At 44.2% G+C, this 72,089-nt stretch overlaps 1 protein-coding gene across 1 annotated transcript; it reads right to left on the reverse strand.

Annotated features, from left to right (window-relative positions):
* Positions 1–6,943: 6,943 nt before the first annotated feature.
* LOC140065588 (IgGFc-binding protein-like) lies at positions 6,944–34,235 on the reverse strand. Its single transcript, XM_072113181.1, has 7 exons — positions 34,197–34,235; positions 33,119–33,172; positions 24,371–24,388; positions 18,537–18,578; positions 16,963–18,219; positions 15,058–15,084; positions 6,944–7,196 (listed from the first exon to the last, which is right to left on the reverse strand). The coding sequence occupies exons 2-6, from the start codon at positions 33,168–33,170 to the stop codon at positions 15,074–15,076; spliced, it is 1,380 nt and encodes a 459-aa protein (XP_071969282.1). The 5' UTR covers positions 33,171–33,172; positions 34,197–34,235; the 3' UTR covers positions 6,944–7,196; positions 15,058–15,073.
* Positions 34,236–72,089: the final 37,854 nt, after the last annotated feature.

Raw genomic sequence — 72,089 nt, forward strand, 5'->3', positions numbered from 1 at the left:
AATTTGTTACACAGAAAACAAGCCCACACACAGCTCTGTACATAAAAAAAAAGATTTTTGAAGGTGGGGAGCAAAAAATGGAAACACAAAAACAAAAAAGAGCCAAGTCGCTAAGTGGTTGATAATTGTGGACCAATGTCTAGTGAATTGCAGCATATCATGGGGTTTACTAGCATGTTGAGATATTGTACGGATTTGGCTTCAAAAGAAATCAAAGTTCTAAAACTAATTCAAGCTGATATAAGCATTAACAAGTCAGTTGATGGTATCAAGTGTCAGGATTCAGGGGAAGTGGACCCACCAAACCACCACAGACAATGACTTTACACCTGGGAGCAAAGCCTAAGTGGTACCCGGTTTTCACCAGAGCCCGCCACAAAGCGCAAAGCAGATTGGACTTGCTGCGGCGTGGTACCACCAGGTCCCTCCACAGGCACGACTTTGTCCGTGGTGGTGGCCAAGGAGAGGGGCAGATTTTTTTAAAAATCGGAATTAAGTAAGTTGATACAGGGATATATATAATTAAAACCTGACATATGAGAAAATGAAATCTTCAATCCCTCGAAAATAAACAATTTGATGGTGCAGATCCTCTCAGAGTTTTTATTTGTTAGGAAATGGGAACATTTTAAAGAATCTGATTGGATCTGCGCCATTAAATCGTTTATTTTCGAGGTATTGAGGATACCATTTTCCCATTTGTCAGCTTTTCATTATACATATTTACTTACTTACTTCCGATCAACACCTCTTGTGTGGCTGATACCCCAGGAAGACAACGAGGCAGTAACACTCTAAATCTTTAAAGGGGTTTTCCCGCGAATCAAGTTAGGCCCTATTCACAAGTGGGGGTCTCAGTGATCCGGCGCTCAGCAATTTCCATTGGCTCTGTTAAGATAAAAACCAAAAAACAATATAGAAAACAAATTCACTTTATTCAAAAATACCACATACAATATAAGTAAACCACTTTCAGAAGGGATTCCTGAAAGTCAGAAATATAGGGGGAACAGAACAGTGTCCCAGATGGAAGTGGGACAGACACAAAGAACCTATGGCCCCCCTACCCTGTATATGCCCCAAAAGTTGTGCCAAAAAATTATTGAGTATCCGAAAATGTATAGTGTCCGAAAATAGGACTATGGTAAAAGGCAGTGGACCTATGTGTCACAATAACTGTGTATTCAACCGGAGGTACCATCCGGTGCCATTACACCAAGTCAGGAAACAAAGTAAAAAAAACAGGCCACACTTACCCAAAGGCATTGTATAAGCGGCACAGAGGCAGGCAGGGGGAGGGCCAACAGGCTCTGTTAAGATGTATGAAGCAGAACAGTCATGACCGGTCGTCTGTACCATTACTCTCTCAGAGCGTCGAGGAGTCCGACTGAGCTACCTGGGACCCCATCGACCCCTAGTTTTCATGATCTGTGGGGGTCTCATCACTGACACACCCTCCAATCAGCAAGTTAGCCCTATCCTATCAAAAGGGCCTAACTTTGATTTGTGGGAAAACCCTTTAACACCAAAAAGCTTTCACCAGAGTTGTCTGTCCGTGGGCAAAACCTAGCATCATGGAATTTATCCATGAAACATCTTTTTACCATAACACCAAAATATTTGAACAAAGCACACAAACAGTATGTGGCTATCAAAAATTATCAACTTTATTTGAATAAAACATGTGGAATAATGGATAAAATACAATGATTCGACAGTACAGATTAAATATAGACAATACAATGTGTGAGCCACACAGAGGAATACTACATTAAAAACGTGTAGGTACCCAAGTAACGCCACTGAAGGCTAAGGGTAGGTTGCAACAGTCACAAGTACAAACAGTAGCTATGCAGCAGAGTGCTATTTAAACCAAATGAGGAGTACAAAGACCAGAAGACAGATACCATACCAAAGAGTTGGGACCGTACACGTGAGACCCCGACACGTGTTTCGCCGTCGCGCTTCTTCTAGGGAGTGTGGAGTGTTGGAAGGAGTAAAGTATATAAAGGGACCGCTGGCCAATAAGGGAACTCAAAAGGTGATGACTGGGTTAGGGAGGGCGGACCATGCAGGACCGCGCATGCGCCAAGAGAATGCGCGTGCGCGGGACCAGAGAATATATCGCGAGATCATCACTTAGGATCCTAAAGAAGCGTGCGCACATGCGCCAGAAATGGCGCAGCCTAGTATAAAGAAAAAGAGTACAGAAAAATGGGCGCACGTTCCGTGTGTGTCATGGACTTTGGGAAACTGCCTGGTGCGAACCACCAAGTAAAGTGGGATAAATGTACAAAAATGCAGGCAATGAATAAAGTGCAGAATACAAACGAAGATTTATATCAATATATCAAAAGGCAATATGTATCAATAGAATAGTGACAATGACAATCACAGTGGAAAAAGTGCGAGTACACTGAATCATAAAATGTACACAAAATATAGCATGTACAACAGATCACAACATGTGTAAAGACTGGTATAAAATTCTGATTGTATAATAAAGGGTGCAAGTGAAAAAACAAACGTGCGCTCCCAGTGCAAGGTGAACACTCGTGAAAAAAAGGGGGGGGGGGGGTTTAGGACACAGGTGAGGATCCAAATATGCGGCCAGCAGAGACACATAGAAAGTACAATTCTGAAATGAGAAAAAATGACAAACGTGAAAGACATACAAAATGAATGATACAATTATGCAGTCCTAAAAAAGGAAGACATAAGTAGAATACACAGACATCATAAAAAACATGGTGCTGAATAAACTCCTAAACACTAAATAAAAAATAATGTATATATATGATAAAAACCCAAACTACAGGATAATAATGGAATAGGGGAATTTACAGAAATGGAGCGAAGCTCAAATTCTCATTAAGACCTTTGGGTGTCACAGTGTCCAACAAATAGATCCATTTTGTCTCCCGCTGGGCGAGGACACGCCGCCAATTACCCCCTCTGGCGTCCACATGTACTCTATCAATGCCTCTTACCTTAAACAGGGTGTCATCGCAGTTGTGGTGTTCCCTGAAGTGGCGCGGAATTGTTTTCAGTTTGCATACGTCAGTTTCATCTTTAGCCGCACGAATGCCCAAGACGTGTTCTCGAATACGCCGGCGTAGTTCTCTAGAGGTAAGGCCCACATATATAAGGCCGCATGGGCAGGTGGCAAAATAAATAACTCCTGTGGTGGTGCAGGATATGGCGTGCGTAATCTCGTAATTGTGTTGCCTGGAGGAATTAAAGAATATTGTGGTAGTCTCGATATTTGGGCATGCAACACAATCCCCACCGGGTCGACACCCCCATTTTGGGCCACGTGATCCGAAAATCTTTCGGGAGGTCTGGCACGTATCTGCGCCGAGGTCCGCCGGAGTTCACCTTCTTCTTCCTTGCGCTTGTAAGTGCGCGTCTTGCAACACATTTCTAATTTTTTATTTCTGTGCGTTGTCCGAATCCGTCGAATCCGTCCGAATCCTGTTGCGTGCGCCGATGCAGCAAAATCCGATCGCGTGCACCAAAATCCCGGGGGGCAATACGGTGCAAAACGGAAATCGACGGGAAACTCGATGAAAATGCGCCCGACGGACCCTTAGTAAATGACCCTCAGTATATTTACATACCTATATACACATATCCATATACATGCAAAATACAATCTAAACTAAGTGTATTAACACAGCGTAAACACAATTTCCACATGAACACACACATTATATTCATGAACATATAAAGCACATTAATATACACATGTAAATACAATAAGTTCAAGTTACATTAATATAACACATACAACTTACATGTCGCTTTAGGGCCAGTCGTAGTTGCACCCCCTGCGACCGCGATTATTACGCCCCTGGCCAAGTTATGAAAAATTAAATCATTAATAAAGAATAATCATCTAGAACAGAAATAAAATGAAATATAAATAATTTATAAAGAGATCAAGTAACTTGTCTTTAATGTACGGCTGAGGATGCACTGATTAGTGTGATCTTGTTCTTGGCATTCTGTCCTGACTAATCTGAACACTACTTTATTCCATTCCTGATTGACTAAAACTTAAGTTCCACCACCCATCTGTCTCTCGATTATTTTGTTCTGGGTTACTTACAGTTGAGTTAACTGATATGCACAGATTGTTCCTCTACTCTCATTTCTCCTCTGCTGGTCTACTTTTTCTTGACATCAGGGAATTGTTCCCATTAATTTCTGGACTGGACTGTACGTGTACTTCTGCATTTTGGATTCCTTCACCTTTAGCCTGTTTTCTGACCACCAGTTTTGCTCATTAATCATGTGCTGCATCGATTTTCTTGGTATCTGTTTACTACTCTTCTGTGTGTGCATTGTCTATTCTTTGCTTTTGCACTTTGATGCAGGAAGGCAAAGTTGACCAGTTGTCCCTTACCACTCATGGTAGGCTGGGAAATTAGATAGGGACAGCTGGGAAAAGGTTTTAGCCTTAGGGCTCACTCTCCTTGTCTGAACTTTCAGTCCAACCTAGTCTTTACCTCACTGAATTACATTATACCGTATATACTTGAGCATAAGCCAAGGTACCTAATTTTAACAAAAAAACTGGGAAAACCTGTTGACTCGAGTATAAGCCTAGGGTGGGAAATGCATTGGTCACAGCCTCCACCCAGTATATGGCTTGCTAGTCCCCTAGTCCCCCAAAATAAAGCCTGCCAGCCCCCTGCCCCTGAGTATATAGCCAGCCAGCTTGCAGTATATAGCCTGCTGATGCCCCCCAGTATATAGCAAGTCTGTTGCTGCCCCTGAGTATATGGCCAGCCTGCTGCCCGCAGTATATAGTCAGCCTGCTGCTTCCCTCCAGTTTATAGCCAGCCTGCTGCTGTCGCTTATATATTTATCCGGCCTGCTGCTGCCACACCAGTATATAGTCAGCCTGCTGCTGCCCCCAAGTATATAGCCAGCCAGCCCCCTGCCTAGCACATAAAAATATAAATTCTGTACTCACCTTTTTGATGGCCCCCGCAGATCCTCTTCTTGTCTCCTGTCGGCAGCAGGTGGAAGGTCCTTGCACAGATCTGCGGTGCACACACTGACATCAGCCGCTTGCTGACATTACAGTGTGCAACGGCATCACACAGGGCCTGTCACTACCGCCACACATACACTATGATGTCAGCAAGTGACGCTGCAGATCTGCCCACAGCCGTCGACAGGAAGGTGTGATTCTGGCATGTTGGGTGCATACTTATTTAGGTCAGTTTAAATGCTAGCACTGCTTGTCATCACTCACAGAAATTTTTATGGGAATTTACATTACTCAAGACCCCACAAAAAGAATAATAAGTAAAGATTATAGATCCAGGATAAAAAGGATTTCCTTGTGTAACATTGGTGCTGCTGCCATCCTCCATCTAGAGTTGAGCAAACCCATGAAAATTTAGGTTTGACAGATTCTGGTACCCGAATTTAAACCCAAATCTTAACCCCATTATAGTCAATGGGGAACCGACCTTGTGACCCATACAATTGTTATTGGGGATCAATCTATTTCTATCTTTTTCATCCACAATATTCTGAGCTCTATCTAGCATGCACTTTTTGTATCCCCTTGCTTTTAATCTTGTGCAGATATTTTTCGCTTCCACTAGATAGTCAGAAGGAGTGCTGCAGTTCAGTTTAGCTCGCGTCAGTTCCCCTACCGGTATAGCCTTCATCGTGTGTTGTGGGTGTTGGCTATTCGCATGCAGTATCGTGTTGCCTGCAGTTTCTTTTCTCTGTGTTTTGTGATCAACTCAAGATTCGGAATACCAATGGGTTTTATATCCAAAAACTCAATGCTTTCTTTGTAAGTCTTGAAGAGTCTAATGTAAGTCTTAAAGAGTGGCAGGATAAACACATCGCCCCTCCATATAAGCAAGAGGTCATCGATGTATCTGCCGTACCACTCCACATGACCCACAAATAAATAGTTTGGGGAGAATATGTTGAATTCCTCCCACCATGACATGATGAGGTTTGCTAAAGATGGAGAAAATTTTGCCCCCGTGCTAACACCACAGACCTGCAGAAAAATAAAATAATTGTGTTTCAAAAGATAATAACGGACTTCTAATATATATTTCTGCAGATCGGTGTTGTACCCACTATATTTTTTGAGATGAAATTGCAAAGCATTGATTGTGGGGTAATGACGCTATTGGGTGAGTATTAAACTTGCTATGCCTCTAAGCACCTTATGTAGGCTAGACTAAGTGCAGGACTGCGTGAAATGGCCTGTCGTTAGTACTTTGTGTGTGGTTTTTCCTCCCTGCCTTATGGTTGACTGTCAATAAGAATTGTTTGCTTTAGGAGTGCCGCTTCTGTGTCAGACCCTAAAAGCATCCACCGCCTTCTCTGTCCTGACAGTATACTGATGTAGATATTGTAGAAGAAACTGGTACTGTGACTAACACTGCAACGTAGTACCATATGAGGATATAAGGATCCAGCGCTAGAGGAGTGTAGGAGAATATAGGAGTATACAGATATAGTTAATGTTAATACCTGTATACAGGAGTTCCTGGATGCCGCCCCTTGCAGCTGCCTGGATTTTGTCACTCTAATAACACTTGCTGGAGAGAGCTGGGCTACATAGTAGTTGGGTGTAGTTAACTTAGTCTTAAAACATCAGAAACCTAGATACCATTCACACACAAAACACTGAGGAGAATCAACTCCTGCCGTCTGTGGACATGGATGGTACAGCCAGATACCACAAGCCATCAGAGGTCTGGTGGTACTCATGTCTCAATACATCACAGTTGTCTTGGTTGCTTTTTGGAGTAGTTGCATTATAGTAAAAAATAGTAAGTGTTTTTTTTTCCATTTACACAGTATTTTGAACCGTTTCAGTTACTGCAGCAAATATATTTTTTTAAAAATTTATAATATTATTATAAAAAAAAGTGAATCTCAATGACACATTCAATTGTTGCGCATCTTTTATTGATTTTACTTTATTAGGTTTCAGGTTCTTCAGAAAATTACTTATTATTAATTAATTATTATTAATTTAGCAGTATGATATTGAACAGATGAATATATTTATTGATATTTTATTTATTATAAAATTCTTGATTGTGCGTTAATTTCAGATAATAACAATTTTTCAATCTCTTGCTTTATACCAGGCATTAGACTTCTTGGTGTCTTCTTGTAGTGTGGACATCACATCACTAGATCTGGGACACAGAGAAAATGATTTTGGTTATTTTGTATTTTTATGTAAAGAATCTGCAGAGCTGAGAGATTTTATCCCCAACCACATTTAAGTGTAAAGTATCATTTTCTAGATATATATGAGATATATATAATGTCAGTGACCAGGGAGCACCTATGCCAATAATTACCTTGACCTGCCAACTGTCCTCTATTTGTGGAGTTTGGCATCTAATCCCAAGCATTTTAAGTCCAATGACGGAGCCTTCCCCGTTGGAAAGGTGTCTGAGTAAAAGGCTCATGCCATTCTTGCATAGTTTGTTTGTATAGCCAATGCCTGACCTCCTTCTGTTTACAAAACCCAGTTCTGACCTGAGCTTGTCTTGTGTGGATGACCCATCACTATCATTACAAAACTAGAATGTCTTCAGAGACAGTGGGGGGGGGGGGGTCATTAATTAAGACTGGTGTTTAGAACATCAGTCTTAAAATTCCCCCCGCCGGTGTTACTGTGATCATATGAAGAGGCTCCAATGTGGACTCCAATGGTTCCGACCTGTAGATCAGATCAGAACTAGCAGATTTTTATGGTCTAGTTGTCGCTGGAACTTCAACTGGGAGTAAATGTGCAGTGCCGGGCTTTTATACCCAACTTGCTCCCTGCCTGTTCTACACCTGAAAACACCCAAAGTGGCGTGCAGGTCATAGAAGCCACAACACTGTCGGGGAGAGGGGGATTCATATGTTTTCTCTGCAAGTAAAGTGGCAGAAAAGCCACAATGAATCCCCCCCCCCCCCCCCCCGAGTGACTCCTGAAATAGGGACGTATTGCCTTGTAAAGTCCAAATCCTTGTTTGTGGGGGTTAAAGGTAACAACTAGATGGCGTCTTACAAAACAGCCTTAGAAAATAGCTGAAGCCAAGTCAGTTTAGTAGCACAGTGACCTCTACTAGAGATGAGCGAACATACTCGTCCGAGCTTGATGCTCGTTCGAGCATTAGCGTACTCGAAACTGCTCGTTGCTCGGACGAATACTTCGCCCGCTTGAGAAAATGGCAGCTCCCGCCGTTTTGCTTTTTGGCGGCCAGAAAAAGAGCCAATCACAAGCCAGGAGACTCTGCACTCCACCCAGCATGACGTGGTACCCTTACACGTCGATAGCAGTGGTTGGCTGGCCAGATCAGGTGACCCTGGGATAGACTAGCCGCTGCCCGCGCTGCTCGGATCATTCTGTGTCTGGATGCCGCTAGGGAGAGAGCTGCTGCTGGTCAGGGAAAGCGTTAGGCTGTTCTATTAGAATAGTGTTAGGCAGGAGTGATTCAACAAGAACCCAACAGCCCTTCTTAGGGCTACAATAACGTTATACTTTTTTTTTTGTTGTTTGCTTGTGGCTGGGCTTGCTGGCACTAGTAGTGCAGCCAGTACCATATTGTGAGGAATTTGCAGGGGGACTTGCTACCGTTGTGTTTAGCTCTTAGTGACACACATATCCACCTCAAACACCAAAGTGGGAAAATTTATTAGGGGTTTGATTTGAATTAGGCACAGTCTGGCAGTTTCTTTTTATTTTACGTTTATTTTATCATAACTCAGCGTCATCTCATCAGTGTGCTTTCCTACTTGGCTAGAAAATAGCCAAAGGAGAATCCAAACGGCTTACTTACGCCTACAATAGCGTTATATATATTTTATTTCTGGTTGATCTGCTGGTGGCTGTCCTTGCTGCAGTGCATATACTAGCCAATTGTCAGGAATTTGGAGTGAGACTTGCGACCGCTGTGTTTAGCGCTTAGTGACGCACATATCCATCGCAAAGACCGAAGTGGGAAAATTTATTAGGGGTTGGATTTCAATTAGGCACAGTCTGCCATTTCCTTTTTATTTTACGTTTATTTTTTCATAACTCAGCGTCATCTCATCTGGCATAGCAGTGTGCTTTCATACTTGGCTAGAAAATAGCCAAAGCAATAGGATAGCATTGTTTGGCTTTAAAAACTAAAAAACACAAAAAAAACCTAAAAAACACAAAAAAACACAAAAAAAAGTTAAAAAAAAATTAAAGTTATAACTTTCATTTTCAAAATGTTTAACCGAGGGCTAGGGGTAGAGGACAAGGGCGGGGACGTGGGCGTCCAACTACTGCAGGGGTCAGAGGCCGTGGTCCTGGGCGGGGTGAGACACCACCTGCTGATGAGGGAGCAGGGGAACGCCGCAGAGCTACACTCCCTAGGTTCATGTCTGAAGTTACTGGGACTCGTGGTAGAGCACTGTTGAGGCCAGAACAGTGCGAACAGTCGATGTCGTGGATTGCCGACAATGCTTCGAGCAATTTGTCCACCAGTCAGTCTTCCACACAGTCCACCCATGTCACCGAAATCAGCACTCCTCCAGCTCCTGCACCTCAGCCTCCTCCCCCCCAGTCTGCCCCCTCCCAGGAAAATTTGGCATTTGAACCGGCATACTCTAAGGAACTGTTTTCTGGACCCTTCCCACAGTCACAAACCACTTGTCCGGTTGCTGCTGAGCAATTTTCCGATGCCCAGGTTTTCCACCAGTCGCAGTCTGTGGGTGATGATGACATTCTTGACGTAGTGGAAGAAGTGTGTAAAGAGGTGTCGGACGATGAGGAGACACGGTTGTCAGACAGTGGTGAAGTTGTTGTCAGGGCAGGAAGTCCGAGGGGGGAGCAGACTGAGGGATCGGAGGATGATGAGGTGACAGACCCAAGCTGGGTTGAGAGGCCGGGTGAACACAGTGCTTCTGAGACGGAGGAGAGTCCTCGACCAGAACAGGTTGGAAGAGGCAGTGGTGGGGCCAGACGGAGAGGCAGGGCCAGAGCAGGTGCATCAGCGCCAAATGTGTCACGTAGTGAAGCTCCCGTGGCGAGGGCTCCCGCGGCGAGGGCTAGATTTTCAGAAGTCTGGAGGTTCTTTAAGGAAACACCGGATGACCGACGGACTGTGGTGTGCAACCTTTGCCAAACCAGGATCAGCAGGGGTTCCACCACTACTAGCTTAACTACCACCAGTATGCGCAGGCATATGAATGCTAAACACCCCACTCAGTGGCACCAAGCCCGTTCACCTCCGGCCGTGCACACCACTGCTCCTTCGCCTGTTTCAGCTGATAGTCAGGACCCTGGCACAAAAACCCCATCGTCGCCTCCATGATCCTCCGCAGCATCCACCAGCGTTCAGCTCTCCATACCCCAGACGCTGGAGCGGAAACGGAAATATAGTGCAACCCACCCGCACGCCCAAGCCCTTAATGTCCACATCTCCAGATTGCTTAGCCTGGAGATGCTGCCCTATAGGCTAGTAGAGACCGAGGCCTTTCGCAACCTCATGGCGGCGGCCGCCCCTCGGTATTCGTTCCCCAGCCGCCACTACTTTTCCCGATGTGCCGTCCCAGCCCTGCACCAGCACGTGTCAGACAACATCATCCGTGCCCTGACCAACGCCGTTTCTGACAAGGTCCACCTGACCACAGACACGTGGACGAGTGCTGCCGGGCAGGGCCACTATATGTCGCTGACGGCACATTGGGTTAACTTGGTGGAGGCTGGGACCGAGTCTGACCCTGCGGCTGGTCATATACTGCCGACGCCGAGGATTGCGGGGCCTACCTCGGTCCAGGTCTTTCAGGCCTACTATGCCTCCTCCTCCTCCCACCCCTCCTCCACCTCCTCCTCCGAACTACCATCCGTGGGCATGCCGCCATCAGTCGGTAGCTCTAGGCACAGCAGCAGTGCCGTCGCTAAGCGACAGCAGGCGGTGCTCAAACTGCTGAGCCTAGGCGATAAAAGACACACCGCCCAAGAGCTATTACAGGGCATCACGGCGCAGACTGATCTGTGGCTGGCACCGCTGAACCTGAAGCCAGGCATGGTTGTGTGTGACAACGGCCGTAACCTGGTGGCGGCTCTGCAACTCGGCAGACTGACACATGTGCCATGCCTGGCCCATGTGTTAAATCTCATAGTTCAGCGTTTCCTCAAGACATACCCCAATCTGTCTGATTTGCTCACGAAGGTGCACCGCATCTGTGCGCATTTCAGGAAGTCCAGCACAGATGCTTCCACTCTCAGGGCAGCGCAGCGCCGCCTCCAACTGCCCGCTCACCGACTGTTGTGCGACGTGCCCACGAGGTGGAATTCAACATTAACCATGTTATCCAGAGTTTACCAGCAGCGCAGAGCAATTGTAGACTGCCAGATGTCAACTTCCACCAGAACTGGTAGTCAGGTCAGTCAGCTTCCTCAAGTCTACAATGAGGAGTGGACGTGGATGTCTGATATCTGTCAGGTGCTGAGTAACTTCGAGGAGTCAACACAGATGGTCAGTGGCGATGCCGCCATCATCAGCCTCACCATCCCGCTGCTTGGCCTGTTGAAAAACTCTCTGATCAGCATGAAGTCGGAAGCTTTGCGCTCGTCACAAGAGACGGGGGAAGAAGATTCCCTTGTTGATAGCCAAAGCACCCTTAGGTCTGTTTCTCAGCGCATATCGGAGGAGGTGGAGGTGGAGGAGGATGAGGAGGAAGAGGAGGAGAATGTTGGCGAGACACAAGAGGGGACCATTGTTGAGTCCTCCACTGTTCAGCGTGTATGGGCAGAAGAAGAGGAGTTGGAGGAGTTGGAGGAGGAGGAAATGGACAGTCAGGCCAGTGAGGGGAGTGAATTCTTACGCGTTGGTACTCTGGCGCATATGGCAGATTTCATGCTAGGCTGCCTATCCCGTGACCCTCGCGTTCAAAGAATTTATTCCAGCACCGATTACTGGGTATTCACTCTCCTGGACCCACGGTACAAGCAAAATCTTTCCACTCTCATCCCTGGAGAGGAAAGGAGTGTGAGAATGCATGAATACCAGCAGGCCCTGGTGCACAAGCTGAAACAGTATTTCCCTTCTGACAGCGCTAGCGGCAGAGGGCGTAGTTCTGCGGGACAAGTAGCGAGGGAGAGTAGGTGAGCAGGCAGCTTGTCCAGCACTGGCAAGGGTATGCTTTACAAGGCTTTTGCCAGCTTTATGTCACCCCAGCAAGACACTGTCACCTGTCCCCAGTCTCGGCAGAGTAGGGCTGATCTTTACAGAAAGATGGTGAGGGAGTACGTAGCTGACCATACCATCGTCCTAAATGATCACACAGCTCCCTACAACTACTGGCTTTCAAAGCTGGACATGTGGCACGAACTGGCGCTGTACGCCTTGGAGGTTCTTGCCTGCCCTGCCGCTAGCGTCTTGTCCGAGCGGGTTTTCAGTGCAGCTGGTGGCATCATCACCGATAAGCGTACACGCCTGTCGACTGACAGCGCTGACAGGCTGACGCTTATTAAGATGAATAAAGCCTGAATTTCTCATAATTTCCAATCTCCACCAGGTGAAGGAAGCTCAACCTGAATAATTTATCCACTCCTCCTCCTCCTCATTTTCCTCCTTCTCCTCCTCTTTGTACACTAAAGCAGAGGAAACTGGCTATTTTTTGACAGGGCCCACTGGCTCTAGCTATAGTACTTTATGCATTTAATTTTTCTGGAGGGCCACCTACCCGGTCCTCTGTTTTAAACAATTTTTGGGAGTGCCACATACAGGCACTCAATCTATTTCATTTTTCTGGAGGGCCACCTACCTGCTCCTCTGGTTTGAAGACTTTTTTGGACTGCCACATACAGGCACTCAATCTATTTCATTTTTCTGGAGGGCCACCTACCTGCTCCTCTGGTTTGAAAGCTTTTTTGGACTGCCACATACAGGCACTATCCAAATTAAATTGTCTCCATAGCAGCCTCCACACGTTGTCTCCATTGCTACCTCCAAAAGTCGTCCATATAGCTGCCTCCATACATCGTCCCCTTATCAAACGAGGTGTGTCAGGCAGAAATTTGGGTTGTTTTCATGGATTCCACATCAAAGTTGTTAACTTTGTCGCCACCCTGCTGTGTTATCCACAAAATATACTGGCAAACTTTTATCATTTACCAATATTATTTCAGCGCTTCTTGCGCATCTGTTTACATTCCCCTCACCCGCCATATCCTAAACTTATAAGAACGCTACTACACTTGATCTTATACAAAAGGTTCTCTTAGAAGTGCTGTTTGGGGAGAAGCCTAGAGACAGGGGCTTGGATTGGCGAAAGCTCGCCTGGCAGCGGAGCGCCAGCTCCATGCGCATCATGCGCTTCTTGCGCATCTGTTTACATTCCCCTCACCCGCCATATCCCAAACTTATAAGAACGCTACTACACTTGATCTTATACAAAAGGTTCTTAGAAGTGCTGTTTGGGGAGTAGCCTAGAGACAGGGGCTTGGATTGGCGAAAGCTCGCCTGGCAGCGGAGCGCCAGCTCCATGCGCATCATGCGCTTCTTGCGCATCTGTTTACATTCCCCTCACCCGCCATATCCCAAACTTATAAGAACGCTACTTCACTTAACTTGGTGCAGGCTGGGACCGAGTCTGACCCTGGGGCTGGTCATATACTGCCGACGCAGAGGATTGCGGGGCCTACCTCGGTCCAGGTCTCAAAGGCCTAGTATACCTCCTCCTCCTCCCACCCCTCCTCCACCTCCTCCTCCTCCGAATTACCATACGTGGCCATGGCGCCATCAGTCGGTAGCTCTAGGCACAGCAGCAGTGCCGTCGCTAAGCGACAGCAGGCGGTGCTCAAACTGCTGAGCCTAGGCGATAAAAGGCACACCGCCCAAGAGCTATTACGGGGCATTCCACATCAAACTTGTTAACTTTGTCGCCACCCTGCTGTGTAATCCACAAAATATACTGGCAACACTTGATCTTATACAAAAGGTTCTTAGAAGTGCTGTTTGGGGAGTAGCCTAGAGACAGGGGCTTGGATTGGCGAAAGCTCGCCTGGCAGCGGAGCGCCAGCTCCATGCGCATCATGCGCTTCTTGCGCATCTGTTTACATTCCCCTCACCCGCCATATCCCAAACTTATAAGAACGCTACTACACTTGATCTTATACAAAAGGTTCTTAGAAGTGCTGTTTGGGGAGTAGCCTAGAGACAGGGGCTTGGATTGGCGAAAGCTCGCCTGGCAGCGGAGCGCCAGCTCCATGCCAAGATCCAACTAACATAGTTTTAACTGCAGCACCTTTAATCTACTACTAGTTCACTGCCTCCATACATGGTCCCCTTATCAAACGAGCTGTGTCAGGCAGAATTTGGATTGTTTTCATGGCTTCCATGTTAACTTTGTCGCCACCCTGCTGTGTAATCCACAAAATATACTGGCAAACTTTTATCATGTACCGATATTATTTGAGCGCTTCTTGCTCACCTCCTTTGGTTCCTCTCTGCCACCCATTGGTTTGAAGCCTGAGTCCATTTAGGGTATGTCGCCATGCCACTCTCTAGCCTGCAGCTGCTGCCGCTGCCTCTGCATGCCGTCCCCTATAGTGTCAGGGTCAATTATTGGATGTTTTAGATGCTATCTTGCTTCATTCTGTCACTCTGTCATGGCCATGCTGTTGCCCATAATTTTGGCATAATGGTGTGATTAAGCAGCCTCAGAGGCATCCATGCATGCTGCCCCTGCTGTTTCCTGTCCATTTCCGTGGTGTTTCCATCCTTTTCTGAGGTTCCCAGGTGTTTGGCCAAGCTTCCCTGTGCAGAGCCTTGGTCCCCTTGAAAAATGCTCGAGTCTCCCATTGACTTCAATGGGGCTCGTTATTCGAGACGAGCCTTCGAGCATCGGGAAAAGTTTGTCTCGAATAACGAGTACCCGAGCATTTTAGTGCTCGCTCATCTCTAACCTCTACCTATTTACTAACATTTATTGAAGGGGGTTGGGGGGATGTATTTTTGTAGATATATTTTGAAGATAGATAGATATTAGAGAAAGAAATAGATAGATAAATGTACTCACATTATGTAAACGGAATTTACTCCTCATCTATAAAAGCAATAATAGAAACAAAAATACATTAGTTGATCTTGTATATCTTGGAAATGTTCTGTGCTTCTCTGGGGGCTGTTGAAGCCAATATAAAAATTAATATAAAACAATCAGAGGAAGATTAAGAATGGCATGTGTCCTGGGCTGTATGAATATTATAGCCCCTACAGGTCAGTAATCATTTCCTACATATAAAGTGGTGGTGTTTTTGGTATAAAATGAGAAGACATCATCCCTAGTCTACAGTTTCTTTAAAGAACTGACCCTGACCCCCATTTTGAAATTTGGAGTTTGGAGTATTTGATCCTATCTTCAGAACTCTTTACTCTTGAGCACATAGTGGAGAATCTACACGGAGTGTATTCTGCTCCGGAGGACCCATCCTGTCTAGTATTACACATAACATCTATGAATGTGAATGGTTACTACGTTTGTCCCTTAGTGGCAATGAACACATATTGGGGCAGATTTCACTTATCCGGTCCATTCGCGATCCAGCTGTGCATTCTGTGTGGAGGATTCGGGTCTTCCGGCGATTCACTAAGGCAGTTTCTCCGACATCCACCAGGTGGCGCTGCTGCGCTGAAGCTCATCGGAATGCACTGAAGTTCACCAAGCCAGGCCGGGTGCAGGTAAGCGCGTGTCAAGCGACACTTTTTTTTAAAAAATGCGGCGGTTTCCCCTAATCCGTTGGGTTTTCATTCGGTCACGCCTCCCGATTTCCGTCATGTGCACGCCGGTGCCGATGCACCACAATCCGTTCGCATGCGCCAAAAACCCGGGGCAATTCAGGGAAAATTGGTGCAAAATGGAAAAATTTGGGTAATTCACCGTAAAAACACGATTCGGGCCCTTAGTAAATGACCCCCCTTGAGTTTTGTGGGGACGATGTGTAAGTGAAATTTTATAAAGGAACATTGGGAAAGATTTATCAGAACTGACGCTACAACCAATCTCAATCTCTTCCCACTGAAGAATTTCCCCCCATAATAGGTTAAGGGATATATATATAGATATTTTTTAGACCCCCTAGGGTACTTTAACCCTAGAGGGTCTGACCGTTCCTACCATATACTGTAATACTACTATATGGCAGCATGTGGCTTTTTTTTTAACGTTGCTCATTGTAAAAAGTCTTCCAAAACCATGCAGCCGCAGGTCTGAACACTTCTCCCTGATGACATCTCGCGGAGCAGCAATATCAAACCCATATGGCCACGCCCATGCACTGCCGTCTTTTAAATGCGATCGTTGCCTGCAAGCCCTCTTCATACATCCTTAATAGTTTGCTGACGTATATATCCGTTAGTGGGCGTTAAGGGGTTAAAAATATGTCGTACCTGTGACAAACTCAGCAATGCTATATCTGGAAGTGATATTATCTATACAATATCTAATGCAGGTTACATTTTTACTGACCTGACAATTACTATTTATAATATTTACCACAGACACTTTATTTTTTGTTATTTTATGTTATTGTGTACTAGAAATATATTATTCTAGAAAATTATTTCAACCTTTGGACCTGGAAAGAAAAGTACAATTTAATTTAAACACTTTATGTTAGCTGTAATACCATGAACAGCCACTGTGCTATATGTGGTGTGATATACGTGAATACCTAATCCCTCGTGTGTGCAATTTTGTATATATTTTTCTGATTTAGTGCTATATCACTTGTGTATATATTTTATGTGCCACAAATAATGTCGGTTTTATTATCTTAGGTCTTGGTAAAGTATAGAAAATTAAATGAGAATTAACTTTGATTTCAAGAACAGGAGTTAAAGGACCCCCTGGACCTACAAAGAAACAGTAAAAAATAATTAAAACAATCCTTATAGTTGTGAAATTACAATGGAACATACACACCTTGTATATCAGGTGCCACCATTCCATATGCCATATCCTTTGAGTAACCAATACTTAGGACAGCAAAAGGTGTTGTAGGATGTTTCATCTTGTTAGAGCTAGAGCCAGCACCATAATAATATTCTGCCCAGGAATAGTCAGACTGAAGGAACACATTCCAGTTTGCATTGTCTAGAACCTTTCCATTGTACTGGATTTCAGGGGCAATTGATGATTTTGCTATAATAATCGCCAAATTATTGTCAAAATCGTCCTGTCCAATGAGATTGTATTGAAGATTAAATGAATTAACATCTGGTATTTTGGTCAAGAAAGATCCAAAAGGTTTGCCACCAGTGCCAAAAAGTAAGACTTGGATTCCTTCCGTGCTGTGAATGGATAAGGGTGAGGACATGGAAACATTAAATTTCACCAGCTGTCCGGCTTCTACATTGGTCTTCATCTTATTTCCACCGGATTGGTATTCAAAAGTAGCAGCTTTGGAAGCCAAGGCAAAAACCTGGTCACAATTTGATTGGAAGGACATTCCTGGGACAAAGTAGGACGTTCCCCAACTTGTAACAGGTTGAAGCTGTTCAAACACATGGCTGCAACCTTCATTACTAGGAGCACATGAATGTCCAGATAGAACAGCCACAGGGTGTTCAGAGATCACTATAGTCCCAGAGAGGTCATCTCTACTCTGGATCTGTAGGATCACGAATGGCTCTATTTTTGTGGTCAATGTGTCACCCTTTTTATAATTCTTGCCTTTGAATTGCACTGATCCAGTGACAGAGATGTTTACTGTTGTTTCAAATTCATAAGTTACAACAGCAAACTCTGGATAATGGTTAGAAGGTCCTTTGGCTACAGCAGCAAACTCTGTATAATGGTTAGAAGGTCCACTGGATGGGGTGATTATGTAGTATTCTGTATCCCACTGGTCAACTGGATAAATCAAAGAAACATCTCCACTGGTTTTCTTAAAGTTTCGGGCCATCACATTAATGTCAGCATCAGATTTAATGATGGTGGTACATGGACACACCCCAGATCCTTTGACTTCTGTGGGTTTTGGAAGATCAAAAGTTACTGTTTCTCCTTTTCCAACTTGGATTGTCTTTTTGAAAGTAGACTTGTTCATGGTAACAGTTACTGTAGTTGAAGGTTTAGTCCCAGTTACAAGGATTTCTCTCCTGGGGCTGTCATCCGAAAAAGTGTTCTCCAAAAATCCCACAATGAAGTATTTTCCCTGGGTGGTCACTTTCCTCCCGCCTGTAGATAAAACTTGTAGTGAGATTTACACCTGGGATTATTTCTTGAATCTAAATTATAAGCTATCATTTATATCTGCAATATAGATGATGAATATTGAGAACTGGGGCCCATTACTGAGTCTCCCACCAATCACAGGGGAGGGTTTGTGCCCCCATGCACAGAGCAGATTTGTGCATTTCTTATCCAGTCAGTCTAACTGTGGGTGACTATCCAAATCTCTCCCATACATTTTACAAGGAGCTTTAGTGCAGAGGTGCCACTAAAGAGCAGATTTTTTTTACCATAAATTCATACAAAAACTGATTCATACCGACCTGTCATGTTCTGTTTCCCATTTCTACCATTTCCACCAATATCTAGAGAAAAAATATTTTAGATTATTTCATATTCTGAATCTTGTTTCATCCAGAGGTATAACTTCTAAGCTTATAAGGGCCTTTGATCTTGATGCAAATCTTAAACTAGACCCCCCCCCCCTTCCCAGTTTGGTCGATCTATCAATATCGATTTCAAAGTCAAAAGCATTGTTGGGATCTTTAAATTTGTGAAAGGTAAAAGAGAGAAGACAAAGCGTTCATAGAGTAGTCATTTGTGTAATAGTAGCTTATGTTCAGAGGAAATGGAGAGAGGATCACCAGATTTGGTTTTTCTAGGTTTTAGGCACAACTCTAAATTTGGCCTCTTGCAGGTACCAAATGCCTTTCAAGGGGTCTTCAAATCTCATAAGCCACACTGGTTGGCTGGTAGTAGGGAGGAGTCACTTAGGTAACGTAATAGAAATAGGATATTTACTATAGAAATATCTTTAAAAGCACAACACTTTTTGGCATTGTAGAGTGAAATAGACTACGAAACATATAAAGTAAAAAATACACAAATACACACTTTACATCAGTAAAATGAATATGTAATAAATAAAGCTTAGTAAACTAATAAATCAGTAGTGCGTCCAATAGCTCAATTTCATAAGTGAAAACAATAAAAGTAGAGTAAAATTGGTACCATTGCCACAACAATAATAATATAGTAATAGATTAACTAAAGAAACCAAAAGAAATGGAAAAAGCAATAAGTATATTCAGGAGCTTGATAATAATTTTCATAATAGAAATTACATTGTTTAAAAATCCAATATATACAGAAATGAATGTAATCGGGGGTCTCATTATCAAAGAAATTGATTGGAAATCATATAATCCAATTTAAAAATCAATAATAATAATAATAATTTTAAAAAAAATGGTTTACTGAGTGATTAAATGGATCGAGGACAATATAATTTATTATTTTCAAAAACTGTTATGTTTATTTGATAATCAACTAAATGAATAAATGATGTTCATTTTGTAAATAATTAAGTAAATGCTGCATTAGTGGTAAAACAAGGAAGTAAGGATGATGGTGTAAAATCATAATAAACAATAGGAGGTAAGTTTAGGAAATGAGGAGAGATAGATGAAATGTATGAAATATTTAATTGTTGCTGGGGGCAGTGAGATATTTACAGGAGCTGGTTGCATGCGCGGGGGTATTGTGCTCTTTAAATATTTTTAGTAGTAGGAATGGCTCATGCTTAATATGAGTTTGTATGTTCTCTCTGTTTTTCCTCTGGGTTCTCCGGTTGCCCCCCCACAATCTAAAAAATACTAGTAGGTTAATTAGATTGTGAGCCCCATTGGGGACAGGGACTGATTTGGGAAGCTCTGTGCAGTGTTGCGTAATCTGTGTGCACTATATAAATAAAGGAATCATTATTATTTATGAATGCGCATGCGTGGTGGTAAATGATCCACCAGCAGCATGTCTACTGAGACCACCGCTTCAATGTAGGATCCGCACGTGCGCGTTAGATACTATAAGTGCGCAATTGGAGCGGAGCAGGCAATTCCGGTCAGAGAAGGTTCAGTTTGAAAAGAGGGACAAGAAAAAAATGCAGTATGTGTGGGAGGAAGGGATGAAAAGAATATAAGGATGAGAGCCGATATTTATATGTGGGCTGAGGGAATCATAGGCGGTGGTGATGGAGATGGTTTTTGATATTGTGTGGGAAATTTTAAACAGCGAGTGTGTAGCTGGATTATGGAGGTATAAAACTTCGGCGCACTGTTAAATTTAAAATAAATCTGCAGTGACATTTGGGGGTAAGTATTGAAATTAGCGGGAAAGATGATTTTTTTAATGGTGGGAAATGGGAACAATATTGAAGAATAATAGAGATTATGCAGAATGTTATGATGAAATACAATACATATTTCTAATGAGGTTTGAATTTGATGAGGAACTAGATTAACTAGAAAGAATTTATGCTGGAAACCTTATGGGAGGGGGGAAACGCAGGGGATAAAGTGGATATGGAATGGGAATTAAACATTGTTTTCCAAGGAATCATTAAGACTAGAGATGAGCGAGCCCTAAAATGCTCGAGTGCTCATTACTCTAGTCAAACTTTTTCCGATGCTCGAGTGCTCGTTTCGAATAACGAACCCCATTGAAGTCAATGGGAGACTCGAGCATTTTTCAAGCGGACCAAGGCTCTGCACAGGGAAGCTTGGCCAAACACCTGGGAACCTCAGAAAAGGATGGAAACACCATGGAAATGGACAGGAAACAGCAGCATGCATGGATGCCTCTGAGGCTGCTTAATCGCACCATTATGCCAAAATTATGGGCAACAGCATGGCCATGACAGAGTGACCGAGTGAGGCGGGATAGCATCTAAAACACCCAATAATTGACCCTGACACTATAGGAGACGGCATGCAGAGGCAGCGGCAGCAGCAGCAGGCTAGAGAGTGGCATGGCAACATGCCCCAAATGGACTCAGGGTTCAAACCAATTTAAAAAATTCAATTTGGCGAGGATAACGTGTAGCACTGTATGTATCAGTATTTTGCCTGGTTAAGGCGGCAGAGAGGAACCAAAGGAGGTGAGCAAGAAGCGCTGAAATGATTTCCTATGTGAACAAAAGGTTGACGGTATATTTAGTCGATAACACAGCATGGTGGCGACATAGTAACCAAGTTCCATAACGTATCTGGTGAAACACCCGAAAAATGAGCCTGACACAGCTCGATTGCTAAGGGGACGACATGTGGAGGCAGCCATGGAGATGACTTCCATGATTAAGAGCGACAGTATGGGGCATCCATATTGCGCTGCTATGATTGAAACTTCAGGTCTCCAGCATGGCGGCGACAGATGGGCTGAGTTCCACTATGTATCTGCTGAAACACCCGAAAATGTAGCCTGACAAAGCTCGTTTGATAAGGGGATGATGTGCTGTATTTCCTCTCGCGCTCCAGCGTCTGGGGTATAGACAGTTGAATGTTGCGCATGGAGACATTGATTGACGCTGTGGAGGATCGTGGAGGCAAAATGGACAGGAAACAGCAGGGGCGACAGCATGGATGCCTCTGAGGCTGCCTAATCTTGGGATGGAGCTTGCGGTCCACTGCCAGGCGAGCTTTCGCCTGTCCAAACCCCTGCCTCTCGGCTCCTCTCCACCCAAAATGGGCCTGGGGGCCAGAAGCATTTAATTTATAAAAATTATAATTTTCAAAGCAGGCGGGGTCATTTGAATATTTCATCTAGGAATAATGGAATAGCATAGCGGTTCTATTTTTAATTTTTTTCGGAAATGGTTCCATGATTAAGGGCGACAGTATGGGGCATCCATATTGCGCTGCTATGATTGCAACTTCAGGTCTCCAGCATGGCGGCGACAGATGGGCCGAGTTCCATTATGTCTCTGGTGAAACACCTGAAAATTCTGCCCGACACAGCTCGTTTGCTAAGGGGATTATGTATGGAGGTAATAAGGTAGTAGTAGATTAAAGGTGCTGCAGATAAAACTATGTTAGTTGGATCTTGGGATGGAGCTGGCGGTCTGCTGCCAGGCGAGCTTTCGCCTGTCCAAGCCCCTGTCTCTCGGCTCCTCCCAACCCAAAATGGGCCTGGGGGCCAGAAGCATTTACTTTGAAAAAATTATAATTTTCAAAGCAGACAGGGGCTACAAACAGCACTTCTAAGAGCCTTTTGTATAAGATCAAGTGTAGTACTGTTCTTATAAGTAATTGGCCTTGTTATGGCGGGGGAGGGGAATGTAAACAGATGCGCAAGTAGCGCTGAAATAATATCGGTAAATGATAAAAGTTTGTCGGAATATTTTGTGGATAACACAGCAGGGTGGCAACAAAGTTAACAAGTTTGATGTGGAAGCTGTGAAAACAACCCAAAATTCTGCCTGACACAGCTCGTTTGCTAAGGGGACGATGTATGGAGGCAGCTATATGGACGACAGAAGATGATTGTTATGGCTAGTTTCTGACCTACACTGACAGCACACAACAGGATTTTGTGCTGTGCCTGTGACTTTCAGTTTTGAAAAAAAAAAATCGGCAGAGCTAAATAGAACGTTCGCAAGTCTCCCTGCAAATTCGTCACAATATGGTAGTAGCTGCACTATTAGTGCCAGCAAGGCCAGCCACAAGCAAATAAAAAAAAATTAAATATAACGCTATTGTAGCCCTAACAAGAGCTGGTGGGTTCTTGTAGAATCACTCCTGCCTAACACTATTCTAATAGAACACCCTAACGCTTTCCCTGAGCAGCAGCAGCAACTCTCTCCCTAACGGCATCCAGACAGAGAATGATCCGAGCAGCGCGGGCAGGGGCTAGTATATTCCAGGGTCACCTGATCTGGCCAGCCAACCACTGCTATCGACATGTAAGTGTACCACGTGAGTTTGCTTATATTGCATAGTCTCCTGGCTTGTGACTGGCTCTGTTTCTGGCCGCCAAAAATCTAAAAGTCGCGAGACCACATTTTCTTGAGCGGGCGAAATACGACGAGTATGTTCGCTCATCTCTAATTAAGACCATTGGCGGAGAGGTAATTGAGTTTAAAAATCCAAAACATTTCCCTGTGACGCAAAATGTTGAACCGGTGTTCTCCAGAATTTGTTCTATTGGGAGTATGGTAAAGGCCATAAAAACTCTGTTCTGATGGGTCTGTCCGTGTCTGGAGTGTGTTTTTATAAAATGATTTTTGAATATATGAATTACGAACAATTTCTTTGATAATATTAAGAACAGCAATTACAACCATTTCTGTATATATTGGATTTTTAAACAGTTCCTTATATGAAAAATAATATCAAGCTTCTGTATAGACAATATTGTTTTTTCCATTTCTTGTGATTTCTTTAATTCTGGTGTTTAATTAATCTATTAATACATTATTATTGTTGTGGCAACGGTACTTACCTTTTTTACTCTACTTGTGCTGTTTTAACGTATGAAATTGAGCAAGTGGATGGACTACTGACCACTCAAATTATTCATTGTTTGTAGTCTGATGTGCTTCTGTGCTGTTAATATATAAGGGTAAGGACACAGAGACATTGAATTTCATCAGCTGTCCTGCTTCTACATTGGTCTTAATCTTATTTCTACCGGATTGGTATTCAAAACAAGCAGATTTAGAAGCCAAGGCAAAAACCTGGTCACTATTTGATTGGAAGGACATTCCTGGGACAAAGTAGGAAGTTCCCCAACTTGTAACAGGTTGAAGCTGTTCGAACACATGGCTGCAACCTACATTACTAGGAGCACAGAAGCACATGCCGCAGCAAGCGACTTTTCATAAGTGAGATAACCACTTGAAAGATAACCACATGAAAGACAGCTGGACACTAATGATGTAATTGATTATCCAGCTGTCTTTCATGTGGTTATCTGTTTAAATATCTGCTTGTTCCTCATTGTTACTATTCCTACTTTTGAGAAAGGGTCGTCCGACCCGAAACGCATCATAAGGATTTTATATGTAACATTTTGTCTGATTTTTATGTCCCTTGACACTTCTTGTGTTAAATTGGACCAATAAATGTCACTATTTAATTTTACTCTTTGGAGTGAAAATTTACTGTAATTTACTGCCGTTGACACTCCATACCGGTGGTTAGCGCCCGGAGTACTAGCTGATTTTTCCCATATATGCTACAGTAAGGGAAAGGAGAACAGAGCTCAGGAAAATATGTCACAGTGGTGGGGCATGAATAAGTACAGGAAGAGACACCACAAAAGTTTGCCCTGATTTCCTATCATCAAACCTCTAACACAATTGAAATTACTCAAGTAAATTTACCTCCAGTTGATTCTGCACCTGCAATGAGAACAGAAGGAATTATCTTGATTGTAAATAATGACCACATATATCAGAATTTTGGCATTAAGGGTTTTTTGCAAATAAAGAATGTTGGGCTTTGGTTTGGATGCATTTCAAAAAACAACATGTGAGTTGTCTGAGCTGCAGAATGCTCAGCTCTTGGACCCCACCTTTATGCTACTGTACAGCTCCTTCCTCCTGCTCCATCACAGAGCTCACAGCCTGGTGAGCTGATATCAGTGGGGGAGGGAGGAGCTGTACATGAGCACAAAGGTGGGGGCTGAGAGCTGAGGAGTGAGCAGCATACACAAGACACATGTTTTTTGAAATGCATCCAAACCAAAGCTCAACCCCCGGGACTACACATTCGATTCTGTCAGGGTGCAAGGTAAGTTATAACACATTACATTGTAATGCAAATATTTAGAGAAAGCAGAAAGACATAATTTTAATGCAGCTGTAATAAGCTTTTGCAACCTGTCTTTAGTGAAAATGAGGTCCCTGGTGACATGTTTCCTTTAAGGAAACCTTAAGGTGTTACCTTCTATCCTGTCTGGTTATATGAAGATACATTTGCAAACAACTTTTCAAAAACAATGGGATTTTGCAATATTTTATCACAGGATTTTCACACTGGTGGGATATTTATTAGAAGTGATTTAGAGCAAAATTGTTTTACTAGCTATAGTCTTTTCCAAAAGACTATAGCTGAGCTCTGATTATGTTTTCAAAAGTGGTTGTCTGTGAATTGCAGCATGCCCTGAGGTGGCTTCATGAGAAATCGAAGTTCTAAAATTTATTCAAGTTAATGTACAGTAACATATCCAAATCGGTTGACAGTATCAAGTTGTGTAAAGAAGTGTGGTGTCCACAAGTGACATAAATTTAACTCTCTCCCTCAACAGGGCGCCTGATTGATACTTGGTCGTTCATAAGAGCCTGCTTCCAGCATTCTGACTATTTACCAGGTACCTGACTTTTTTAGAATTTACTTGACCCTGTCTTGCTGATTTCCATTCTCGAAAACCAAGTTTTGTCTCTGACTTGCAAACCTGAACTTCCTGTCCCAACCTACATTTTGACCACTGATTCTACACTCATGAATCCAGACACGACTCCAGTCCATTACTACCGTTTCTTCAATTTATCATTCTTCATTTCCATAGTTGCTTTGTTTTCTTATAAATGGGTTTTGATTCAAGGAAATGTTCAACTTTCAGTTAAATAAGTAAGAAAATAGACCTGTTTTTTAAAAATTAACCTCACCTTTGAATCTTCCCCCCAGGGCCTCCTGTTCTCCTTCCTATCCCATTGACCTTTTTCCATTATTATTATTTTGTAGAACATGTTACCCAATTTGCAATTGCATTCCCTAAGGAATGGGATTTATGAAGTACTGGAACCAGCCTCCAGCTTTGTAGCCGAACAGTTCTATGTCAGGCCCTGCCGGGAACTGGCACAAATTATAGGTAATGTGTGGCACACGGCGAGGACGGTCAACTTGATGTGAATAAGGCATAAAGAGGGAAATATTTACAATTATTGTCAGTGTATCAAGGAATTTATAGCTCCTTAGCCTCGGTAGACTCAATTGATGGCAATGGAACTGAGACCCATAAAGAAATCCTTTTATAAAGACCAGGTGGGAGATTTATCATACACTGGGGCTCTGTGCAAAAGCATATGATAAAGCCACACCCCCTGCCGCTATAGCGGATACATTGTGAGGCTTAGACCTCATGATGTATTTGCTGGACATGCTGCATTGGTGGACTTTACTATGCCAGGTCCCACCTTGCAAAGTTTTGTGTAAAAACTGCAAGCATTTAGCTGTGGTATGGGTAAGGAAGGCCCTATTCCAGCCTACTATGCCGGGGGCTTCGGCATACTCTGCCAGGGGCTGTGGCTTGTCACGGGTGGTCCCGCGACCCATATCGCGGGTCGCGGGCTCACCCGTGCTTCTCTGCCCCCGCCAGCGCACCGCCAGCGCTGCTTACCTTCCCCGGCTCCCGGCTCGCTCCCTTCCGCCGTGCGCGCGTGGCCCCCGAATGCTAGGGCGCACGCGTGGTCACTTCTCAAAATTTAAAGGGACAGCGCGCCATTAATTGGCGCTGGCCATTTTGCAGAATCTATTTAAGCCTGCCTCTTCCTGCAAGCCCCTGCCGGATCTTCGTGCCTAGCGCCCTAGAGAAAGCTTTTCTGATGCCTTGTGCTCTTCTTGTGAATTCCCATTGTGACCCTGGTTCCTTTTCTGGCATCGCTCCTTTGCCACCTGCCCTGACCTGTTGCTACATCCCTGACTGTGCTGCCTGTCTTGACCTCCTGCCTGTCCCCGACTACGAGATTGCCTGCCATTTCAAGTCTCTAAAAATGTCATTTACGAATTCCTGGAAAACGGCTGGGGGGTTACAGGGTTCAATTGGCATTACCAGGTACTCAAAGTGTCCATCACGGGTATTAAAAGCGGTCTTCCACTCGTCTCCCTGACAGATACGGATAAGATTATAGGCCCCTCGAAGGTCCAATTTGGAGAAGATCTTGGCTCCATGAAGACGGTCAAACAATTCCGTAATCAGCGGCAACGGGTAGCGGTTCTTAACTGTGACCTTGTTAAGACCGCGGTAGTCTATGCATGGACGGAGTGACCCATCCTTCTTGGTCACAAAGAAAAAACCCGCACCAGCCGGGGAAGAGGACTTACGTATGAATCCTCTCTGCAGATTCTCTTGGATATATTCCAACATGGCTGCGGTTTCTGGTAAAGAGAGCGGGTACACACGAGCCCGCGGAGGAGACATACCCGGCAACAGGTCCACAGGACAGTCGTAAGGACGGTGAGGTGGCAGCGTCTCGGCTTGCTTCTTCGAGAAGACGTCATAATAGTCCTTATAGCAAGCGGGAAGGCCCTCCAGGACCTTGGGAGCCACAGACGAAGCCAGGACAGGCACTGGATGAGGCATTTTCACACAGCGAGACTGGCAGTCAGGTCCCCACCGGAGGATCTCCCCCGTCCTCCAGTCAAGGACGGGGGCATGGAGCTGCAACCATGGTAGGCCCAGCAGGACGGAGGACGTGGACTGTGGAAGTACATAAAAGGACAGTCTTTCCTTGTGTAGAACTCCGACTTGCACGGACAGAGAAATGACCAATGGCTTTTCTAGACGAACCACGGGAATGTGGTGCCGGGAGACCAGAGTGGCATCCACGAAGTTCCCTGCGGAGCCGGAGTCCAAGAAGGCAGAGAGTCCTGGATCTGGGTGCAGGTGCCAAAGCTGAGATGCACCGGTATCATCAAGCGTGGAGAAGCTTTGCTTACACCTAGGGACGCTTCTCCCAAGAACCCTAGGTGCTGGCGTTTCCCAGATGCTGAGGGCGGATAGGACAAGACCCCAAGAAATGCTCAGGACTGGCACAATAGAGACAAAGGTTTCCCTGACGCCTTCTGATACGTTCCTGAGGAGAGAGTCTGGCCCTGTCCACTTCCATAGGCTCCTCTGCCGATGGTACAACAGGAGACTGGAGTGGTCTTTGGAAAGCAGGAGCCAGGTGAGGGAGACTTCGTGGGCGGACTTGTGGTTGTTCAAGGCGTGATTCTTCGGCACGCTCCCTGAATCGCACGTCAATCCGGGTGGCTAAGGTGATAAGACCACTCAGGGAAGATGGCAGATCCCGAACGGCCAGGGCGTCCTTAACTTGAGTAGAAAGTCCCTTCATGAAAGCTGCGGACAGGGCCGCGTCGTTCCAGGCGAATTCCGAAGCCAGGGTACGGAACTGGACAGAGTATTCTCCCACGGATGAATTCCCCTGGCAAAGATTCAAGAGCGCAGTCTCAGCAGAAGAGGCCCTTGCAGGTTCTTCAAAGACTGACCGGAACTCTGCCAGAAAAGCTGAGAGATTAGCTGTGACCGGGTCGTCTCTATCCCAAAGTGGAGTAGCCCAGGCCAGGGCTTTCCCAGATAGGAGGCTGAGGATGAAAGCCACCTTGGATCGCTCCGTGACGAACTGAGACGGCATGAATTCTATGTGCAGGGAGCATTGGGTTATAAAGCCCCTGCACATCTTGGGATCGCCATCATACTTGCCGGGCATAGACAGCCAAAGCCTGGGTTCAACGGCAGGAAGACAAGCCGGGATTGCGGGAGCCACGGGGACAGGCTCAGAGAGCTGTTGCTGTTGCTGGGTGGCTGGCAGCTGCTGCAGCATGGTGGTCATCTGTTCCAGCTGTTCGCGTTGAGCGGCAATCTCTCGGGATTGCTGGACCACGTTGGAAGCCAGAGTCGGACGGGTAGGAAGCGGAACCTCGGTGGGATTCATGGACGGATCTTACTGTCAGGGTCCGTGAGGTTGTGGGTCCTCTGAACCACTGCGGACGATGGCACAAGCCACTACCTGGGACCGGAGTCTAAGTGGTACCCGGTTTTCACCAGAGCCCACCGCAAAGCGGGTTAGACAAGCTGCGGCGTGGTACCACCAGGTCGTTCCACAGGCGTGACTTGTCCGCAGTGGCAGCCAAGGTCGAGGTACAGAAACGGCAGGCAATCTCGTAGTCGGGGACAGGCAGGAGGTCAAGACAGGCAGCACAGGTTCGGAGTCAGGGACGTAGCAACAGGTAAGGGCAGGTGGCAAAGGAGCGATGTCAGAAACTGAACCAGGGTCACAACGGGAATTCACAAGAAGAGCACAAGGCATCAGAAAAGCTTTCTCTAGGGCGCTAGGCACGAAGATCCGGCAGGGGCTTGCAGGAAGAGGCAGGCTTAAATAGATTCTGCAAAATGGCCAGCGCCAATTAATGGCGCGCTGGCCCTTTAAATTTTGAGAAGTGACCGCGCGCGCCCTAGCATTCGTGGCCGCGCGCACGGTGGAAGGGAGCGAGCCGGGAGCCGGGGAAGGTAAGCAGAGCTGGCGGCGCGCTGGCAGGGGCAGAGAAGCAAGGGTGAGCCCGCGACCCGCGATATGGGTCGCGGGACCACCCATGACATCCCTCCATGCCCACATGACATTTAAGTGGCGTAGACATGAGAATAATCACAATTTCTCGTAGTGCGCAAGAGATTGTGATTATTTCAGTACTTCTACGCCAGAAAGCTAGCATGATAAAGCCCCCCCCCCTTCCCCCAACAAAACCAAAAAGTAGGGCACAATTACTAATATTATAGAGATGGCTGACATGGCAAATGTAAATCTTCCAAGATTGTAGCTACAGAAATGTTCTCTGGATTTGCAAGTATGGTAGAAAGGTAGAATAAAGCCCTTGATTAATGTTCCATCTCTAGAAATCTATTGTCCATAATCGATTTTACAATCTTTCAATAAAGGTGCCCAGGCCTTCCTTGAACTTGTTTGTTGACTGTAACAACAGGATCTCCAATGATTGTGATTATTTACTAACGCACCTCCAAGCCGAGTGGGAATCAAGAGGCGTGAAGAGGGTATGGTGGGTGGCGGAGTGGGCGTTAGACTATAACATTTATCTAGTATATTTACCTGTTAAGGATCTTTTTTTTTAATGTAAATTAGATCAATGTATTCCAGAGATTATGCATCAGATACAAATGGGGGAGTTTCTTTATTTTTTGTAACTTTTCACTGCGACTTTTGCCATCGTTTCTCAAGTACACCTCCATCTGGACCTTGTGCATTGTGAGAAATGTATCTTTATTTTTTAGATGTTTTGTGGGACTTTTCACTTATATATCACTTATTTTTTGCTTTCTATTGAGCTTTTTTAGCCGCGAATCTTCACCTGGTCCAGGGCAGGTGCAGCAGAAAGATTTTTTTATCATGGACGCAGTTTTAACATATAAATTGGAATTATTTCACAAATGTTTAAAATTTTGCATACAAACCTGTTGGGCATTGTACGTTTGGGTTGTTTTTTTGTTTTAATTTATATATTTTTGCCTTCACATTTAATATTAATTTATTGGTTTCTTCTAAGGCTGCGGTTACATTGAGCATTTGAGATGAGTTTTTAAAACCAACCAAAAACATGGTAACATGTAAAACGCATGCATTTCTGCAATGCATTTAAAAGGGCATCTCAAATGCCACACGTGACCACCAAAAGTAACCAATACCTTTCAATTAAATTTGAAGGGGTGTGGCTAGAGTGTTTAAAATGCAGGCCACAGACACAAATCCAAAATTTACCACTTGACATGACATGTTTCCTCTACTGCATATTACCCCCTAGAATGGTTTGTCTTTCCTACATATAACCTCCCACATGGCTCATATCTTCTTCTGTATATAACAACTCAAATGACTTGTATCCTCTCCGGATTATAACCCCTCACATGGCTTCTGTCCTCTCCTGTATATAACCCCTCACATGGCTTCTGTCCTCTCCTGTATATAACCCCTCACATGACTAGTATCCTCTCCTGTATATAACCCCTCACATGCCTTGTATCTTCTCCTGTATATAACCCCTCACATGCCTTGTATCTTCTCCTGTTTATAACCCCCTCACATGGCTTGTATCCGCTCCTGTATATAACCCCTCACATGGCTTGTATCTTCTCCTACATATAACCCCCTCACATGGCTTGTGTCCTCTCCTGTATATAACCCCGTCACAGGGCTTGTATCCGCTCCTGTATATAACCCCCTCACTTGGCTTGTATCCTCTCCTGTATATAACCCCTCACATGGCTTCTGTCCTCTCCTGTATATAAACCCTCACATGGCTTCTGTCCTCTCCTGTAAATAACCCCTCACATGGCTTGTATCCTCTCCTGTATATAACCCCCTTACATGACTTGTATCCTCTCCTGTATATAACCCCTCACATGGCTTGTATCCGCTCCTGTATATAACCCCTCACATGGCTTGTATCTTCTCCTACATATAACCCCCTCACATGGCTTGTGTCCTCTCCTGTATATAACCCCGTCACAGGGCTTGTATCCGCTCCTTTATATAACCCCCTCACTTGGCTTGTATCCTCTCCTGTATATAACCCCTCACATGGCTTCTGTCCTCTCCTGTATATAAACCCTCACATGGCTTCTGTCCTCTCCTGTAAATAACCCCTCACATGGCTTGTATCCTCTCCTGTATATAACCCCTCACATGACTTATATCATCTCCTGTATATAACCCCTTACGTGGCTTGTATCCTCTCCTGTATATAACCCCTCACATGGCTTGTATCCTGTTCTGTATATAACCCCTCACGTGGCTTGTGTCCTCACCTGTATATAACCCCTTCACATGGCTTGTGTCCTCTCCTGTATATAACCCCTTCACATGGCTTGTATCCTTTCCTGTATATAACCCCCTCACATGGCTTGTATCTTCTCCTGCATATAACCCCTCACATGGCTTGTGTTTTCTCCTGTATAAAACACCTCACATGGCTTTTATCCTCTCCTGTATATAACCCCTCACATAGCTTGTATCCTCTCCAGTATATAACCCCCTCATATGGATTCTATCCTCTCCTGTATATAACCCCTCCCATGGCTTGTATCCTCTCCTGTATATAATCCCTCATATGGCTTGTGTTCTCTCCTGTATATAACCCCCACACATGGCTTGTGTCCTCTCCTGTATATAACCTCTCACATGGCTTGTATCCTCTCCTGTGTATAACCCCACACATGGCTTGTATCCTCTCCTGTATATAACCCCTCACATGGCTTGTATCCTCTCCTGTATATAACCTCTCACATGGCTTGTGTCCTCTCCTGTATATAACCCCTCACATGGCTTGTATCCTCTCCTGTGTATAACCCCACACATGGCTTGTATCCTCTCCTGTATATAACCCCTCACATGGATTGTGTTCTCTCCTGTATTTAACCCCTCACTTAGCTTGTGTCCATGTGAATTTGATATATTTGCAACTCAAATAAAACAAAAAAGAAAAAAATAAACATGTATTACAATAAAAAAGACCTAATCATACATAATACACAAGACAAAAGACCTTCCAAATAGCTAATTTATCCACTGAAGTTAAAAAAAAAAAAAAACTAGATATATGTCCCCCAATGACCAATATCCGGACCTGTCCTGATATTTATAATAAAAAATTTTAAGTGGATCTGTATTTTGCACCATTTCTAATCTTTTTCTTGCTATTAATTTGTCCAAAAGGGTCCTGCTGTGACCTTCAGTGATCAATTGTAATCTATTAGGAAGCCAAGTAGTTCCCTGCAGTGCCCCCTCAGGAGAAGTTCAGTATTGCATTGAATGTTCTATGTAAGGGAAAGGAGGCGTTATTACTGTAAGAATGGCAGTAAGAGGGTACATTTTATTGTGGATATTCATATAGAAGCAGCTGTCACTGTGTACACATGGACAATGTGTATTTATTGTACAATGACTTTAAAAAAAAGCTCAATTACAATGGGGTACTATCACTGCAGGGATTACGATTGCCAATTGGGGCACTTTCTACTGAGCACAAATTGTTTATATTTCCTTAACAAATGTTTCTTTCTGACAGGGTCTGCCCGGTCCTAGTCCTAGGAGGAGACACTTACTGACTATAACTACCTCAAGCTAAGAATCACAACATGTGATCGGTTATGATTGGGTTTCCTGCCTCCTGTATGTTTTCTAGTTATAGCCGCATTGTCCTACACTGATACTTCCTTATGACTGTAAAACTGTTCTAGGCCTTGTCTATGCTGAGCCCCTCTGCATAGTCTCCTTGGTATAACTACTACAGCTTGGAATATAACCCAGAATAAATAAAGCAGCATCATGTGATCTCACCATAAAATACTGCACCCAAAATCCATAACTGAGAGATCCAGAGACTCCGCATTTCTGTGAATAAATAGAACGTAAGAACAAACAGCAGTGATAAGTAATACAAGTACTTGTTTAGTAATAGGGATGATCATAGTTCTTGAGTATGGATTAGATAGGGTTTTCCCACAAAACAAGTTAGGCCCTATCCACGACATATGGCCTAACTTGCTGGTCAGTGGGGGTCTCAGTGATGAGACCCCGACAGATATCGAGAACAGGGCTTCTGACATGGCGCTCATCTCAGGGAGCGACAAGGGATCCGATGGAGGTACCTCAGACCCCATGATCTGTGGGATCCTATCACTGAGACCTCCACTGATGAGCAAGTTAGGCCTTGTCCTGTCCAAAACACTACTTTACACCATTATATATCACATAAAAAATGTAATAAACATTGATAAAAATGTCACACAGTCTTCAAAATGGTAGCAATGACACTATAGCTCATCTGGCAATAAATGACACCTCACACAGCTCCATAAACCAAAGTATGAAAAAGTTATTCATGTCTGAATACGGTGATTTTTTTATTTTTTTTTTTTTGTTTAATTTTTGAAAACATATTAAAACACAATAAAACCTATATACATTTGGTATCAAGCCAAAGAATAAAGCTTAGGTGTTATTTGGAGCGCACAGGGAAAGTCATAAAAACTGAGTTCACATAAAAGTGATGCATATGAATGAGTGATGATGAATTTTTTGCCAGCTTCCCAGTACATGGCATGGAATAATAAATAATGTCACTGAGAAGTAAAATAAGCCCTCAATAGCACTGTATACGGAAAAACTAAAAAATTATGGATTTTTGAAGGAGGAGAGCGAGAAATGAGCGGAAATAACCAAGCGTCCTCAAGCGGTTAAATCAGCTTACTACATTATTTTATGTACATTTACTTATTCATCTTAAAATTTAATAAAAAAATATGTTGAAAAAGAAAATATATATATATATACTTCAGAAAAAAACTAAAGAACCTTCCTTCTACATAACCCAGGGACTGCCTGTACATGACTACATATAAGTGTAACTACTTACCTGCTGCTCTTCTTCTCAAGACTGTGACTCTTATGGTATAGGATAGTGTTTATATTGTATTCTCTAGGATCTTGGCTCATGAAAGGCAAAAAATAAATAATCACCTCCGGTGCACCTCCCTTCACAGTTGTGAAAGACGCATTTAGTATGCATTTAGTAGAGTCTGGCAGAGGAACAACGTGACGATTTATAGAAAGTCACTGTGTAAACCTCTTGTAATGAGTCATTAGAGTACAGAAAAAACCCTATAAAAAAGGGATTTTTGGAAGAGGTCTGGGGGCTAACCTGCATTCATGATATCATATATCCTATTTACACTACCGCTCAAAATTTTGGGGTCAAAAATTTTTGGGGAATACACAGAAAATGTTGTGTTTTCCATGAAAATTCATACTTTTATTTTATTTTCAAATGAGACGCAAAATGAATGAAAAACATAGTCCAGACATTGACAAGGTTTGAAATATTTTGTTTTCTTTGACATAATAATTTTTCCTTCAAACTTTGCTTTCATCCAAGAATCCCCCTCTTTACGCCAAATCCAGCATTGCAGACCTTTGGCCTCTAGCTGTTAATTTTCTGAGTTAATCTGGAGAAATTTCCCCCCATGCATCCAGAAGCTCCTCCCACAAGTTGGATCGGCTTGATGGGCACTTTTTGAGTACCATACGGTCAAGCTGCTCCCACAACAGCTCAAAGAGGTCGAGATCTGGTGACTGGGAGGCCGCTCCATTACAGATAGAAGACCAGCGGCTGCTTCTTCCCTAAATATTTCCTGTATAATTTGGAGGTTGGCTTTGGGTCATTGTCCTGTTGTAGAATGAAATTGGCTCCAATCAAGCGGTGTCCACAGGGTATGACATGGTGCTGCAATATAGAATAATGGCCCTCCTTATTCATATCCCCTTTGATATTGTACAAAGCTCCAACTTTACCAGCACCAAAGCCACCTTAGACCATCACATGACCTCCACCATCACATGACCTCCACCATCACATGACCTCCACCATGGTGACAGATGGCATCAGGCATCATCCAGCATCTTTTCAGTTGTTCTGTGTCTCACAAATGTTATTCTGTTTGATACAAACACCTCAAACTTAGATTTGTCTGTCCATAACACTTTCTTCCAATCTCCCTCTGTCCACTGAAGGCCAGGATCCTGGAGTCGCTTCTTCACTGTAGTGGTTGACGATGGCGTTTGAAGGGTACTATTTAACCCCCTTTTTATTTTTACTTGTACAGAGATGTTGTAGGGCTTATTTTTTGCGTATCGAATTCCACTTTATAGTGACGGTCTGTAAAATTTCATGCCGTGTACTGGGATTCGGGAAAAAAATTCTCATATGCAGTGAAAATGGTGAAAAAATGTATTTGCGACGTTTGCTTGTGGGCTTGGATTTAACAGCTTTCACTGTGCGCCCCAAATAACAAGTCTACTTTATACTTTGGGTCAGTATGATCCTGGAGATACCACATTTATATAGGTTTTATAATGTTTTCATACATTTACAAAAATGAAAACTTCCAGTACAAACAAATCCTCCTTTTGCCATCTACTGGCACTAATAACTTTTTCATACTTCGGTGTATGGAGCTCTAGGTAGTGTAATTTTTTTGTGACTTTTGATGTCGCTTTCAATGCCACCATTTTTAGCACCCTAGGGACTTTGATCACTTTTTATAGAATTTTTTTTTATTTTAAAAAATGGCAAAACAGTAGAATTTTCAACTTTGGCCGCTATTTTCCATCACAGGGTTAAACGTCGGAAATAATCATTAGAATATTTCAATAGATCGGACATTTTGGGACGCGTTGTCCCAAAACATGTTTATGAATTAATATATTAAATATATTTAAATATATTTGTTTAACTTTTTTTATTTTTACTACTTTTCAGACCTCCCTCGGGTACTTCATCCCTAGGTTATCTGATTATTCCTACCATATTCGTATATATATAGTACATGGGGATTTTCCTCATCATTCATTGCAATGTGCAAATCAGATGGATTAAAGAATTAAAACCAGACAGCCTCAGGTCTTTGTGAGGCAGTCTTGGCAACCGATCGCCGCCCCGTGATGTTACAGGGGGCGGCGATCATATCCCACGCATCGCCAGTATTTAAACAACTCCTTTGTACTATCTGCTTCCTCCAGGACACCCTTGTTGTGAGTTTTCCCTCTGAAGTTGGTCACCAATAGGCATTCTCCAGTTCCTTTCTTTGCACTCTGCTTTTGGGTTGCTCTCCAGCACCATCTAGGTATAAACCCTCACAATATCAATTATATACAGGCAGTCCCCAGGTCACATACAAGATAGGGTCCGGAGTTTTGTTCTTAAGTTGAATTTGTATGTTGAAACTGTATATTTTATAATTGTAGATCCAGACAAAGCAATTTTTCGCCCCAGTGACAATTGGAGTTTAAACATTAGTCTTTTGTTTTACATTTTTTTACAGGTTTTATTTCTTCAAATATTCTTCATATTCTTCATATATTTCTTCTATATATTCCTCCACACAGGAACCATCACGGGCAGGCTCCTCCCTCTACTTGTTCCTCTGTAACTTTAGTTTTTTGTACTTGCATTTGTTCTCATTTTAATGGATGTGATCCTTCATTAAATGTACATTACCATGATCTAGAAAGAAATACTAATAATGAAACGTAGTCTACAAGGGTTTATGTGGGAAAGTTCTGTGTACAGTTTTTGAATGTTTTTGTGTTACTTTCTTAGTAATGTCTACAAATGCTAAATAGGACAAATTTATCAAAAGTGTTGTAAGGTAATACTTGAAAGTCTTATGCTGCACAATATTCATATAAATTACCCAAAACAAAAGAGAGAAAATAAAGATAACAGAGTAAACCCAGACAGAAACCCAAGACAAAGTAAACCCAAGACAGAGTAAGAGGCTTACTCTGTCTTGGTCCGTGGTTGGTATACATTTCAATCATGCTTTCCTGCAGGCTTTGTTTATAGGCATTTATCTATTCTTGGGCATTTGTGTGAATAGCCATTACTTCTTTCTACTTTATGCCTTGGTAAAGTCTGATTTGTTAGAGACCAGTTTGGGACTACTCACCTAATACACTACAAAGTGCAGGAAACACTAATGATGTTTTTTTACGGTTTACACTTGGGCCTTGTGTAATAATGTGTTTCTGTATGTTGCTCCTCCATTTGTTTGTCAATTTTAACTTATTTGGTAATAGCTTTTGAATAAATAAAATTCATAATTTATTTGCTACTGTATCTGTTATCTTTATTTTCTCTCTTTTGTTTTGGGTAATATAGATGAATATTGGGGTGTTGGTGAATAGCCCTATACCTCCACTCCTTACATTTTTCTTGGGTGTGACAATATTCATATAAGAAAGATGCTCGATAATAAATCTGGCGTAACTCTGCCATAAAGCCCCGATTGGTGGAGGCTGCAGCGAAAGTTGACTTTGTGGAACTTTCTCCCATCTCTCTACTGCATCTCCGTAGTTGCTAGGCTAATACTTTGCACCTCCTATGAGTTGGCTCAATTCACACTGGAAAACTGGGACAAAATTCTGTCTCTTGAATATTATTTTTGGTGCAAAGTCACAACCCTTTTCATGGACCACATCAGTTTTGTCATACAAGTCATGAAAGTAAATAATCTAAATGGGTTTTCCTCCGCATCCACGTCCTTCAGAAAGCTTACAAATGCATAGGGTAATCAATGAAAACAGTACCTTTCCATTTCATAGATCCTATACCAGAGTGGGGATAAGGAAGGCTCTCTACGTGATCCCTCGGTGTAGCGTTGTCGTGGATAAGTCCAGTTATAAGGCTTGCAGCTTACGGTGTGTAGCTGTGCAGATCTCCGGTCTTCTGACTTGGGAACTCCACTGCTCCACTTTCGTTCTGCTTCGCTCCACAAAGCCTCTCCGGCTGTTTCTTTCCCCGGTTGGAGACTACATGTGATAAACATGTGGCAGCTCCCGGAAGCTGTGTCTTGAAAATAATCCACTCGGCGTTTTCACGGACTAAACAGCATCTGCTGCACGAGGAGTGAAGCCACGGCCGGTGGCTACACACTCCAAGCACAGTTCTGGTGGATTCCGTACGGTGACGTCACCAAGTTACGGTAAGTCCAGAGGGACAAAATTCCGCCAACGCGTTTCGAAGACTAGTGCTGTCTCCTTCGTCAGGGCTGTCTATCACTGTGTGGGCAGTGTGTTTTATACTACTGTCTAGTCGGATCCGTGGGACGGAGATGGATGTGTGTGTATTGGCAATTATTTCAAACTGCTGTATACATGTGAGATGGTGATGTTAGCTAAAAACTTTAAAAATTAAAAATATGCGTCAAAAATGTATAAAAATATGTAATGTAGATCAGGCGGGGATAAAAGACATTTTTATATATATATATAGTGTCAATATTTTCTTTTATATATAAAAACCATAATGTCGGTATTTCTTACAAAAATGCGAATAGTTCTATTTCTTTATTTAGTTCGATTGGGGCCAGAGTAAAGAAATCCATTTACTCTTCAAACGTGACATTTGGGAGATATAGTCTCCTCCTCTCCAGCTTCGATGGCCTTTTTCTATCGCAAAAAATTGGGATTTTTCAAATTGTCCCTGCTGGAACTTTTTATAGTGATCTGATAAAGGGTGTTCTTCAACTTGCTTTTCAATATTTCTTCGGTGTTCATTAATGCGATCTCTCAGCATTCTTTTTGTCCAGGTGATATATAGTCTATAAAATGGGCATATAATACAGTATATGACCCCCTTCGTTTAACAGGTTAAATGGCTTTTAATTTTGTACTTATCCATGCAAGCATTGGGCCCAAATGTTTTAACAATCTTTTTATTTTTGGTGGTCTTTAGAGATGAGCGAGTATACTCGTCCGAGTATACTGCTCGGTTGAGTATTAGCATACTCGGACCGGCTCGTTACTCGCATATCTAGCCGGCTCGAGATCGAGCATTAAATTAAGTGAAGAACAGTATTTTTATTACATAATAAAATATTACAGATGTTTACTGATGTTTTGCTTGTAAGAACACATTGAAATAACACTATTCTTCACTTTGCAGGTGTGCGCGCGTGTCTTCCGCTAAGTTAGGAGATGTTCGGAACATCTGGAATGTGAAGAATAGTGTTCTTTCAATGTGTTCTGCACTTAAATGGTCCTGTATTCACTGTTTTTAATGTTTTAATTCTATTCTTCACTTTGCAGATTTACCGAAAAGTAAATCTCATCCTGCAAATAGTTTTTAAATGATTGTCAAATTTCCTTTTTTTCAATCACTGAGTTTAGTGACATAAAGTGACGTTTGTCAACAAAATAGTGCTGTCAGGAGGATTAAAACTGTCTTTGGGGGCAATGAGTTAAGGGTGTGAAGGTTGAAGTTAAGAAACAGACAAAATAACTCTTTAAAGGCTATACTACATAAGAAGTCCTTTGCTTACAGTCGTGTGATGTAAATGTATGTCACACACCGTTGACGGGAGAATGGAGAGGACCTACAGACTGAGCCCTCTTCATACAAACTGAGTATTTGCTACACATTGCAGCAAACACCCACCAGTATCACATCACTGACTGTGGATGTTAACCTTTGGATAGCCAATGGCAAAGTCGCCGGTGGCAGTCAAAAGCCAACGGCGTGTGGGTGACGCCATTTCAGTTCAGATTGTAGCTCCCTTTGAGGTCATTGGGGGCAAAGATCTGTCGTCATGACAGTCCATGGTCTTTATAAGACTGCATTTCAATTGCATGTGCAGGTCCAATTGAAATCTCATCTTTAATTCCTTGCCCAAGGTGCTAATTAAATGTCTAAATGTATTTAAGAGTAATTATACTATATTTAGACAATGATACTCAGGATCTTGGCTTCTCCCGAATATCTCATATTAATTGACGTCCTATATTTCATTATTTCAATGAGATCTTTGTTCAAATTCAACAATAGGGTAAGTTATAAAGCGGCCATATCATAAATACTAATAACTTATATGTGTACAATGTTAAGGGGTTGTCCAAAAGTTCAGACAATGATACTTATTGTGGGAAACGTAAATAAATAAATAATACTAACGCAAGAAACGGAAGCACTCCTTCAAGCAGATGGTGAAAGTTACTTTTTATTCAAGACACATGGCAAACATAACGTGACTTTCCGACAATGACAGTCTTTGGGATCCCACGTGCAGCAGCACCTTCCCAACCCCAAACCACAGTTCTTCATCTCAAAGGTTGTCTATGTCGAAACGTCACGTTATGTGTGCTGTGGCTCTTGAATAAAAATGACCTTCAGCGTCTACTTGTAGGAGTGCTTACATGTTGTGCTATTTCTCTGTTGTCAGGGTAGAATCCCTAACATGAACATCCACAACTGTTGAAGTGCCATCGTATAACCACACATCAACTCTTACTCTCCCACCACCCAACATCTGTTGCTCTATTTTTTCACTTTTTCACACACACATATGTGATTGGCTGTCATCACTCACAGAAATCTTTTTAAGGGAATGTCCATTACTCAGGTATCACAAAAAAAAAGAAAGAAATGTATGAAGGATCTAGATCCAGGATAAAAAGGCTTTGCATGTGTAACACCGGCGCAGGCATCATTCTCTAGTGCTGGCAAACCCATCAAAATTTGGGTTTAACAGGTCTGGATGAACATTGGAAAAAAATTCTGGGACGTTGGATTTTACCTGAATTTAAACCCTAATCCGAACCCCATTGAAGTCCATGGGGGAACTGAACCTAGTGACCCAAAAATGACTGTAAAATGAGGATATCAAGTGGTAGAGGGCAGCAAATTGGTGTTAATAACAAGGCAAATGCCCTGTAAAAAAAGGGTTGGGAAAGTACAAAAAAAAATAAAAAAAATAAATAATTAATAAAAAATAATAGTACACACAGATTACACAGCACTGCACTGCGCTGTCTCCAATGGGACTCACAAATGTTTTTAAGTGTGGGAGGAAACCTGAGGAACTGGAGGAAACCCACGTTAACACGGAGAGAACATACAAACTCTTTGCAGATGTTGACCTGGATGGGACCTAAACCCGGGACCCCGGCACTGCAAGACTGTAGTGCTAACCACTGAGCCACCATGCAATTGAAACAAAATTTTTTTTTAATGTGGCTACGTTATATGACCCTATACAAATCCATATTATTTTGACTGTGTAATAGTGTATAAAGATAATAACGGTATCCAGGCCAGTTATTCTCTCTGCAGTAGAAGATGTTATGGTTACACATATGCAGTTATCAGCGCCAGATTAAGGTTAGTGGAGACTGGTGGGTAAAATACCCATTGGGCTGTTGACTACCCCACCCGCATTCACATTGGTTTCTGATCTAAGGCCCCTTCCACACTAGCGAGTGTGATGCGATGAACTCGCATCACACTCGCAACGCAAGCTGCCGGGAACGCACGGCCCGAACGCTGCACCGCGGGAGTGAACTCAGCATGTCAGTTCACTCCCGCGGTGCAGCGTTCGGGCCGTGCGTTCCCGGCAGCTTGCGTTGCGAGTGTGATGCGAGTTCATCGCATCACACTCGCTAGTGTGGAAGGGGCCTTATAGTACTACACCACATGATTACTACATAGATACAGAACCAAGATTATTACATGTGTAAATAAGCAGAAGCAAAGAAGAATAAGACATACAGCCTTAGGCTGCATTCACGTCTTGTTTTTCCTCTGTTGTAAGGATATGCAGGGAGGTTTCCCCATATGTGGTTACAACTGAGGACTACAATGTATTCCACTATAAGCTTATTCAATGGCATATGTCTTCTGGTTCAGCTCCTCCAACCTGAAAGCAGAGTAAACTGCTGCTGTCCAGAGTTTCTCCTTAGTAATGTAACTGTACATCTATGGACATGTACATCACTGGGTAAACACCAACAGCGTATACTGAATGTGCCTGGTGATGATGACCATACAGTGGCATCTAATGTTAGGTTCCTCGCTTCATCATCATCTCCTCCAACGTCTTTTCACAAACGTAATCATGTCCTCTCACTCCCTTGGAGATCTCTATTATGCTCCCCAGAATGGCCAATGTAGAGACAGTGCCCTCACAGTAGCCAATACAATAACAATGGCCCCCACAGCAGTCTATACAGTCACTAGTCCTGACAAATGCCAATATAGTCCCACAGCCCTAACAGGAGCCAATATATTAGGCACTATATGGGATGTGGCTCTCTGGGAGGGACAATCAGTGGGTGGCATTGAAATGGGGATACATAAGGTGTGCTGAAGGCTACATGGGAGATACTAGGTGGCAGGGGCTATGTGGGTGAATATTAATGAGGATTGTAGAGGAGCAGCTACTTCTATATTTACATAGTGGAATGACGGCTGCAGATTACCCTCTTCTCCTCTCCCTCTCCGTCAAGGTTCTTCATGATGTCTGCACTGAAGCCCTAGCAGAAAGCAGTATCACTGAGTGACGCTGCCACCAAACCAGAGGAGAGATAGGTATTGGAACTTACTGGCAGCCTGCAGAGCCTTCCACTGTACTCCCGAACACCAGAACAGAGTGGACTGTAACCACCTTGGGGGGAGGCCCTGGGGGGGACTACTGATGGAGTTGTTAACACTGCATAGGGAGTTAAGGAGATAGACAGATATAGGTTTTGTCAGTTTACTATAGTATCGTATGAGGATATAGGTAAAATAAGTACTATTAGGCACTTTAACATAGTACTGTATGTGGATATAGGAGAAATTAATACTATCACCAGCACTCCAATTTGGTACTGTATGATCATATAGGTGGACTAGTCACTGGAATTAACACATAGTACCATATAAGGATATAAGTAAAATTGTCACTACACTGGAGAGGTGTAAAATAATACATATGAAGTCATTGTTAAGGTACTTTAGCACCAGATGAGTATATAGGTGAAATAAGTACTGGCACTGTGGTAACATATGTGTATAAAGGGCAGTGGTGGTGAACCTATGGCACTGGTGCCAAAGGTGGCACTCAGAGCCCTTTCTGTGGGCACCCAGGCCTTCACCAGAACACATAGTTTTCCAGCTAGGACTCAAGGATTTCTCCTGTGATCCAATACAGCCCAACTACAGGAGGAGCATGAAGGCATGGATAGAGATGGATTGTTGTTGGAGCTCCTTCTCTGGGTCCCCTGATTCTTTCTCTCCAGGGGACCCCAGAGGAAAGCTACAATCCAAATTTCTCCATCATCTTTCTAATGTATTGGTGACCTCATGACGCCAATACCATTAAAACCTGTGATACACCAGGGATCAATAAGTTACTGCTTAAATTGTCATGTTGGCACTTTGCGACATATAAATGGGTTTTGGTTGTAGCTTGGGCACTCTGTCTCCAAAAGGTTCGCATCACTGATATAGGGGAACTTATCACTGTGCTACAGAAGTTATTGTCAATGCACTATAGTACTGTATGAGGATATATAGTACCACCATGTTCGGTACAGACCTTAATTTGGTAGATTAGGTTTTCTCATCACTACTTCTTTTCCTAAAGCACTACTGAGCATGACATGATGTCATCACTGTGTGTCACTCTGATATTGCTAGTAGGAACTACGGTTTTTACATGATGGCTACCGCAGTTGATTTGCACCACATCCTTCTGTTTCCTGTAAACTCTGCTCTAGTTCACTAATAATTACCACAATCTGTTCTGATAGCCAGAATCTCTTTCCATATCCATTGCCGTCTTTTGATATCAGAGTACTGATCCAATCACTATCCAGACAGGGACCTGGATTCTTATATAAGATCTTCTGAATCAGTACTCTTTGTCTTCTATAGTCTAGTACTGAGTAAGCTGCAGTGTATTCTCTCATTCTGTATTCTAGTATCTTTGACCATTTGCTTATAGTCTGACTATCTTTTTGCTTGTGGATTTTGTACTGCATTTGTCCTCTTGGCCTTGAATATTATCTGGAAATATCCCTCTCTGTTTGTATTGCGATGTCTCCATCACTCTGTTTTGCACTTTGATGCAGGAAGGGAACTTCAAGTAGTTGCTTACCCACTACCAAGGGTAGGTCGGGAAAATTGCCCACCTGCCTAGACAGCTGTGAAGGAGGTTGAGTCTCAGGGCCCACTGTCTCTGTGTCCTGTCCATTTCAAGACCCTGCTTAACACCTGGTTTATAAGAATTCAAAGACTTCAGCCCAGCAACCAAGTGACCAAGTTTTGAGTTGCTTATGTTATGTTACACTATGGCTGAATTTTCCTTTATTGTTCTGCACTCACTTCCACACAATGAAAAAGTAAAAACAGAATGTTAGATATCTTTTTTACTTTATTGAAAAGGAAAAATTAAAACCTTGACACAACATTAATATAAGCTTTGGCATTGATTTCAGCCTCTAGTCTCCTAGGGTCTCCAGTCTTCTAGGGTATGATGTCTATAAAAAACAGTGGGTTGAGGATCAAGCATCAAGAATTCAAGCATTTTGACTTCGGACCACACACTATGGGGCACATGTATTATACATCTTTCTTTGCCCATTTCTTTTTTGGTGCAAATAAAGTCGCAAATAAGCACAAGCACCATGAAAAGCCTCAAAAATTAAAGAAAAAGGATAACCAAAAGTTTGATACATGTTCCCCATTGAGTTTTATCTCTGGACTTCTCCAGTATTCTGTCTATAGACCCTTATTGAGGGTTCTAAACTTAGCTGCCGTGAGATTTCATGGCCACTACCTAGCTGTGGTCCCAGTGTGGAGAGCAGCTGGCCAAGGCGGGTCAGGGGAAAAGTTAGAAATAATTGCAGAATCTGGATTTCATGGGAGGTGACAAACCAGCAGAATCCAAATGATAAACCAAAGGCCTGGGGCCGACAACAGAGAACAACACAGAGATCAGGCCGGGAAAAAAATGGATGACAGTTAGTTCAATTCGGGGTATACCATAAAGCAGAAACGGACAAATGGAGCATGAACAGATTAAGGGACAAGCAGAGGGGATTCAATTCTGATCCGAACAGCACACCGCCGAACCACATTGCTAGTTAGATCTGTGTTTGCATTCCCAGTTTTGTCTTTAACTGCCCATATGTTTGGTCTTACAGAGCAGAGAAACTACACCAAAAGTATCGTTCTCTGTATTATTGCCAGATAAAGCCCCTTTCACATGCATGTTTCTGACGTGTGGGTCTTGCATTGAACAACAATTCATTGGGGGTGATCTACTATGACTTCTCCACTAGTTTTCTGGTAGAGAAGGCTTAAATATATCCCTAACCCTGCCAGTTTCCAGCTGTTTATGACCCACTTTAGGCTTGTTGGAGCTGGGCATGTTGAGTTGTGAAGCAGAAGGGCAGTGGAGGGAATACCCCGGGCTGCAGCATTTTCTATAGCAAAAATCTCCCCCATATCAGACCTGATTGTCAGGTCCGACCTGGTGAAGATGGTGCCCGTATCTACTAAGAAGCCAGAGGATTAATAGATCTGGGATGCCGGGGGGGATTTTAAGACTGGCAATGGGTTTTGTCAGACATGCATTTTTTTAATTCACACACATAAAAATTGCCCAGCGCAATACATGGAAATGCAGTGCGTTTTACACATAGAAAACGTAAACCACAGTGAACAGTGGTCAAAAACTGATAATAATAATGAAAACTAATACTATAGATTACAAAAAACTAACAATTGTTTATTTCTGTGTGGACAGGAGGTAATAAAATACGAGCTCAGATGATCACAAAAGAAAACAAAGGTTAGGCCAAATGAGGAAACCCTCAATACAAAGCGACTATTCACACATGGACCTGGCTTGAACCTCAGATGTCAGGATACTTGACATCATATATCACAAATGTGATCCAAAAGGAAACATTAGGAAACTTTAAACAATGTAATGTATACACTATAAATATTTAAGCGGATATTAATGATAATAAATGACAAGTGTGATGACGAGGCTGTGTGTAATTTAATTGGAAGGTAAATATTTCTTAAAGAATTTTTTGGCTTCAAAAGTTCTTCTTAGTATGTGAACCATAAAGAGTTTGGCTCTTTATAACTAGTCCTATTATTCTAGTAGATCTATTAGCTCATTTTCAGCCTACAACATGGCGGCTCTATGGAAAGTTACATGCTTAGCAGTTCTCCATTGTTACTAATAGGTTTGACAAGTAATGGACCCAGCTTAATGATACCTCATAAGGTTTGACAAGGCAGACTGCAATGGTAGATATTTCCCTATTATACATGTTGTTGTTAGCAGCAGGACTGTGAAAAAAATTAATTTATATTCCATTATCGGAAATGCGGTCCACGGACCCTTAGTAAATGTGCCCCATTTTTTTTCCATTTAACACCTTGGAAAACGTATTTGCATACTTCCCAGAATCCCCTAGTGGAGCATTTATGGCTTTAAAGGCCTTAATTGGCAACCTCTCCATGAGGAGAACTCTTACCTTCTGACCCTAACTGAGACATAAAAAGGTTCAAACAACAAAAACAATAAACCAGACAACGTGGTGGGAGATCTCCGATGTTGATTCCTGAAAAAGTCACTCAGCCCTTCATTGTAAAGTGTTAAATCTTGTTTGGGGATTATAGTTAAAAAACAGATGGGCACTGACAAAACATCCTTGTAAGTTACTGAAACCAAGACAGTTTAGTCAGATATACCTGTTTCCAAACATTTGTTGAGAAAGATAATTAGAAGGGGGGCGGGGGTGGATATAATTTTGTTGCTGAGATAGATAGAGAGATAGATAAAGAGATAAATCGATGATACAGATATATACAGATGTAAATTCACTCACATTATGTATTTAGTCTTTGCTGTCAACTCTTAATCCTCATCTACATAAACTATTCTACAAAGAAGAATACATCAGGAGATCTTGTATATCTTCAATTACGTAACAATGTGTTGTGCTTGATATTTGGGGACTGATGCAGCAGAAGTAAGAAGTATCATAAAACATTAATCACTGGCTCACTAGGGAGGAGGTTGTTTCCAATGATCATTTAACACCAGTTTATCCAGAATGCTCAGGTTGAGGGTTTTCTTACTTCACATCTTAGAGAAGTGAAGGAAGAGGCTAAGCGAACTGATTTTGAAGCTAGACCTACCCATCTCGAAAGGAAGTATTTCAGTACTCTACTGCCTCATGAGGAAAAAAGATAGGCAAAAGGGACCTGAAATTCGTGGGTTGGGAACGGCAACTAAGAGACATCAGTATAGAAAAAAAGTATGAATTCAACCTGCCACCATCACCAACCGTCCCAGACCTCATACTTGAGGGTCCTTATTGTAAAACACCAGGGACAGATCTTTACCATGGACTGTGGGATTGTCCACCATCAAAGGTTTACTGGGAGAAAATACAGCTAATGGGGAGCAGGATGTGGGGATATGCATTACCATACCTGTTCCATTATACAGGGTGAGAGGAGGAGAGGAACACACCCCATCTGTGATGATACCCAGATTCTTTTACACTATGGGGCTTATTTACTTAGGGTTGCACTACTCGCTTTTGTCAGACTGTTTGCCTTTTTCGGGGATTGCATGGCTTAGACAGGTATTTATCAGGTGTCTGTGCTGGGATTGTGGCGCACGCAATCCTTTTGTGTCGCAACTGCACCCTTCCACGTGACACAATTTAGTGGGCGTGTAGTCAGAAAGTCCAAGTGATTCGGATTGAGCGCAGGTTTTAACTTTAAAATTTTGTTGCAAGCCCAAGCACTTACAAGCACCTCTAATAAGATGCTGAACTCTGTCGGACCTGAGCGGGGAAGCAACACATGCAGGATATCGGGTGCACGATTTTAGTGAATCGCGGTACAGTGCATTATCGTCTGACAAAGCACTTTAGGTGCACTGCAGCAGGAAAATAAGTAAATGTGCTCCTGTGTCTGGTAGCCAAGTGCTGCCTGCTGCAGAACTGGCTTGAACCCTAGACTCCAACGTTATCTAGATAAAATTCCATCTGGAGAGGCTAGATGCGGAAAGACAGAAATCTAAATTGACTCAAATTATTCAGCAAATGGAGATGCTTCTTCATTACCTGTTTCACGCAGGCTGAGAGATGCTTCGTGGTACGACCCTTTACTCTTACTCAATGGTACCTAATGGAACACATTGGGAAGATTTGGTTTAGAGGGATGAGCAACACAGTGGGGCACATTTACTAAAGGTCCGCGGACCGCGATTCTATCGGATTTCCCGAATATTTCCATTTTGCCCTGAACTGTCCCGGGATTTTGGCGCACGCGATCGGATGGTGGCACATTGGCGCCGGCACAAATCGGGGGGGGATGCCCTCGGACAACCCGACTGATTTGGAGAAACCGCGGAATTTAAAAACTAAATTGTGTCGCAAGATCAAGCACTCACATGCACCAGGAAGAAGAAGGTGAGCTCCGGCGGACCTCAGAGGGGGAAGCGACACATGCAGGAAAGGAAATTGGACGCACAATCTTAGTGAATTGCAGCAGACCCGAATCCTCGTCGGACAATGCACAGCGGGGATCGCGATGGGGCAGGTAAGCAAATGTGCCCCAGTGGGTGTGAGATTTACAAATCTGTCTGTTCCCCTTTTCTCTGTGTTTATGTCTTGTGGGCCTGCTCTGGTTCTTACCTGTTATTCCTGTCCTCCATATTTCCTTCCTGTATTCTGTCACGGTTGTGTTGTGTGTTTGTGTGCATGCTGGGATTACTAGTTAGTCAAGTTTTACTTGCAGCAATCTTTTCGTTTGGGGGCCCACATTTAGTACACCAGACCTTAGTATCGCTTAGGCCTTTTCCCCTACAATTTAGATAGATCTTCGTGTTCAGAGAGAGAGAAGTTGTAAGGTCCGGAGCTAGTGCGGGGAAGCTGACCATCACCCGCCGGTAGGGGCTAGCTTAGCCATAGAGTAAGGGAGAGTTATCTTTTCCCTGTATCCCTAGTTCTTGCTGCTCTCTACATGTTTTCTTTTTCCTTATTACACAGAACATCAATGGATATAAATGGTCACTCTTTAATTCCTTGTCTGTCCCTTGGTGGCACTGTAGGAAAACTGAACACATATTGATTTTTGGGGGGACAACATAGGGAGGAAATATTATAGGAGACATTGGGGGAGATTTATCATTTGGCAGGATTTTGAGCAGTTGTCCATGTGTTACATAGGGGGCCGTTCACTGTCCCTCTCAGACCGTTGGAGGGCCGGACTAAAGTTTAATAATAAATAGCGGTACATGTGACCGCATCCGTAATACACCGCCACCCCCTTGTGAACCATTGTATATATTGGCCCAATTAATTAATTAAATGGGTCAATTAATTTTGAAATATACGGGGACCCCTCTCCATTAATTATTGAATAATGCTGCCTCCCCCCCATTAATTACTAGAGTGCCCCTCATAATTATTTTCTGATGCCCCTCCACCATTAATTATTTTCTGATGCCCCTCCACCATTAATTATTTTCTGATGCCCCTCCACCATTAATTATTTTCTGATGCCCCTCCAATATTAATTATTTTCTGATGTCCCTCCACCATTAATTATTTTCTGATGCCCCTCCATCAGTAATCATTTTATATAATGCCCCCATAATTAATTACTTTTTAATATCAGGGCCCCCCGGCCACCACATCGGACGGACGGAGGCCCCTGCCAGACTTCAGAGACCTGCCAGGGGGCCTCAACAGGAGCCGTTGGCGCTCCAAGACCTTGATGCGGCGGGGGCCGGATAAAAACGGTCCACGGGCCGCATGTGGCCCGCGAGCTGTAGTTTGGGAACCACTGTGTTAGACTGACAGGTTTCCACCAGTCGGATTTACAGTCTGGTGTATGTGCAGTGTTATATGCCTTCCTATCAGCTGTGTGTGCTCTATGCGAATAGACTGCATTAGTCGCTCGTATGTTTAACATCTGTTCAACTTCTGCCTTTTTGCAATGTTTTTGCACAGGAAATTCTCAGATACCACAAACATAAAATTGAGCAAAAACTTCAAAATTGTGCAAGTTTGAGATAAATCTCACCCCTGTACCAGTTTTGCAATTAAATTTGCCTTCTTTTGAAAATTCTCAATTGATAAATGTGGTATGTTTTCCGCCATTGCGTGACTTAAGAGTTGCGTTTTTTTTTTGCTTGCTAAAAAAACTGCAAAAACAATGTTTGCACAAAAATTTACGACAATTATACGCCAAGAAGCTACATAGGAGTAATGATAAATCTCCACCATTGAGGGAAAGTTTTCAAGACTGGCGCTTCCTCAACCAACCTCGATCTGCTGCTACTGCAGACTTTCCCTCCTAATTGACACATATATGTATTTCCTTTACTTGAAACTTCAATTGGAGGCAGCCAGGAACTGGCTTGAGTATTTATTGCAATCTTTTAGACTGCAGAAGGCCCACAGATTTGCCGCAAGCTTTGACAATAAACTAACTCTGCACCTGAACTTGCAACATGAGATTCTGGCATAAGATGATAAATACCGTATATACTTGAGTATAAGCCGACCCAAGTATAAGCCGAGGCCCCTAATTTTACCACAAAAACGTAGTAAGAACTATATTTTTTACTTGAGTATAAGCCGAGTTTGGGGTTTCAGCACATTTTTTGTGCTGAAAAACTAGGCTTATACTCGAGTATATATGGTAAATCTCCAATAAAGATGTGTCTTACCTAACACAAAAATGCTGCAGTTTGCTCACTGACAAAGACATGAACAGTCCATCATTTTAAAGGTGGGTTCATTTTAACATTGAGAGATAGAATATAATATAAAAAATCCAGAAAACCACATTGCATAAATTATACAAATGAAGTTGCATTTTGCTGAGAGAAATAAGTATTTCATCCCCTACCAATTTCTGGCTCCTACAGACCAGTTAGACTCATTTGTTCCCTGCATTACAAACATATAGTCACCTACAGAACAGACTCCTGTCCTTAGACTCAATTAATCAGTCAGACTTTAACCTCTAGACCAAAGAGCTTTCCAAGGATGTCATGGACAAGATCATAGACCTGCACAGGGCTGGAATGGGCTACAAAACCATAAGTAAAATTCTGGATGAGAAGGAGGCAACTATTGGTGCAATAGTAAGAAAATTAAAGAAATACAAAATGATTGTCAATCGTGGGCACAATGCGAAATCTCACCTTGTGGGGTAACCTGGATCATGAGAATGGTTAAAGATCAGCCTAAAACTACAATCTTAATTACTACTACTTAATTACATCAAGACAATGACCAAGAATATACAGCCAAGGCAACAAAGGAGGGGCTCAAAAAGTTGTAAATCAAGGGCATGGGGTGGTCTAACTGGTCTCCAGATCTTAATCCCATAAAAAACTAAATTGCCAAGAGGAGGTCAAGATACTAATCTGTCCGATGCTTACAAAGAACTATTCATACACAAACAGTCATATTTGAAAAGCAAAGTGTCTAGCTCACCTCCTCCTGGTCCTGGTGCAATGGAGCCACACTCCGAGAACCTCTAGTCCGCACAAATTTTTCAGAAAAGCATCCTGCACTCTTAGGATCCAATCGTTATACAGCTTTATTCCATTAAAATCCATAGAACAATCGTTATACAGCTTTATTCCATTAAAATCCATAGAACAAAGATGGGTGCAGAGATATCAGTTAAGCTTTAGGCACAGGCATCTGACCTACGCGTTTCGCTATAGAAGATTAATCATGGTCTGAACAGTCATTGGTCTCGTTTCCATTTGAATCCTCGCGTTCCTAATCAGAGTGACGTAACCGGCACCTGAAACGATCACGTGATCTGAACGGAGTCCGAGTCTACAACTGGGTGAGTATTACACAGAATATTAAAAACATATCTAACATAAAAATACATAGTTAAAGTCTAACCCATGCAAACAAAATAGGACCAAACAAAATCTGAGATTTTCATATGTATACTTGTCGTAGAATGTTAAGCATGGAGAAAAAGTTACATGGAAGAAGGATAAAGGAACAAGAATACAGATATATCTGAAAGACTCCACTTTTCCTATCACCCACATAATCACATAAAGATACTAATCGAGGGAACATGGATGGAAAGAGAGCGGACAGTGAGATATGCACAACATAATCTAAAAGGTTTCACTTCTAATAATAACATAATATTAGATCCTGCCTTAAATTCAGACCTTGCGGTTGTCTCGTATTTAACAGAAACATCCAGTAAGTTTCTCTGTCAAAAAGTTTCTTTTTATGATCTCCCCCTCTCTCGGGTCTCGTAACCTTCTCTATTCCTTGCCACTCGAAGGAGCTATTTTTGACATCAGATAAATGCTTCCGTATACAAGACTTAACAGAATTAGAAGTATATCCTACATATTGTCTATGACATGTGGTACAAGTAATTAAATAAACTACAAATGTTGTATTACAGTTTATATACATAGTGTTGTCATATGTTATATTAGTAGTACAGGAAGAGAACGTCTTCGAGGTGCGAATGAATATTTACTTATGACGACAGAATTTCTTCTATCTAATAATTCTTTTTTTTGATCAGGAATATTATTTGCAAGTGGAGGGGGCTCCAATGGGAGCGAAATTTTCCCCCTCCCTTGCAAATATTTTCATGATCCAATGGGAAAAGATGTATATATTTTCTGACAGTAACCCTTTCTTTTCATCTATAGAGTGGTATGGCCGCTTTATAGATGAATTGTTGTGGATATGGAAAGGCACGGAATTGGATTTTCAAAGGTTTGTGGCTTATTTAAAAATTAATAGCATGAATATGAAATTTACTTATAATTATGGAGGAAACAAGATTGATTTTTTAGACGTCACTTTGTATGGTCATTCTAAAGAAGTAGGTGTTTCCCCATACCGCAAAGCAGTAGCAGGCAATTCAATATTGCTAGCAACTTCATGCCACCCTGCCCATGTTGTAAACAACATTCCCTATGGAGAACTAATTAGATTACGTAGGAATTGTTCTTCAGAACTAATTTTTGATAAACATGTAGAATAGTGGGAAAAGAGGTTAAAATCGAGGAAATATAGATCAGATTCTATGGAGAGAGCTAAAACAAGAATTAAGAGTGTAAACAGGAAAGAGCTTCTCATGGATCGTAAAAAGGATAAAACAGTGGATACGGTGAAAAGGAATTATGTTACATTTGTTACAACATATAGCAAGCAGTTTTATAGGATAAAAAGGATCATTAAAAAATTTCTGCCAATTCTGGAACAAGATTTAGAGTTGAAAAAGTGCTTGAGGGTTGGAGTTAATATAGTATCTAAAAGGGCACCAACCATAGGGTCCCTGGTATCTCCAAGTCTATTTAACAGCAATACAAATTTGCAACAACAAAAACATACTTGGTTGCAGTATCCTGGTACACACAAGTGTGGTCATAAAATTTGTTTAGTTTGTGCATATATTCGCACCTCGAAGACGTTCTCATTCTGTACAACCAATATAACATATGACAACACTACGTATCTAAACTGTAATACAACATTTGTAGTTTATTTGATTACTTGTACCACATGTCATAGACAATATGTAGGATGTACTTCTAATTCTGTTAAGTCTCGTATACGGAAGCATTTATCTGATGTTAAAAATAGTAATCTATCCAATATGTCTGCTGCATCAAGGCACTTCCGTGAATTTCATCGGGGAGATGTTAGCTCCTTCGAGTGGCAAGGAATAGAGAAGGTTACGAGACCCGAGAGAGGGGGAGATCATAAAAAGAAACTTTTTGACAGAGAAACTTACTGGATGTTTCTGTTAAATACGAGACAACCGCAAGGTCTGAATTTAAGGCAGGATCTAATATTATGTTATTATTAGAAGTGAAACCTTTTAGATTATGTTGTGCATATCTCACTGTCCGCTCTCTTTTCATCCATGTTCCCTCGATTAGTATCTTTCTGCGATTATGTGGGTAATAGGAAAAGTGGAGTCTTTCAGATATATCTGTATTCTTGTTCCTTTATCCTTCTCCCATGTAACATTTTCTCCATGCTTAACGGTCTACGACAAGTATACATATGAAAATCTCAGATTTTCTTTGGTCCTATTTCTTTGCATGGATTAGACTTTAACTATGTATTTTTATGTTAGATATGTTTTTAACATTCTGTGTAATTCTCACCCAGTTGTAGACTCGGACTCCGTTCAGATCACGTGATCCTTTCAAGTGCCGGTTACGTCACTCTGATTAGAACCGCAAGGATTCAAATGGAAACGAGACCAATGACTGTTTCTGGGATCACTTTTTGATACTTTTATTGTATATTGCCATCCCATTTGCTATGTGTCAGTCCCGTTGAACAGAACCTGTTCATAAGGAATCTTCAAATATTAAAAATAATGTAAAATTTGCCCTCCTGAAGTTTGTGCCCATCTACTGATCATCTTGGTAAATTATGTTGTTTTTACTGTTACCTGGGTGACCCTTAAAGGGGTATTCTCGTCTGGGCACTCACATTCAGTTTCATTAATCTGCCATATGTAAACATTTCTTCAATTAGATGTTATTAAAAAAATGTTCCTGTATGAAGATAATTTCTCATAAATGTAGCCATGTTGTCCCTTAGAAACGAGATAGATTCCCCACATACGGCCACCTCTGATGGATTGAGTGCACAAAGAAACAAAAGGTCATTGTATATAAAATGTCCGGGAGTTACTACATGTCCCACAGCCGTCCTGTGGTAATGATCTCTTAATCCAGGTGGTCCGGCAGGACTCTATAGCGCATGTCTGACCACCACTGCCAGAGTGTGACGTGACTCTGGGTGCAAGGACTACAGACTGGGACATAACTACAGGGGTAGCAGCCATAGCAGTTGCCACAGGGCCCACATTGTCAGGAGACCCCGGCATCAGACCTGACACACTAAATACACACCATTATATACACATTACTGTATACTGCACATTGTACAGCATAATATGTATATAACAGGGCACATCCTCATATAACACAGCATGATGAGAAAATGTCAAAAGGAAAGGGGGGGGCAGTAGAATGACAGAACTAGGAATCTCTCATCTCTAATTCCTGCCCTGTACTTCCGCTATGTGCTCAGCAGCTAACGGGACAGATCTGTGTATACAAATATGTATATTTTCTGAGGGGTTGGCGGGTGGGGGAGGGCATTCAGAGGTCTTCTATGGGGTCCTGCCTCTCCTAGTTAACCCCCCACCCTAGACTGCAGGTCCCTCCCTGAGGTGGTTATTGTGTTTATGGTTTGAACTTTTTAATTGTGTGTGTTTTATATATATATTGCTATATGAATTGTAATCTAATAAATGGACATGTGTATTTTTTTTGTACATATTGGCCGTTTATTGTATCTTTTTTGTCTTTTCTTTTGGTATATTCAAATGATGTTTAGATGCATGGCCACCTATGTATAGCAGTCACATTCCTTACTTTTTAAGACATATTCATTTGACATTTAATTTTTTATTTAATTTTAATTATTATTAACCTACTGCCTTTCTGTCATTGTAAGACCGGCAGGTTTCATCCCCTAAGTCTATATTGGGCTAGTTCATTTAACCTATGACAATGCCTTCAGGTCTTTTATGGAGCCATATAACAAACCCCTATTAATATAGTATTACTCTTTTTTCCTCCCCTTATCTCCACCCACAGAGACTCAACATTTGCATCGCCAATGTCATCTCACAGGACGGGCTTGGGGCAAGATTTCACATATAAACAAGTCCCTCCTCTTTATATTTATACAGTCATTTCTCAAAAGACTATAACTAGAGATGAGCGAACATACTCGTCCGAGCTTGATGCTCGTTCGAGCATTAGCGTACTCGAAACTGCTCGTTGCTCGGACGAATACTTCGCCCGCTCGAGAAAATGGCAGCTCCCGCCGTTTTGCTTTTTGGCGGCCAGAAACAGAGCCAATCACAAGCCAGGAGACTCTGCACTCCACCCAGCATGACGTGGTACCCTTACACGTAGATAGCAGTGGTTGGCTGGCCAGATCAGGTGACCCTGGGATAGACTAGCCCCTGCCTGCGCTGCTCGGATCATTCTGTGTCTGGATGCCGCTAGGGAGAGAGCTGCTGCTGGTCAGGGAAAGCGTTAGGGTGTTCTATTAGAATAGTGTTAGGCAGGAGTGATTCTACAAGAACCCAACAGCCCTTCTTAGGGCTACAATAACGTTATACTTTTTTTTTTTTTTTATTTGCAGCTAGTACCATATTGTGAGGAATTTGCAGGGGGACTTGCTACCGTTGTGTTTAGCTCTTAGTGACACACATATCCACCTCAAACACCAAAGTGGGAAAATTTATTAGGGGTTTGATTTCAATTAGGCACAGTCTGCCATTTACTTTTTATTTAACGTTTATTTTTTCATAACTCAGCGTCATCTCATCTGGCATAGCAGTGTGCTTTCATACTTGGCTAGAAAATAGCCAAAGGAGAATCCAAACGGCTTACTTACGCCTACAATAGCGTTATATATATTTTATTTCTGTTTGATCTGCTGGTGGCTGTCCTTGCTGCAGTGCATCTACTAGCAAATTGTGAGGAATTTGGAGTGAGACTTGCGACCGCTGTGTTTAGCGCTTAGTGACGCACATATCCATCGCAAAGACCGAAGTGGGAAAATTTATTAGGGGTTGGATTTCAATTAGGCACAGTCTGCCAGTTTCTTTTTATTTTACGTTTATTTTTTCATAACTCAGTGTCATCTCATCAGTGTGCTTTCATACTTGGCTAGAAAGTAGCCAAAGGAGAATCCAAACGGCTTACTTACGCCTACAATAGCGTTATATATATTTTATTTCTGGTTGATCTGCTGGTGGCTGTCCTTGCTGCAGTGCATCTACTAGCAAATTGTGAGGAATTTGTAGTGAGACTTGCGACCTTTGTGTTTAGCGCTTAGTGACGCACATATCCATCGCAAAGACCGAAGTGGGAAAATTTATTAGGGGTTGGATTTCAATTAGGCACAGTCTACCATTTCCTTTTTATTTTACGTTTATTTTTTCATAACTCAGCGTCATCTCATCTGGCATAGCAGTGTGCTTTCATACTTGGCTAGAAAATAGCCATAGCAATAGGATAGCATCGTTTGGTTTTAAAAACTAAAAAACACAAAAAAACACAAAAAAACACAAAAAAAAGTTAAAAAAAAATTAAAGTTATAACTTTCATTTTCAAAATGTTTAACCCGAGGGCTAGGGGTAGAGAACGAGGGCGGGGACGTGGGCGTCCAACTACTGCAGGGGTCAGAGGCCGTGGTCCTGGGCGGGGTGAGACACCACCTGCTGATGAGGGAGCAGGGGAACGCCGCAGAGCTACACTCCCTAGGTTCATGTCTGAAGTTACTGGGACTCGTGGTAGAGCACTGTTGAGGCCAGAACAGTGCGAACAGGTGATGTCGTGGATTGCCGACAATGCTTCGAGCAATTTGTCCACCAGTCAGTCTTCCACGCAGTCCACCCATGTCACCGAAATCGGCACTCCTCCAGCTCCTGCACCTCAGCCTCCTCCCCCCCAGTCTGCCCCCTCCCAGGAAAATTTGGCATTTGAACCGGCATACTCTGAGGAACTGTTTTCTGGACCCTTCCCACAGTCACAAACCACTTGTCCGGTTGCTGCTGAGCAATTTTCCGATGCCCAGGTTTTCCACCAGTCGCAGTCTGTGGGTGATGATTACCTTCTTGACGTAGTGGAAGAAGTGTGTAAAGAGGTGTCCGACGATGAGGAGACACGGTTGTCAGACAGTGGTGAAGTTGTTGTCAGGGCAGGAAGTCCGAGGGGGGAGCAGACTGAGGGATCGGAGGATGATGAGGTGACAGACCCAAGCTGGGTTGAGAGGCCGGGTGAACACAGTGCTTCTGAGACGGAGGAGAGTCCTCGACCAGAACAGGTTGGAAGAGGCAGTGGTGGGGCCAGATGGAGAGGCAGGGCCAGAGCAGGTGCATCAGCGCCAAATGTGTCACGTAGTGAAGCTCCCGTGGCGAGGGCTCCTGCGGCGAGGGCTAGATTTTCAGAAGTCTGGAGGTTCTTTAAGGAAACACCGGATGACCGACGGACTGTGGTGTGCAACCTTTGCCAAACCAGGATCAGCAGGGGTTCCACCACTACTAGCTTAACTACCACCAGTATGCGCAGGCATATGAATGCTAAACACCCCACTCAGTGGCACCAAGCCCGTTCACCTCCGTCCCTGCACACCACTGCTCTTTCCCCTGTGTCAGCTGATAGTCAGCCCCCTGCCCAGGACCCTGGCACAAAAACCCCATCGTCGCCTCCACGATCCTCCACAGCATCCACCAGCGTTCAGCTCTCCATACCCCAGACGCTGGAGCGGAAACGCAAATATAGTGCAACCCACCCGCACGCCCAAGCCCTTAATGTCCACATCTCCAGATTGCTTAGCCTGGAGATGCTGCCCTATAGGCTAGTAGAGACCGAGGCCTTTCGCAACCTCATGGCGGCGGCCGCCCCTCGGTATTCGGTCCCCAGCCGCCACTACTTTTCCCGATGTGCCGTCCCAGCCCTGCACCAGCACGTGTCAGACAACATCATCCGTGCCCTGACCAACGCCGTTTCTGACAAGGTCCACCTGACCACGGACACGTGGACGAGTGCTGCCGGGCAGGGCCACTATATATCGCTGACGGCACATTGGGTTAACTTGGTGGAGGCTGGGACCGAGTCTGACCCTGCGGCTGGTCATATACTGCCGACGCCGAGGATTGCAGGGCCTACCTCGGTCCAGGTCTTTCAGGCCTACTATGCCTCCTCCTCCTCCCACCCCTCCTCCACCTCCTCCTCCGAACTACCATCCGTGGGCATGGCGCCATCAGTCGCTAGCTCTAGGCACAGCAGCAGTGCCGTCGCTAAGCGACAGCAGGCGGTGCTCAAACTGCTGAGCCTAGGCGATAAAAGGCACACCGCCCAAGAACTATTACAGGGCATCACGGCGCAGACTGATCTGTGGCTGGCACCGCTGAACCTGAAGCCAGGCATGGTTGTGTGTGACAACGGCCGTAACCTGGTGGCGGCTCTGCAACTCGGCAGACTGACACATGTGCCATGCCTGGCCCATGTGTTAAATCTGATAGTTCAGCGTTTCCCTAAAGACATACCCCAATCTGTCTGATTTGCTCACGAAGGTGCGCCGCATCTGTGCGCATTTCAGGAAGTCCAGCACAGATGCTGCCACTCTCAGGGCAGCGCAGCGCCGCCTCCAACTGCCCGCTCACCGACTGTTGTGCGACGTGCCCACGAGGTGGAATTCAACATTAACCATGTTATCCAAGGTTTACCAGCAGCGCAGAGCGATTGTAGACTGCCAGATGTCAACTTCCACCAGAACTGGTAGTCAGGTCAGTCAGCTTCCTCAAGTCTACAATGAGGAGTGGACGTGGATGTCTGATATCTGTCAGGTGCTGAGTAACTTTGAGGAGTCAACACAGATGGTCAGTGGCGATGCCGCCATCATCAGCCTCACCATCCCGCTGCTTGGCCTGTTGAAAAACTCTCTGATCAGCATGAAGTCGGAAGCTTTGCGCTCGTCACAAGAGACGGGGGAAGAAGATTCCCTTGTTGATAGCCAAAGCACCCTCAGGTCTGTTTCTCAGCGCATATCGGAGGAGGTGGAGGAGGATGAGGAGGAAGAGGAGGAGAATGTTGGCGAGACACAAGAGGGGAGCATTGCTCAGACCTTCACTGTTCAGCGTGTATGGGCAGAAGAAGAGGAGTTGGAGGAGTTGGAGGAGGAGGAGATGGACAGTCAGGCCAGTGAGGGGAGTGAATTCTTGAGAGTTGGGACTCTGGCACATATGGCTGATTTCATGCTAGGCTGCCTATCCCGTGACCCTCGCGTTCAAAGAATTTATTCCAGCACCGATTACTGGGTATTCCCTCTCCTGGACCCACGGTACAAGCAAAATCTTTCCACTCTCATCCCTGGAGAGGAAAGGAGTGTGAGAATGCATGAATACCAGCAGGCCCTGGTGCACAAGCTGAAACAGTATTTCCCTTCTGACAGCACTAGCGGCAGAGTGCGTAGTTCTGCGGGACAAGTAGCGAGGGAGAGTAGGCGAGCTGGCAGCTTGTCCAGCACTGGCAAGGGTACGCTTTACAAGGCTTTTGCCAGCTTTTTGTCACCCCAGCAAGACACTGTCACCTGTCCCCAGTCTCGGCAGAGTAGGGCTGATCTTTACAGAAAGATGGTGAGGGAGTACGTAGCTGACCATACCATCGTCCTAAATGATCACACAGCTCCCTACAACTACTGGGTTTCAAAGCTGGACATGTGGCACGAACTGGCGCTGTACGCCTTGGAGGTTCTTGCCTGCCCTGCCGCTAGCGTGTTGTCGGAGCGGGTTTTCAGTGCAGCTGGTGGCATCATCACCGATAAGCGTACACGCCTGTCGACTGACAGCGCTGACAGGCTGACGCTTATTAAGATGAATAAAGCCTGGATTTCTCATAATTTCTAATCTCCACCAGGTGAAGGAAGCTCAACCTGAATAATGTATGCACTCCTCCTCCTCATTTTCCTCCTTCTCCTCCTCTTTGTACACTAAAGCAGAGGAAACTGGCTATTTTTTGACAGGGCCCACTGGCTCTAGCTATAGTACTTTATGCATTTAATTTTTCTGGAGGGCCACCTACCCGGTCCTCTGTTTTAAACAATTTTTGGGACTGCCACATACAGGCACTCAATCTATTTCATTTTTCTGGAGGGCCACCTACCTGCTCCTCTGGTTTGAAAACTTTTTTGGACTGCCACATACAGGCACTCAATCTATTTCATTTTTCTGGAGGGCCACCTACCTGCTCCTCTGGTTTGAAAACTTTTTTGGACTGCCACATACAGGCACTCAATCTATGTCATTTTTCTGGAGGGCCACCTACCTGCTCCTCTGGTTTGAAAACTTTTTTGGACTGCCACATACAGGCTCTATCCAAATTAAATTGTCTCCATAGCAGCCTCCACACGTTGTCTCCATTGCTACCTCCAAAAGTCGTCCATATAGCTGCCTCCATACATCGTCCCCTTATTAAACGAGGTGTGTCAGGCAGAAATTTGGGTTGCTTTCATGGATTCCACATCAAAGTTGTTAACTTTGTCGCCACCCTGCTGTGTAATCCACAAAATATACTGCCAAACTTTTACCATTTACGGATATTATTTCAGCGCTTCTTGCGCATCTGTTTACATTCCCCTCACCCGCCATATCCCAAACTTATAAGAACGCTACTACACTTAACTTGTTGGAGGCTGGGACCGAGTCTGACCCTGGGGCTGGTCATATACTGCCGACGCCGAGGATTGCGGGGCCTACCTCGGTCCAGGTCTCAAAGGCCTACTATACCTCCTCCTCCTCCCACCCCTCCTCCACCTCCTCCTCCTCCGAATTACCATCCGTGGGCATAGCGCCATCAGTCGGTAGCTCTAGGCACAGCAGCAGTGCCATCGCTAAGCGACAGCAGGCGGTGCTCAAACTGCTGAGCCTAGGCGATAAAAGGCACACCGCCCAAGAGCTATTACAGGGCATTCCACATCAAACTTGTTAACTTTGTCGCCACCCTGCCGTGTAATCCACAAAATATACTGGCAAACTTTTATCATTTACCAATATTATTTCAGCGCTTCTTGCGCATCTGTTTACATTCCCCTCACCCGCCATATCCTAAACTTATAAGAACGCTACTACACTTGATCTTATACAAAAGGTTCTTAGAAGTGCTGTTTGGGGAGTAGCCTAGAGACAGGGGCTTGGATTGGCGAAAGCTCGCCTGGCAGCGGAGCGCCAGCTCCATCTCAAGATCCAACTAACATAGTTTTAACTGCAGCACCTTTAATCTACTACTAGTTCACTGCCTCCATACATCGTCCCCTTATCAAACGAGCTGTGTCAGGCAGAATTTTCAGGTGTTTCACCAGATACATAGTGGAACGCGGCCCATCTGTCGCCGCCATGCTGGAGACCTGAAGTTGCAATCATAGCAGCGCAATATGAATGCCCCATACTGTCGCTCTTAATCATGGAAGTTGTCTCCATGGCTGCCTCCACATGTCGTCCCCTTATCAAAAGAGCTGTGTCAGGCTCATTTTTCGGGTGTTTCACCAGATACGTTATGGAACTTGGTCACTATGTCGCCACCATGCTGTGTTATCGACTAAATATACCTTCAACCTTTTGTTCACATAGGAAATCATTTCACCTCCTTTGGTGAAACCTGAGTCCATTTAGGGTATGTCGCCATGAGACTCTCTAGCCTGCCACTGCTGCCGCTGCCTCTGCATGCCGTCCCCTATAGTGTCAGGGTCAATTATTGCATGTTTTAGATGCTATCTAGCCTCATTCGGTCACTCTGTCATGACCATGCTGTTGCCCATAATTTTGGCATAATGGTGCGATTAAGCAGCCGCAGAGGCATCCATGCATGCTGCCCCTGCTGTTTCCTTTCCATTTCCGTGGTGTTTCCATCCTTTTCTGAGGTTCCCAGGTGTTTGGCCAAGCTTCCCTGTGCAGAGCCTTGGTCCCCTTGAAAAATGCTCGAGTCTCCCATTGACTTCAATGGGGCTCGTTATTCGAGACGAGCACTCGAGCATCGGGAAAAGTTCATCTCGAATAACGAGTACCCGAGCATTTTAGTGCTCGCTCATCTCTAACTATAACATCTATAGTAACAGCCCAGTCATAGCTACTGTCCAGCCATGTCTCACTGATACCCACTATATCATATTTCCCTAACAACATTACTGTATATACTCATGTATAACCCGAGTTTTTCAGCACAAAAAATGTGCTGCAAGAACTTACCTCGGCTTATACACGAGTCAAGTAAAAAATAAAAAACTTAATACTCACCCTCCGTTGTCCGGATCGCTGGCACGGGTCCCGATCTTCAGCACGAGGCTCCCGATCTTCCGCGCGGGTCCCGGCGGCTTCTCTTCTTTCTTCTCTCTTTTCTCTCTTCATGGACACGACTCTGCTGGTGAGAGAAGAAAGAACAAAGAAGAGAGAAGAGGAGCCGCTGGGACCCGCGCCTCAGATTGGGAGCCTCGCACAGAAGATCGGGACCCGTGCCAGCGATCCAGACCGCGGAGGGTGAGTATTAAGTTTTTTATTTTTTTTGGCTGGGGGCTGGCTGTATACTACATGGGGGCTGGCTGTATACTATATGGGGCTGGCTGTATACTATATGGGCTGGCTGAATACTACATGGGGGCTGGCTGTATACTACATGGGGGCTGGCTGTATACTATATGGGGCTGGCTGTATACTACATGGGGGCTGGCTGTATACTACATGGGGGCTGGCTGTATACTACATGGGGGATGGCTGTATACTATATGGGCTGGCTGAATACTACATGGGGGCTGTCTGTATACTATATGGGCAACAAGAAAATTGGTTTGCAAAAATGAGTCAAAGTGGAGCGCTAATAGTAGTATTTTGCCCAATATTTTGAATATATACCAATACAAATGCCAATTCAATTAATCAAATAGCTAATTTATTAGAACTTAAAAATATATAAAAAAAGATTTGTACCAATTGAAAAGTCCAAATAACGCGTTTCGGGTCGCAGAACCTTTATCAAATTCAGGACACAAATAAATAAATGCATAAATACAGAGAGATACAGAGGTATTTATAGTAGAGTGTAAGATCTTTACTTACAGTTAGAGGCTGTGGTGAAGTGAAGAAATGGCGCCAAAAGTGAAATTGGCGTGCCGGCACTTCTGGTATCTCCAGCATCATTTGTGAGACTGCGCATGCGCTACCCGCCAATTGCCAATTTCCCTTTTGGCGCCATTTCTTCACTTCACCACAGCCTCTAACTGTAAGTAAAGGTCTTACACTCTACTATAAATACCTCTGTATCTCTCTGTATTTATGTATTTATTTATTTGTGTCCTGAATTTGATAAAGGGTGTGCGACCCGAAACGCGTTATTTGGACTTTTCAATTGGTACAAATCTTTTTTTATATATATTTTTAAGTTCTAATAAATTAGCTATTTGATTAATTGAATTGGCATTTGTATTGGTATATATTCAAAATATTGGGCAAAATACTACTATTAGCGTTCCACTTTGACTCATTTTTGAAAAGCCAATTTTCTTGTTGCCTACGTACCTCCGGACCCCACTGGGGACCACAGCGCTTTTGAGCTGTGTGAGCTGCATATATAGTGTACTAGCCATAGAATTATACCTTATTCCTGACTTCTGACGCAACCAAAGAATTGGATATCCTAACTGCCAATACTACATCCTGGAACTTGGGAGCTCATCAAACTATATATGCTTATGAGTAAAGAATCCACCAGGTGAGCACCCTATATTTTACCACTAAAACAACATCCAATTCCAAATGTTATCACCTGAGGCGCCGCCCTTTGTGTTTTCCCATTTTTTGTATCTTGGCCTGTATACTATATAGGGCTGGCTGTATACTACTTGGGACTGGCTGTATACTACTTGGGGCTGGCTGGCTGTATACTACAAGGGGGATGCCTAGCTGTATACTACACCCTCGGCTTATACTCAAGCCAATAGGTTTTCCCAGTTTTTAGTGGTAAAATTAGGGGTTTCGGCTTATACTCGGGTCGGCTTATACTCGAGTATATACATGGTATGTTTGTGATGCTTCTGTTATTTGTGTACATGCACTTCATATGGTTCTCCCTGTTCCTTTTGTTCTTATTCCCAGATTTTATCCCAGCCCCCCTTCCTCCCCCATGAACCATGACTCTTCCCATTCCCCTATCTACATAGTCTTGTTCTCTTCAAGTGAAGCAACCCTCCTCTTGGTCTCTGGTTTGAACAATCCCCTAACCTTTCAGCCATATTTCCCCTAAAAAATCTGCACTAAGACCAAGCCCATCCCTACTGTAGAGCTTGTAGCTGACAACAAAGTCATCCCAGTTCTCCATGAACCCAAACCCGTTCTTCCTATACTAAATTTAAAAAGAAAATGTCTACCAACCTGATCTCCTGCTGTTTTTCTGTTGGTGCACGTAGTACAGGCAGTATTTAAAAAAATCCATCCATGCATGCCAATCCATAGCATGACAAACCTAGATGCCTGGCAACCAACACACGGTTTGGCATGATTGGTCTTAGTGACAAATTGCCCTGTCTGTTACCCTTATAAAATCTCCCAACACCAGCACGTGTCTGACCTTGCCTGTGCTCCGATTCCCCTTCTTACTGGATCAGACAGTCCCCTGGTTGCTAGAGGCCATGTCTTGCGGTTGCAAAGCTTATAGTTACTATATCCACCAGCTTGGCAAATGCATTGGGGAGCACTAGATTAGGAATAGACTCCCTGCAACTCCCCCCTAATCCACCTTCTACATGTTACCCAACTAGCTGCTTCCTCAGTCTGAACCTCCATACTACCATTACCACACCCATCTGCCCCACTGGGTTTGTGATGGAGTGGCAGCAAACTCAGATCCATATTGTTAAAGGTGCAGTCATAAAACTTGCTCATTAGACCCACAATTTGGGCTTCCAGATGTATCCACTCCTTTCCATCCCCCTCATTCTTCTGCCTGCTCTGTACATAACAGGAAGTGGGGAAGTAGAGGAAGTAGAGGCACACAGGCTGCTCCGGCAGCTTTTTCCCTGGGACTTATCACACATTGCTGGCAGGGAGCCATATAATATTAAAAAAAGGCTACTGGAACTTGTCACCAGCTAAAAATGGACATTCCAGATTCACTTTAAGACAACCATTGCACTAATGGAGATAACAACTAGAGATGAGCGAACACTAAAATGCTCGGGTACTCGTTATTCGAGACGAACTTTTCCCGATGCTCGAGTGCTCGTCTCGAATAACGAACCCCATTGAAGTCAATGGGAGACTCGAGCATTTTTCAAGGGGACCAAGGCTCTGCACAGGGAAGCTTGGCCAAACACCTGGGAACCTCAGAAAAGGATGGAAACACCACGGAAATGGACAGGAAACAGCAGGGGCAGCATGCATGGATGCCTCTGAGGCTGCTTAAACGCACCATTATGCCAAAATTATGGGCAACAGCATGGCCATGACAGAGTGACAGAATGAAGCTAGATAGCATCTAAAACATGCAATAATTGACCCTGACACTATAGGGGACGGCATGCAGAGGCAGCGGCAGCAGGCTAGAGAGTGTCATGGCGACATACCCTAAATGGACTCAGGCTTCAAACCAATGGGTGGCAGAGAGGAACCAAAGGAGGTGAGCAAGAAGTGCTCAAATAATATCGGTACATGATAAAAGTTTGCCAGTATATTTTGTGGATTACACAGCAGGGTGGCGACAAAGTTAACATGGAAGCCATGAAAACAACCCAAAATTCTGCCTGACACAGCTCGTTTGATAAGGGGACCATGTATGGAGGCAGTGAACTAGTAGTAGATTAAAGGTGCTGCAGTTAAAACTATGTTAGTTGGATCTTGGCATGGAGCTGGCGCTCCGCTGCCAGGCGAGCTTTCGCCAATCCAAGCCCCTGTCTCTAGGCTACTCCCCAAACAGCACTTCTAAGAACCTTTTGTATAAGATCAAGTGTAGTAGCGTTCTTATAAGTTTAGGATATGCCGGGTGAGGGGAATGTAAACAGATGCGCAAGAAGCGCATGATGCGCATGGAGCTGGCGCTCCGCTGCCAGGCGAGCTTTCGCAAATCCAAGCCCCTGTCTCTAGGCTACTCCCCAAACAGCACTTTTGTATAAGATCAAGTGTAGTAGCGTTCTTATAAGTTTAGGATATGGCGGGTGAGGGGAATGTAAACAGATGCGCAAGAAGCGCTGAAATAATATCCCTAAATGGTAAAAGTTTGCAAGTATATTTTGTGGATTACACAGCAGGGTGGCAACAAAGTTAACAACTTTGATGTGGAATCCATGAAAACAACCCAAATTTCTGCCTGACACACCTCGTTTGATAAAGGGACGATGTATGGAGGCAGCTATATGGACGACTTTTGGAGGTAGGAATGGAGACAACGTGTGGAGGCTGCTATGGAGACAATTTAATTTGGATAGTGCCTGTATGTGGCAGTCCCAAACATTTTTCAAACCAGAGGAGCAGGTAGGTGGCCCTCCAGTAAAATGGGATAGATTGAGTGCCTGTATGTGGCAGTCCCAAAAATTGTTCAAACCAGAGGAGCAGGTAGGTGGCCCTCCAGTAAAATGGAATAGATTGAGTGCCTGTATGTGGCAGTCCCAAAAATTGTTCAAACCAGAGGAGCAGGTAGGTGGCCCTGCAGTAAAATGGAATAGATTGAGTGCCTGTATGTGGCAGTCCCAAAAATGTTTCAAACCAGAGGAGCAGGTAGGTGGCCCTCCAGTAAAATGGGATAGATTGAGTGCCTGTATGTGGCAGTCCCAAAAATGTTTCAAACCAGAGGAGCAGGTAGGTGGCCCTCCAGTAAAATGGGATAGATTGAGTGCCTGTATGTGGCAGTCCCAAAAATGTTTCAAACCAGAGGAGCAGGTAGGTGGCCCTCCAGTAAAATGGAATAGATTGAGTGCCTGTATGTGGCAGTCCCAAAAATTCTTCAAACCAGAGGAGCAGGTAGGTGGCCCTCCAGTAAAATGGGATAGATTGAGTGCCTGTATGTGGCAGTCCCAAAAATGTTTCAAACCAGAGGAGCAGGTAGGTGGCCCTCCAGTAAAATGGAATAGATTGAGTGCCTGTATGTGGCAGTCCCAAAAATTCTTCAAACCAGAGGAGCAGGTAGGTGGCCCTCCAGTAAAATGGAATAGATTGAGTGCCTGTATGTGGCAGTCCCAAAAATTGTTCAAACCAGAGGACCGGGTAGGTGGCCCTCCAGAAAAATGGAATAGATTGAGTGCCTGTATGTGGCACTCACAAAAATTGTTTCAAACAGAGGACCGGGTAGGTGGCCCTCCAGAAAAATTAAATGCATGAAGTATAGCAAGAGCCAGTGGGCCCTGTCAAAAAATAGCCATTTTCCTCTGCTTTACTGTACAAAGAGGAGGAGAAGGAGGAAAATGAGGAGGAGGAGGAGGAGTGGATCAATTATTCAGGTTGAGCTTCCTTCACCTGGTGGAGATTGGAAATTCTGAGAAATCCAGCCTTTATTCATTTTAATAAGCGTCAGCCTGTCAGCGCTGTCAGTCGACAGGCGTGTACGCTTATCGGTGATGATGCCACCAGCTGCACTGAAAACCCGCTCGGACAAGACGCTAGCGGCAGGGCAGGCAAGAACCTCCAAGGCGTACAGCGCCAGTTCGTGCCACATGTCCAGCTTTGAAACCCAGTAGTTGTAGGGAGCTGTGTGATCATTTAGGACGATGGTATGGTCAGCTACGTACTCCCTCACCATCTTTCTGTAAAGATCAGCCCTACTCTGCCGAGACTGGGGACAGGTGACAGTGTCTTGCTGGGGTGACATAAAGCTGGCAAAAGCCTTGTAAAGCGTACCCTTGCCAGTGCTGGACAAGCTGCCTGCTCGCCTACTCTCCCTCGCTACTTGTCCCGCAGAACTACGCACTCTGCCGCTAGCGCTGTCAGAAGGGAAATACTGTTTCAGCTTGTGCACCAGGGCCTGCTGGTATTCATGCATTCTCACACTCCTTTCCTCTGCAGGGATGAGAGTGGCAAGATTTTGCTTGTACCGTGGGTCCAGGAGAGTGAACACCCAGTAATCGGTGCTGGAATAAATTCTTTGAACGCGAGGGTCACGGGATAGGCAGCCTAGCATGAAATCTGCCATATGCGCCAGAGTACCAACGCGTAAGAATTCACTCCCCTCACTGGCCTGACTGTCCATTTCCTCCTCCTCCAACTCCTCCAACTCCTCTTCTTCTGCCCATACACGCTGAACAGTGAAGGACTCAACAATGGTCCCCTCTTGTGTCTCGCCAACATTCTCCTCCTCTTCCTCCTCATCCTCCTCCACCTCCACCTCCTCCGATATGCGCTGAGAAACAGACCTCAGGGTGCTTTGGCTATCAACAAGGGAATATTCTTCCCCCGTCTCTTGTGACGAGCGCAAAGCTTCCGACTTCATGCTGACCAGAGAGTTTTTCAACAGGCCAAGCAGCGGGATGGTGAGGCTGATGATGGCGGCATCGCCACTGACCATCTGTGTTGACTCCTCAAAGTTACTCAGCACCTGACAGATATCAGACATCCACGTCCACTCCTCATTGTAGACTTGAGGAAGCTGACTGACCTGACTACCAGTTCTGGTGGAAGTTGACATCTGGCAGTCTACAATCGCTCTGCGCTGCTGGTAAACTCTGGATAACATGGTCAGTGTTGAATTCCACCTCGTGGGCACGTCGCACAACAGTCGGTGAGCGGGCAGTTGGAGGCGGCGCTGCGCTGCCCTGAGAGTGGCAGCATCTGGGCTGGACTTCCTGAAATGCGCACAGATGCGGCGCACCTTCGTGAGCAAATCAGACAGATTGGGGTATGTCTTGAGGAAACGCTGCACTATCAGATTTAACACATGGGCCAGGCATGGCACATGTGTCAGTCTGCCGAGTTGCAGAGCCGCCACCAGGTTACGGCCGTTGTCACACACAACCATTCCCGGCTTGAGGTTCAGCGGTGCCAGCCACAGATCAGTCTGCGCCGTGATGCCCTGTAATAGCTCTTGGGCGGTGTGCCTTTTGTCGCCTAGGCTCAGCAGTTTGAGCACCGCCTGCTGTCGCTTAGCGACGGCACTGCTGCTGTGCCTAGAGCTACCGACTGATGGCGCCGTGCCCACGGATGGTAGTTCGGAGGAGGAGGTGGAGGAGGGGTGGGAGGAGGAGGAGGCATAGTAGGCCTGAAACACCTGGACCGAGGTAGGCCCCGCAATCCTCGGCGTCGGCAGTATATGAGCAGCCCCAGGGTCAGTCTCGGTCCCAGCCTCCACCAAGTTAACCCAATGTGCCGTCAGCGATATATAGTGGCCCTGCCCGGCAGCACTCGTCCACGTGTCCGTGGTCAGGTGGACCTTGTCAGAAACGGCGTTGGTCAGGGCACGGATGATGTTGTCTGACACGTGCTGGTGCAGGGCTGGGACGGCACATCGGGAAAAGTAGTGGCGGCTGGGGACCGAATACCGAGGGGCGGCCGCCGCCATGAGGTTGCGAAAGGCCTCGGTCTCTACTAGCCTATAGGGCAGCATCTCCAGGCTAAGCAATCTGGAGATGTGCACATTAAGGGCTTGGGCGTGCGGGTGGGTTGCACTATATTTGCGTTTCCGCTCCAGCGTCTGGGGTATGGAGAGCTGAACGCTGGTGGATGCTGTGGAGGATCGTGGAGGCGACGATGGGGTTTTTGGGCCAGGGTCCTGGGCAGGGGGCTGACTAGCAGCTGACACAGGGGAAGGAGCAGTGGTGTGCACGGCCGGAGGTGAACGGGCTTGTTGCCACTGAGTGGGGTGCTTAGCATTCATATGCCTGCGCATACTGGTGGTAGTTAAGCTAGTAGTGGTGGAACCCCTGCTGAGCCTGGTTTGGCAAATGTTGCACACCACAGTCCGTCGGTCATCCGGTGTTTCCTTAAAGAACCTCCACACTTCTGAAGATCTAGCCCTCGCCGCAAGAGCCCTCACCACGGGAGCTTCACTAGTTGACAGTGGCGCTGATGCACCAGCTCTGGCCCTGCCTCTCCGTCTGGCCCCACCACTGCCTCTTCCAACCTGTTCAGGTCGAGGACTCTCCTCCGTCTCAGAAGCACTGTGTTCACCCGGCCTCTCAACCCAGCTTGGGTCTGTCACCTCATCATCCTCCGATCCCTCAGTCTGCTCCCCCCTCGGACTTCCTGCCCTGACAACAACTTCCCCACTGTCTGACAACCGTGTCTCCTCATCGTCGGACACCTCTTTACACACTTCCACTACGTCAAGAAGGTCATCATCACCCACAGACTGTGACTGGTGGAAAACCTGGGCATCGGAAAATTGCTCAGCAGCAACCGGACAAGTGGTTTGTGACTGTGGGAAGGGTCCAGAAAACAGTTCCTCAGAGTATGCCGGTTCAAATGGCAAATTTTCCTGGGAGGGGGCAGACTGGGGGGGAGGAGGCTGAGGTGCAGGAGCTGGAGGAGTGGGGATTTCGGTGACATGGGTGGACTGCGTGGAAGACTGACTGGTGGTGGACAAATTGCTCGAAGCATTGTCAGCAATCCACGACATCACCTGTTCGCACTGTTCTGGCCTCAACAGTGCTCTACCACGAGTCCCAGTAACTTCAGACATGAACCTAGGGAGTGTAGCTCTGCGGCGTTCCCCTGCTCCCTCATCAGCAGGTGGTGTCTCACCCCGCCCAGGACCACGGCCTCTGACCCCTGCAGTAGTTGGACGCCCACGTCCCCGCCCTCGTCCTCTACCCCTAGCCCTGGGGTTAAACATTTTTAAAATGAGAGTTATAACTTTTTTTTTTTTTTTACTTTTTTTTTTTTTTTTTGTGTGTTTTTTTTGTGTTTTTTGTTTTTTTTTGTGTTTTTTGTTTTTTTTTGAGTTTTTAGAACCAAACAATCCTATCCTATTGCTATGGCTATTTTCTAGCCAAGTATCAAAGGAAGCACACTACTATGCCAGATGAGATGACACTGAGTTATTGCCTAATAGAAATCCAACCCCTACTGAATTTTGCCACTTCAGCCTTTGCTATGGATATGTGCGCCACTAAGCGCAGAACACAGCGGTCGCAAGTCTCACTACAAATTGCTCAGAATTGGCAAGTACATGCACTGCAGAAACTACAGCCACCAGCAGATCAACCAGAAATCAAATATATAGAACGCTACTGTAGGCTTCAAGAAGCTATTTGTATTCTCCTATGGCTATTTTCTAGCCAAGTATCAAAGGAAGCACACTACTATGCCAGATGAGATGACACTGAGTTATTGCCTAATAGAAATCCAACCCCTACTGAATTT

The sequence above is a fragment of the Engystomops pustulosus genome, chromosome 6, assembly GCF_040894005.1.
Source record: "Engystomops pustulosus chromosome 6, aEngPut4.maternal, whole genome shotgun sequence".
Lineage (NCBI taxonomy): Eukaryota > Metazoa > Chordata > Amphibia > Anura > Leptodactylidae > Engystomops > Engystomops pustulosus.

Bases quoted from the DNA above. Each gene is read 5' to 3' on its own strand.
- LOC140065588 (XM_072113181.1), bottom strand. From the start codon at position 33,170: ATGCGGAGTCTCTGGATCTCTCAGTTATGGATTTTGGGTGCAGTATTT. The intron at 18,220-18,536 runs GTCGGTATGAAT...TTTTATCTACAG, and splicing joins TGGGAAACAGAACATGACAG to GCGGGAGGAAAGTGACCACC.